The following is a 72,089-nucleotide window of genomic DNA, read 5'->3' as shown; positions in this document are numbered from 1 at the left end:
GCCTCTAAACTAGATAGATTCATAATCTCAGAGGACCTCCTTTTCAAAGGCCTTGATATGTTAGCTCTAATCCTTCCCTTTGGAGGCTCGGACCACTGATTTGTCCAACTTGAAGCTACTTTTATGGATACACTGAGGAAGAGACCTATTAGGTTTGAAAATGTCTGGTTCTCTCATCCTGACTTCACCAGCAATATTGAAAAATGGTGGATGGAAGATATGCCTGTTCAGGGCACTAAAATGTTCATGTTACAACACAGACTTAAAAACATCAAATCTAGGCCTAAATGTTGGAACAAAAAAGAGATTGATAATATTTTTAAAGCAAAAATAGAAGTTGAGCAGAAAATCTAGGAGATTAATCAGATCATCATCACAGAAGGTTTTACCGAGGAACGGAAAACTCAACCTGACTCTCTTCAAAATGAATGGGAAGATCGGTGCATGCAAGAGGATATTTTTTGGAGACAGAAGTCAAGGGTTCATTGGATTAGAGAAGGATAAAGAAACACGAAGTTTTTTCAGAAATCAACCTTAGATCACAGGTCACATAACATAATTTAAAAAATTAAAGATTCTTAAGGGAAAGAGCTTGTCTCTCACAAAGAAATGGAATCTGTCTTAGTCCAACACTTCCTTAGCATAGCAGAGGAGTCTCTCATCGACAGATCTCATTTCATTAACAATTTCACAAATTACATTCCTAAGCTTGTAACCAGGGAAGACAACCACAATCTTAATAGTCTAGTGTCTGAAGAAGAGGTTAGTGAGGTTATCAATGAGATGCAAAATGGGAAATCTCCTGGCATGAATGGGTTCAATGTGGACTTCTTCAAAGCTTGCTGGAAAACAGTCAAACAAGATATTCTTGATGTTGTGGAAGACTCTAGAATATCCAAAACGGTTTTGAAGGCTCTTAATGCCTCTTTCATAGCTCTGATTCCAAAGAAGGAAAAATCTATGACACCAGATAGATTCAGACACATAGCTTTATGTAATGTTGTGTACAAAAGTATTTCCAAAGTAATCGCTAAAAGACTCAAGCCCCTTCTTTGAGCTCTTGTCTCAAAGGAGCAAACTGGTTTTGTGGAAGGGAGACAGATTCTCAATAACATCATACAAGCTCACGAGGTGGTACACTCACTTAAGAGCAATAAGGAAGCTGGTATGATCATACAGCCTGACCTAGAGAAATATTATGATAAGCTAAGCTAGTCTTACATCAGGGTATTGTTAAGATCTTATGGCTTCGACCACAACTAGATAAGATGGGTTATGGCCCTTGTATCCATGGCTAGTTTTTCCGCCCTGCTTAACGGCTCTCCCTCTAGAACCTTTATGCATTTTAGGGGTCTCAGACAAGGGGATCCACTCTCCCCCTTCCTCTTTGTTCTCATGATGGAAGGTCTAGGCAGAGTGATCAAAATGGAAAATGTTGAAGCAAGAATCTAGGGTCTGAAACTTATCCTGGATGGTGCTGCTTCTACTCATCAACAATTTGTGGATGACAAAATGTTGCAGGGTATTCAAACGGTCAAAGAAGCCAGATCTTTCAAACAAATCCTGAGCGACTTTGCTATGGCCACTGATACAAAGGTAAGCCTTGAAAAATCAAAGGTTTTCTTTTTTAACACTGACATTGCTATTTAGAGGAACTTCACTTGAATTCTCGAGTTTCAAAGGGATCAGTTACCTTCCAAGTACCTTGGAATGCCTCTTACGGACAAATCTCTGAGCAAGTGAGTGTGGGAGCCAGTAACTAATAAAATTCAGGACAAGGTAAGGAAATGGACATGTGGGTCTTTGAATTTGACGAGGCATCTTGTGCTTACAAAGGCTGTCCTGCAGGCTATTCCCATTTTCATGTTTTCAGCTCTTTTTTCTCCTAAAGGAGTTATGCAATGGATCAGGAGTATTCAACAATATTTTCTTTGGGGCAAAGGGGAAGAGAAAAAGAAGTGGGATTTGGTAGCTTGGGACAAGCTCTACAAACCTAAGGCCCATGTTGGTTTGGGGCTTCACGGCCCTGAAACCCTCAACAGAGTTTCGGGTGGTGGAGGTGGCTTAAGGAATTGGTAACTCCTTGGGCCAATCTTTGGAAACAAAAATATGCAAATAATTGGTAGGAGAGGGATCATATCTGAATGTCAAGGCTCATCAAGGGCTCAATATTTGGAACCTTGCTTGGGAGAATAGAGCCATTGTCCAACATCATAGTTTCTGGGAGATCCGAGCTGGGAACCTGGCCGGATTTTGGTAGGATAATTGGTAGCAAGAACCAAATTTGTTTAGGGAAGATCTAACCGCTCTCAAGAATGACACTAACAACAAAGGTTTTCTTATGGTAAATGACTTCTAGGATCAGGTAAGGATCAATGGTAAATGGAGAATATGGACGGATCTAGGTTATAGTGAAGAGAGTCATTTAAAGGCCCAGGCAGTTTCTCTTGCTCTTGACTTGGAACAGAGGAAGATTTTGGTGTCATCCTCTTCTGACCAACTAAGATGGGGAGAAAACACTGAAGGCACCTTTAAACTCAAAGAAGCTAAATGAATGGCCCTAGGGTTTGATTATAAAAACCCTGATCAGGTATGGAAGGACCTTTGGAAGAACCCGCATTAGATGAAAATCAAGTTGTTTATGTGGTTGGTTCAATAAAAGAAAATTCTAACTTGGGAGAATCTTCTGAAATGGGGATTTGTTGGCCCATCCAAATGCCATCTGTGTCACTTACAGGAGGAGACGATGGAACACTTACTCAAACTTTTCCCATTCACCTCTACCTTGTGGGATTAGGTGGCCTCAGTCTTCAGGCAAACTGACAGGGACAGACTCAGCATCACCAACACTTTGAAGAATTGGAGGAAAGACTCCTCGGGAAATGAAATCATCAACAAAGCTTGGAATCTAGTTCCAGGCTTTATTATCTAGGATGTCTGGAAAGAATGCAATGGCAGGATTTTCAAAAACAAAACAGGGTCAACCTAGAACATCATTGCACAAATATTATGACAGATCAAAGACACAGTTGGAGACCTTATGTGGAAACTTCCTAAGAACCCCCCTTTGCCCCAGCATGCTTGCATACTATCGCAGTTAGGTCTCCATTCGCATGTTCCCCAGGGCATAAACTAGTTCTGATCTCAAAACTTTTTATTAAATTGCTTGGAATATTATGGAGGATATTTATAAAAACATTTGAGTACAATCGGAGCTAAATTTATTAGTGACATTCATACTGGAAGATTACCAACACTAATTCTACTACAAGTTTCCCTATCTCATTTTTCTAACATATGGGTTCACAATATTCTCCATACTTTTACCCATGTTATCATCTAGTTTTTTCTTAAAACATTTGAAAGTACCTATTTCTCTATCTATCACTAGGTAGTGAATTTAGGTCATCTAGTCTAGATTTGGGGGACATATATTTCAATAGTATGGAAATATTGATTGAGTTAGGTGCTTGTCTTTTCATTGAATCTATTTTCAATGTTTAGAACTTAGTGACATTAACATTATCATTTTGGTACTAGTTGTTTTGTATGTAATAGTCTTGATATATACTCTTTTCCCTTCCTAGTAGAGTAGTGCAAAGGTTTCAGCATGTTTACACCAAATATATTTGTCAATTTTAAAAGGTATGGGGCCACATGAAAAACAGGGTTAAAATCTCATCGTTTTCAATGTTTTGCAAAAGTTGTCTTTCCTATGCCACCTAACCCCACTATCCCCAATATCTGAGATTTCCCCCTTTGCTGTTGCTACAATAGGACTCTCTCTTCAAAATCTTGAAGCTTAAAATTCAAGCCTGTTGGATAGTCGGCCACGGGCAACTCTGGCTTTTCCACTATTTCCGACATACATTTAACCACCTTATCTAGTAGCTCCATCTCCAGCTCCTTGCTAGTTATTTAGAAGAAAATAAATATAACAGTGAGAAACAAACTTCTATGTCTATTTATCAAACATAAAATACTATCACTGATAGTGAAGGTTGAGTTTTCACCTAGTATTGCACGCCTCCAGCTCGAAACGACTAATGTCTGCAACACGAAAAAGTGAATTTCTCCAATCTTCAATAGTCTTGGAGTCAAATCGTGGCTTCTCTTCATTAGTTTGAGTCACTTGATATCCACCATTCTAGGAGATGCACTGGGATGATCTTTTGCTTGGATATGTGATCATGTGTTTGGCACTAGACTCTAATTCTTTAGCATGAAATAGGTTCGAGAGGGGTGTTATGGAAATATGATTGATTCTCCTCTGAACATCTCAAATCTGCATAAATCTGCGCATAGGTATAATACCAAGCCATGATATTTGTAGCTTGGGTCTTTGAGAAGTATGAGGCATGACATTGGCATTATTTGGTTTAATCCCACACCAAAATTTACTCATGAATTGATGAAACCAAAGCTCATGGGCATTCACTGCATTGTCATTCATTTGAATTCACTTATTCCATGTGTGGTTAACTATATTGGAGGGTTAAACATAATTCTGTGTTTTTATACCCTCTCTGCCACCAGTGCTCTACATTACTTTATGTATTTTCATTTTCCAAGCATATTTCATGGTTCTTTATTGCATATTGGTGCTCTTCTAAGGCAACACACCATATCTCTTCATCTACCATAATAATTCTTTGGACTCCAATTAGTAGTTTCCATGCATGCTTGATATGCTTCATATGCATTGCTTTTCAAATGTTGATTTCACAGATTGTTTGTGGCAACGAATCACCCCTACGGTTTTTATGTGGCGGAAAATCATCTTGAGGTATGGTCTAGGGTTTTGAGGCAAGCAAGGTCTAGTTTGGAGTTGATTCTGGCTGCAATGAGATAGTGAAGTAATGTTTATAGGCAGCAAGGAGATATTCTACATAGATTACTTTGCATTATGCGACAATAATTTAAGATAGTGCATTACCCTTTGTAATATAATCCAGAGAACTCCTTAATGAAATTAGTATTACATGCATATAAGTTTAAACCAACATATTTTAGAATAATTTTATGGTTTTACACGTTGTCATATATTTCAACATTTATTTATGTAATGATCCTAACGAGTGTCCACAAATTTTTCTTCGTAGATTTCTATTACATTATTCTATACAAAATGGAAAACCAGGTATTTGTGTTGCTTATGTTGCTTTTGGTATTTGTATTATTTATTTTGTTGATTTTGTTAGAGGTTGGATTTGCTTTTAGAAATTAACTTTAAAATGATACTTCAAAAGTTTGTTTGTGACTAGTTAAATGCTTGTCAGAACACTTTGATAAGCTTGCCTCAAAGTGTTGGACAGATCTTCAATGCTCACTCAACACATATTTGTTGTTACCGATTCTATTTTCTTATCGGTTTTTTGATCAAGGTTTTCTTATTTTTATGTTATTATGTGTTTTTTTAAGAATGTACCCATGGGTGTTACTGATGCTACCATGGGGGGTTCAATGATATTCACTACTTTCATGGAAATGTTAACAAATGCACGAGCGAAAGACACTGCTATGATGATGCATGAGGTAAGCTTGAATATTGTCTTTTATATTTTCAATTATCTTATATTCCTTATTATATTATGCTAATTTATGTTTGTGGAATGCAGGCAATTGCTAAAGTCATTCCAACCCCTATAACACCTTATAGAACATCTAAGGTAATGATAGTGGTAAAACTTGTTGAATATTTTTGTGCATTTAGTTAACTTATTTCACTATATATATTTATTAATATTTGTGTTTTTACTAAGCGTGCATTTTGTTGGCATGCAGGATTCATTTATGCCCCTCAATACAACCAATGTTGGCATGCAGGGATCGTTAATGCCCCCATATACATCTAATGCTATGCAAGATATAAGATTCAACCATTTATTTATGTGAGTTTGATTATGTTATTTGTTGAGAAATCTAGGGCATATATTTAATAAAGTTTTTGCACAACGACTCCATGATTTATGAGGTGTTATGAAGAGATACATCATGCCTTCAAATGGATCACCCCATCTGTTTTTTTCTTCTTGTACATACAATACTATTTTAACATGTAACCCAAGAAATATGTTATTCCAAAACATGATGTCAAGTTACTTTTTTAGGGTTTTTATGTAATCAACAGGCCCTTTTAGGGTTTCTTAAATTCAAACATTAGATCATACTCTTTTCCCTTTATGTCATTCTAGAGTTTATCCCATGCCCTAGAAATCAAATCATAGGGAACAAATACCTTAACATTAAGGTTTCTAAATACTAGGGTATTTCTTAAAATGTAAACCCATAAATTCAACCCTACTACATCTTATGATGGACCCTTTAAAAGAAAATTATTATACATACCTCATGGACACCTATCTGTACTGATTAGTATTTTGGTTGCCATGATTATTTGCAACTTTACACTACATTTCATTGATCATTTGCCACCTTCATGACCTTCTTTTAATGAGTCTTCCGAGATATTGTCATTCTATAATGGGACTTGCTTCTTCATGTGTTCATGAAACCCATGCCTCAATCATAACAAAAATAATCTTATTTTTCCTTTTTTTACATAAATTACATAGAATTGTGATTAGATATGTCATTATGAAGACCGAACCTAGTTACATATTTCAACATTATTCATCTGTTATTCCATCTTATTATTTATATTTGTGCCTTGCAGGGTGTTTCTAGGGTGACTCCAACAAGTATACAATCTGTTGGTATAGAGGGTCATCTTATGCCATCTACACCTAGACCAGAACCCCATAACATGCCCTTTACACAATATGTTGGTATAGAGGGTCATGTTATGCCATTTGCACCTAGACAAAAACCCCATAACATGCCCTTTACACAATATGTTGGTATAGAGGGTCATGTTATGCCATCTACACCTAGACCAGAACCCCATAACATGCCCTTTACACAATCTGTTGGTATAGAGGGTCATGTCATGCCATCTACACCTAGAACAGAACCCCATAACATGCCCTTTACACAATCTGTTGGTATAGAGGGTCATGTTATGCCATCTACACCTAGACCAGAACCCCATAACATTCCCTCTACATCAAATGTGGGTCTAGTCAACATTCTCCCACAAGGACCAGAACAAGTTTCTTTGAGGAGTCTTATAGACTCACAAACAAGAATGTTAAGGCTCCTACCAGATATTCCTGCAAATGTTCAAATCAGACAAGAAGTAATTGAACAAATTCAGTTAGGGGAAATGTCATTGTTGGAGAGTGTAGCTCCTGCAACAGATCAACAGGTAAAATTATTTTATTTTCTTTTATAATTTCAAATGTTATGTTTAGGACCATTATTTTAGATATGAAAAAAGTTTCATATTTTGGTTGGGTTCTTAATAGTTCCACAATTTCATTGTAAATGCAAGAAGTAAGTGACACGGTGCCTAATGTATCTATAAGGGAACCTTCCGCAATCTCCAAGACTACAACAATATCATCGGTGACCACAAAAGGAATGCAAGAAGTTACAATCTTGCTCACTTCAGAAGGAAATGTCTTGAAGGATGAAAAAGGGCTGAAATTTTATCACTTTATTTTTCGTCGTGCAGAAGAATTATTTGGAAATACCATCCAAATGGATTGAAGGAAACAATCCAATGCCAAAAAGGAGGAACTATTTAAAGATGTAGTAATATGATTTGATAATCCTGGATTTGATAAGGAACTTATTTTACAGATTGCAAGTAAATACATGCACTCAAAGAGGTCCAATTTAAGGACAAAGTTGACAAAAAACTTGATGTATCCACGTCCAGCTTGGATCAGAGACCAAGTGACGTGGGATGAACTTATGAAAGATGCCAAGTTTAAGAGGAAAGTCCTTAGAAATCCAAACTATACGCCATCTGCACAAGGAGGAGCTAAGAGACGCCTACGAGATACAAGAAAAGCAACCCAAGCTAGGGTGTCAAAAATTGGATCTCACAAATTAGGCTTTGGTGGATATAATAGTATTCGTGGTGGTATGGTAAGTGATATTTCCATCTATTATATTTTCTATTTTAGGCAAAGTAACCATGGTCACGTTGAGTTAATTGTATCTTATTAGTTATTTTACCTTATAGATATGATTATCTTTGTTAATGTAGGTTCACCAGTTTCAAAAGGAAGCTTCAGAGGAAGACCTAAAATATGTTGTATTACATGGTTCCCAAGGTCTTCGCCAACACATGATAAATCGAGGGGAAAAATAATTACTGGTTATGGATCCGAGGTTAGTTGTTTATAATATTATATGAATAATGCAATAAATCAATTGGAGGTTTTAATGTTATTATAACAAGTTAAAGTGTGTTGTGTATAGGAATCAGGTGAAACATCTGGGAGTGAGCATGGGGAGGAGATACAAGCACATGATGATTTGCTTGTTGCACAAAATCATCCAATAGTCATTCCTGAACCTTGGTAGATTGTTGAATTTCAGCGAATGGGAGACAGAAATAATGAGGAGGGTGTTCAATGTGATGAGCATTGCACACCCACAATTAATGTAGCACCTCCCAAAAAGAGGACAAAAAGGCTTGATATGTGTTAAATTTTAATAACTTGAACGTGCATCGCTCTAGCTTCTAAGGAGTGCACTAGGTTGTGAGGGTCCAAACATAAACTAATTATGTGTGCAACAAAACAAATTTTGAAGATACTTTGTTTTTTTGATGAGTACTTACATATTAAGGGCATCACTAAGAGTGTTTCAGGTCCTAACTTGTATTATTTGTTTGATTATGATCAATTTGATATGCTTATATTTTTGTTGTATGTAGATGACCTGGTCCTAAAAGTTAGTTAAAAAAATTCTAGTTAGTTAAAAAATTCTATCCCATGGTGCAAGAAGAAACTGGCAAGTGAAGTTGACATGAAGGATATACACCTCATGTGTTATTTCTTGGTCTTGGAGGTTTGGCTGAGTTGAGGTGAGGTGGTCCTCGAATAGGGGTAAGTAAGCAATTGAGATTCTGAAGAAGTTTCGGATAATGAACAATAAACCATAGGCTACTTTTATGATACATATTTTGAATTTATCAGTAGATTAAGATTTAAATTTGGTTGATTCGTCAGCGTACAAAAAGTATATAGCTTCCCTAACATATTTGGTAGAATTTAGAAGTGAAATTGTTGTGTGCATGAGATCCCTTGTCTCACAAACAAGGGGGGCGCAGACACCAATTTATTGTCCAGCTTGGCTGCTAATATATGGTTGAGTTGAGGTTGCTGCAAATATGCTCCATGGTCTAAGGTATGCGAGGTACTTAAAGGGCACACTGGCACAGTGCTTTGAGCTGCTGCATGCTTTAGTGGATTTTGACAGGGCCAAAGATGTAGGTGGCAGGAAGAGTGATTCATGGTTTTGTTTCAGCTTGGATTCAAATATAATATCTTTGTTAGGATGGGATACCCATGTGTGCAAGTTGAAGAAGTCCCTTTCTGGGCTAAAGTAGCCTCTTGTGCTCGGTACTCATGGATTTATGAGTACTTACAGATTATGGGTATCACTAAGACCGTTGTAGGTCCTAAATTTTATTATTTGTTTGATTATGATAAATTTGATATGCTTATATTTGTGTTGTATATAGATTAGTTGGTCCTAACAGTTAGTTTAGAAAACTCTATCCCATGGTGCAATAAGAAACTGGCAAGTGAAGTTGACATGTATTATTTCTTGGTCTTGGAGGTTTGGCTGAGTTGAGGTGAGCTGGTCCTCGAACACGGGTAAGTAAGCAATTGAGATTCTGAAGAAGTTTTAGATAATGGACAATAAACCCTAGGCTACTTTTATGATACATATTTTGAAGTTTTCAGTAGATTCAGATTCAATTTTGGTTGATTCGTCAATGTACAAAAAGTAGATAGGTTCCCTAACATGTATGGTAGACTTTAGTAGTCAAATTGCTATGTGGATGAGATCCCAATACACTGTCCTAGTCATCCCAGCTGTATAATGCACAGTTGTACCGTTGTAACACTAACATAAGCACCAGGAGCTATGCTACTAGAAAGGATTAAAAGTAAAGTAGGATGCTAAGACCTTAATGTCTTTGCATGTCAAACACTATGCTAATACTTATTTCATTATTTACTTTTTAACCATCATATGCTGACCATTTTCGATGATGCTAAATTGAATGCTCTTTTTCCTGTTTCCTAGGGCATATTACCAGAGATCCTAGAAGAGTTACTGGCTGCCAGGAAAAGAGCCAAGGCAGACCTAAAGGTGGTGAAGTAAGTGCTTCCTATGTCCATGTTACATGCTTGTATTTTTTCCACTTAGCATCTTAGTTTTTAACTTCCTGTAATCTTGTTTAGGAGGCTAAAGATCCTTTTGAAAAGGTTGTCTTGGATGGCCGACAATTGGCTTTGAAGGTAATTACAGCTTTGTCAATTTTGTATTAACTATGGCTTCGACATGGAATAACAGTAAAACTAGGTATGCTGGTGAAACACATAAAATAGTTTTGACTGTGTGCACTTGCAGATAAGTGCGGATTCAGTTTATGGGTTTACTAGTGCCACTGTTGGGAAATTGCCCTATTTGGAGATTTCGTTGAGTGTGACGAGCTATGGTAATTTCACAATTCTTCCATGGAAAAAAAACATTAAATCCATGGACACCTTGATTCTCCCCTTGTTTTTCCTAGTTGTAATGTTATGGGTGCTTCTTTTACTTACAAGATAGAGATGCTTGCAGTCCTCTCTTATTCTATATATGCATGTATCAGCCATTCACATTGATTATTTTTGGGCATCAATTATATCCATGTAATTCTTTTCTTCCTCCTGACATAATTTTAAGGGTATGAACTGTAAGTGACAATCTTGTACAAATACGATCGAGTTCCTAAATTGCATTAATTAGTCATGTGTACTTGTACAACTAAGATGATATGCTTAGGCCCTCTTATTATATTTTGATTACAACGCCAGTTTGATCTTTTGACACATTCTCTATTCCATCAGACAATATCGATTTTACGTATTTTTTTAAAATTTCATATCATTAATCATCTCATTTTTTTTCCACCTGTCAGGCCGTCAAATGATAGAGCATACAAAGAAGATAGTTGAAGAAAGGTTCACAATAGTTGGTGGTTACCAGTACAATGCTGAGGTAGGCTATTGTTTAGCAACTAAAGGCATTTGTAACCTTTGAACTGGATTAGTAATGATAGGAAGTACACTTGTTGTATTGGTGATAATCCAAGTTCTTGAAATCATAATGGGTGATCTGATCCTAACCAAGATTTCTGCTGTAAATCTTGATAGTATATTTTTATATTTGAATCTAGGTTGTATATGGAGATATAGATTCAGTTATGATATAGTTTGGTGTACCAAATATAGAAGAGGCCGTGACGCTAGGGAGGGAAGCCTCAGATTATATTAGTGGTACATTTACAAAGGTACAGTGTCAAGAATTTTAAATATATGTGAATCCTCTAGAGTTGTTAATGATGTTTTTGTGGGGATGAATGTTTTAATATCACCTTTCTTTTTAAAACTAATCTTCTTTTGACATTCCACTTCCATGAGATCTTTGTAAATATGCACAGGACGAGATGATCAGTTATTCTTTTCTGTGGCTTATCTGCATTTGTTTGGTGCATCTTTGGCATCTAATTAGTGTGTTATTTAACATATGCTTTTATGCATCCTATTAAACTAGAATTTGAAAAAATATACTACCCATTCTTGTTGACCAGCAAGAAAAGATGTGCTGGGTTGTTGTGGACAAAGCCAGATGCTTATGACAAAATGGATACTAAAGGTGACAAACCTGATCTTTTTGTTTCAAAGACAGGCCTTATGTTTGTGAAGGCTCAAAATGCTCTTAGAAAAATAATTTATTTGATACCTTCTTAATTATTAAATATTCCTGATCTTTTAAATATTCCATATCAACAGGCATTGAAACAGTGCAAAGGGACAATTGCCTGTTGGTGAAGAACTTGGTTACAGAGTGCCTTCACAAAATACTCATTGATCGTGACATACCTGGTGCAGTGCAGTATGTCAAGAACACTATTTCTGACTTGTTAATGAACATAATGGATTTGTCACTTTTGGTGATAACTAAGGTGAGAAAAATGAATCCTTCTGCATGTTTATGACCATGTTTGTTTGACCAGTTGTTACTTTTGAAATGGATAAAATATGATAGGGGGAAGAGGAGATTTACATTGTGAGCAAGTCACTTATTACATATTCCTAGTTTCAAGTGTTAGAAGTATAAACTATATACCTAGTTGGGGCAGGCCATGGAAGTTTCGTTTATAAGTCTGTCATGTTTCTTCTCCCTGCATTCTATACTTGGAAGGGATTCCGTCAATATTTAATGCTAACAATGGGAGGAAGAAGTGTCAAGGGAGGCTCTTATACAATTGAAGAGAATCAAAACATGACAATATTTAATATATCTGCATTTTTAATCTCATGCTGAGAAAAATTGATTACTGTTTAGCTGCGGCAGAAACAGATGTTTGCAGGTCATATCCTTTATCAAGGCTATCAGCATATTCTTAAGGGAATTGTTGTTTGCCTGTGCTAACAATCTCTTTGTTGAGTTAGGGTCTGACAAAGACTGGAGAAGACAATGCAGTCAAGGCAGCACACGTGGAACTAGCTGAGCGCATGCAGAAGGTAAATATTGGAAATAACTTCTCAGAACAAGTATAATGAATGGTGCAATGTCTCCTGGTTCCATTTCAATCCTATCTCTCTATTTTTATTACTGCAGTGCATCTAAAGACTCTTGTAATATTTTGCTTTTTATTGAAAATGAGTCCATTATTGGATTTTTTAAATTGATGTCGTGTTTTAAAGCCAAGTTGCCCCTGCTTTACAGAGGGATGCTACAACTGCTCCAACTGTGGGTGATCGTGTTCCACATGTCATCATAAAGGCTGCAAAAGGTGCCAAGGTAATAATTAACCCCTTTTGTGCTCAACATAAGTCTCGATATTGCACTAAAAAATGGTTATTTTAATTATTTTGTTGTGTTTTAAAGCCAAGTTGCCCCTAGTTTACAGAGGGATGCTGCAACTGCTCCAACTCTGAGTGATCATGTTCCATATTTCATCATAAAGGCTGCAAAAGGTGCCAAGGTAATAATTAACCCCTTCTGTGCTCAACATAAGTCTCGATATTTCACTAAAAAATGATTATTTCAAGTATTTTGTTATGTTTTATTTGGAGGCATAATTTACAGAGGGATTATGGATATAATGACTAATGTGTTTACTTGGGCTCAGGCATATGAGAAATCTGAGGATCCAATTTACGTACTGGAGAATAACATCCCTATTGATCCACAATATTATCTGGAGAATCAACTGAGCAAGGTGAAAGACCAAAGCATCATCACTTGTTGTTTATGCTCTTTTTGAAAATTTCACCCGTGTTTCAAATATATCTTGATAGATAGTAATTCTTTCCAGCTAAGTGTTTTTTATTAGTGCCTGTTTTTGCTCTGTAGCCGCTGTTGAGAATATTTGAGCCCATTTTGAAGAATGCAAGCAAGGAGCTTCTTCATGGTAGTCACACACAAGCAGTTCCATATCAACTCCTTCAAATAGTGGAATTATGAAATTTGTCAAGAAACAACTCAGTTGTATTGGTTGTAAAACACCTATCAGGTATTTAGTTAATACAAGTAGAGGGTTTCCTGATGTGGTTTCCTTGCTTATAGTAGTGCACAATTGAGAGTAACTATTATTTTAGTTTGGCGCTTTAGAAAGCTACTAGGGTTCATCTTTTTGATGTGGAAAAATCTATGAGGTTGCATGATCCCATGCATGCTCTCCTTGTAAGAAACTGTCTAGCTTTCTTATAATAAGAATGTCTGGTTAGGTTGATTCATACTGAAATTCATGATGTTACCTGATTTTATGTTGCCATTGCAGCAAAGAAGATCAAACATTTTGTTCACATTGCAAAGGAAGAGAAGCAGAATTATATCATAAAACAGTTGCAAATGGTAAGCTGGTATTCTAATACCATTACTCTTTATTTGGAGAATTTAAAGTAGGCCTTGTGTCTATTGTTCTCACCTAGGTTTTCTATCATATGACACTAATATTTGATCAATGTCAGTGAGGGAATTAGAAATGCTCTTTCGTAAACTATGGACACAATGTCAGCGGTGCCAAGGCTCTCTGCACCAAGATGTTCTTTGCACAAGGTTTTTGAATGCTATATTTCAAGTATTACATAGTATTACATTTTCATAACATGATTTAAATTTACATTATGGATTTATTTTGTAACATTTGTGTGATCATGTATTTGTTTTTAATTAATAGGATATATATATATATTTTTTTTACAATTACTATCTCTTTTATACTTACATTGATGTCCTATCCTTATTGCAGTCGTGACTGCCCAATATTTTATCGTAGGAAGAAAGCTCAGAAAGACCTAACTGAAGCAAAGGTGCAACTAGAGTGCTGGCAGTTTTCAGGATGCTGCCTATGTAGCTTGTAATTTTTTGTATTATCGAATATTTTGCGCTGGCAGTTTTGAGGATGCTGCCTGTGTAGCTTGTAATTTTTGTATTATCGAATATTTTTGTTTTCCTGAATTTTCTCTGGTGTATGTTTCTCTAATTTAATGGACCAGGGAATTTATTTGGTCCCTGAATCAGGATGAGCATGGTTTATTTATTGTACAGTAATTATCAAGTCCTTGTTATTTAATGTTAACCAGTTCGATATATCTTTTCTCCTTGCAAATGAGATGGAGAACAATGGTTCCAACTAGGACATATGGAGTAGGTGTGAATATAAAGCTCAATCATTACGGATCTATTAGCTAAACCATAGTTAGTGCTATACTTAAGCTTATTGAATAGGGATAGATAGCGATAGGTTGGGTTTGTTGTTATAAGTACTCTTATCTGCTTATGAACATGGTAATACATGTGTTGTAATTACTGTAATACTTGGATTTAGGTTAGGCTTATTGATAGGTCATAACACCCTGTATTAGTGGCATATGAGTAATATGTGGCTATCTTATTACGATTCAAACATATTAGTCTCCTGGTTAGTATGATTCCCATTAGATAGAATGACTAGTATTACTATAGATGCCAAGTCTTCTCGGTTCCAGATCATAGATTGACGAGTGACCATGGGGAACATAGACGGTGTATAGGCTGGTTACCTCAAACGGCAGTTATGATACATACTTCCCAAGGCACACCCTATAAATGCAATGTGCACGCATATCCAAAATTTTAGGAGAGCACACAATATAAAACATAGATCTGCACGCTTACAAATGTATATCCAGACATGCAAATAGTTGAATGGATGGATGGATGGATAAGTAGATAGAGATGGATACACAGATAGATTGGCAGGAGCAAATCCGAGACAACAGTTTGAGCAGATTTATTTTTTTTTAAATAATTTTTTTTATTGTCTCTAGAGAGACAATAGTTTGAATTATGGATATTTATTTTTTTTTAAATAATTTTTTATATTGTCTCTAGAGAGACAATAGTTTGAATTATGGACATTTATTTATTTTTAAATAATTTATATATTTTCTCTAGAGAGACAATAGTTTGAATTATGGACATTTATTTTTTTTAAATAATTTTTTATATTGTCTCTTGAGAGACAATAGTTTGAATTATGGAATTGTCTCTAAAAAGACAAAAATGTAATTGTCTCTAAAGAGACACAAATGAAATTGTCTCTAGAGAGGCAAATCAAATTGTCTCTAGAGAGGCAAATCAAATTGTCTTTATAGAGACAATAATAATATGTGTTCTATATTGTCTTTATAGAGACAAATTTTTGAGACATTATATTTTGAGACACCTGCTTAGAGACAATATTTAAGACAATATTTGAGTTTCTTTTTGTCTTAAGTTAAGACAATTGACTCAAATATTGTCTTAAAACCCCCTACATGTAGTAGTGACTTTTGAATTTGAAAACGAAACGATGGTGGATGACCATATCTTATGTTGTTGGGTGACCCTTTGTCATGGATGTCCTTGATTTCAATCAACTATCCGACTGACAGAGTATTAATCACCGGTACAGTGGATAGCGTCGTGCATGCTACCTTCTCCTTGTTCTCGTACCATACGAAAGTTACCAGCAGCGTTTCTAACAGTGAATTTTTCCAACCACAAACAATTTCCAACATCCTTCTATGTAAACGGAGGCGGAGAGGTGGGCCCGAGTGGGCCATCTAAGCTGATGCCAAGAACTTGCAATCGGGATAAGGGTTTCCATTTTAAATATGGGAGGAGTGAGAAATACAACCCCTTTATTATTGAAAGAAGATTTTAACGACTTAAGATGTTTAAAAATTAAAGTGAGAGATTTGATTGTTAACACGAATTCTTTGAATACAAAGCCTGTAAATTTTTTAAAAATACATTTGGATTCAAATTGTATAGAGTTTCTAAAAACAATTGAACACTCTACACAATTTACATTTAAAAACATCTTCTTAACATTTTTAATTGTTAAAATCTATATTATTTTTTACAAATCTACATATATTTTTAAAGGTTAATAAATAATTTGAAAGTAAAATAGCATAATTATAATTTTAAATAACAATGAATATTTGAAAATATCTTAATTTTCTATAGACATAAAGATAGTAGTTTTTCCAGGCCTAGGCATAACTCTATTTGATATGGAAATTTCCATATATAATATAAATGATTTATTAAGAATATGTAAATATTTTAAATTGATTTTTGATTAGTTTAAATTTAAATTTTATTTTATTTTATACAAGAGGAAGTGTGAAGGTAAGAAAAAAAATAATTACATATTTATGTTGTAGTTTTGAATTTTTGAGCTATAAATTTATGTATAAAGATGAGAAAATACACTTGCCAAATAAAACAATTAGTTAATTTAATGGAATATCTAAAGGTACAAGAAATAACAACTTATTGAAGTCTAAAATTTCATGGATGAACCACAGTGAATTATATTGAACCATAGTTGACCATGGAGGCTTATAATCCATGGTCAAGGTTAACCATAGTGAAACCATGGTTAGCCATCAAAATCCACCATTGTAATGGTAACCATGGTTAACTATAGACAAATCATAGTCAAATCATTCTCAACTATAAACCAACCATAGTCAACCTGTATTCAAACCATGATCAACTAATGTCAATCATATTCAACTATGGTTGAACATAGGCAAACCATCGATGAATGATGGCCAATCATAGTCAAGAAATATTCAACCATAGTCAAAGCATGGTCATTGTCAATCATGATCAACCATAGTCAAAGCATGGTCATAGTCAATCATGATCAACCATACTCAAAATATAGTTAGTGATATTTCAACATGGTGAATTCGGACCAACACATATCAATCCATTGGATTTATTAATCTAAGGGTTCATATTTGTAGGGTACAATATTATTCATATGGTTGTCTAATATTAATCCTGGGTTTTAACATAAATCCCTGTGATTTATAATCATGGACAATTATGATTCAATGTCACATTGTGACAAATATATTGTCCCAATATGAAAATCAACCATGGTCAACCATGCTTCAATGCCACATTGTGACAAAGATTGTCTCAATATGAAAATCAACCACGGTGAACCATGGTCCAACATCATATTCTCACAAATATTTTCTTCATATGAAAATCAGTCGTGGTCAACCATGGTCCAATGTCGCATTGTGACAAAGATTGTATCAATATAAAAATCAACCATGGTAAACCATGGTGAAACATGTTTATTTTAGGGTTTATATACCTTGGGGTTACAATATTAATCCCTTGGGTTTAATATTATTCCCTTGGGTTTTTGATATTAATGCATCGAGTTTATTATTCCCTTGGACTTATATTATAAATATGTTGGGTTTATTAATATAAGTGTTCATATTCCTAGGGTTTATAATATTTATCTTAGGGTTTATATACCTTGGGTTTACAATATTAATCCCTTGGGTTTAATATTATTCCCTTGGGTTTTTTATATTAATGCATTGGGTTTATTATTCCCTTGGACTTATATTATAAATATGTTGGGTTTATTAATATAAGGGTTCATATTCCTAGGGTTTGTAATATGAATCGCTTGGGTTTATTGATTTCATGGGTTTATAATATTTTTTTTTGTAAGCTGTAGTAGTACCTTTCTTATCTATTTATAAAATCAAGTTGTTCCATATACAACAATTTGGTGGCCTCAACTTGCCCATATGGGAAACCAAGTCTAGTGGCCACCTGAGTCTATTATAGGCCATCCAATAACAAAAGTTAATCAGTCTTTCAATCCAAGCTAAGTAAACAACACATCTAAAAACACTAATCATGTTCCAAACTAACATAAAACACCTGAAGAGAAAATGCTATCCGCAAAATGAATCAAACTAGAAACTGCAAGAAACTAATCCTTTCAGTCATCTTTGTCAGATTCCACATTTGTTGGTGGTACCGCCGAGTCACCTGGTGTTGGAGATAGCTTCATCAACCGTTGTTGGATTTTATCCAGCTTTCTTTCTTGCATAATCATGATGATTCGTAGGTTTTTCATATCCTTTTTGTTATTTGGCATACCTTGGGCTATTTATGCCATTTCACCCGCCACCTGATCTAGAGCCCTGACTGTTAAGCACTTCAGCACCCAATACACATGCAAGGCTTTCTTGTAGAGCATCATCCTCCATCTGGTGTGCCTTGGGTCAGGGATAATATCCCCCCATTCCTCCATCTCAGGCTCATAATCCTCTTCCATGACGTTGTCTTCCATCTCCTATATTAGCTAATGAATGTTAGTATCTGTGCCTTCATTGCATGTGCGCGTGGCTTCTTGCACAACCGTCCTCATGGATTTCCTTCCATGCCTCTGACTTGCTAGTGTCGAGGTCGTCGGGTCATTTCTACCCAGTTGGCTCCGACGCCCCCTGCCTCCATGGCCCTTGCCTCTACCTAGGCAAGCCATCTTTCCCTTTACTACCTCCTGTTTGCAATTATCAACAACAAAATTTAACTTTCTAGGAATTACACTCACCCCATAAGCTAGCATGTCCCTATCGCTGGGCCTGCCTTCACCACTCGAGTCTCCCCCATTATTCTGAAAAATCGTTGGTCTCTCTCCCCCTGGGTTGAAAATGGTTGAGCCCTCTGTCATCCTATCCCCCACATAGATTGCATACTTAGTTTTCTCAGACTGCCCCTTTGCCCTACTCCTATAGTCCCCCGGCATGTCGATGTTCTATTCCTCACACTTCCTCACCATGAAAACCTCTAACCCGTTCATACCCAGCCCTTCCTCTGCATTTCCCAGCTTGTCCCCCTCCTTCAACTTACTATGCATAACAAGGTGAATTGCAGACCCACTCAGACGCGGCCCTTCCCCGACAATTCTCAGCTTTTCCCCCTCCTCCAACATACTATGCATGACAGAATGAGATGCAAGAGTTGACGTTAAGGAAACATACCCAGACTTACGCTCTACCATAGAAGAATTCGATGCCCGCTCTCCTCCGTACCCCTCCTCCCTTCACTGCACACTGGACTCTCTTCCTCCCCTAGCCACCCTCATGAACCCCTTCCAAACTGTCCTACGTCCCATCCCACTACCACTGTTGTTTCTTCCCTCCTTTCCCCCCACTCTCCTATCACCTTGTTGCCTTGAAACTCCCTCAGGCATGCAGGATGCCACTGCATCCATTTGATCTATGATGAGGGCAGTTGGTGGTTGACCTAGCTATCCCCTCCCTTACGCTGTCCTTTTGTTCGTACTCTCCAGGGGCCACCTATGATTGCTACCTTGAGGTCATGTCCTCATGGTAATCTTGGGTAATGATTGTTTTGAGGTGCTCAAATCTGGGCTCCTCAAGATGTGGTGGCCATATACTATCTAGCTTGCCACCTTGTTCATTACTTCCCCTTATTAGCTAGGAAATCCACTGTTTTTTTGCCTTCCCTTCTTACATATTTTATGATCATATATTCAATTCGCTTTATAATGGCTTCTAGATCCTGGACCAGGCTAGCCGTCCTCCAGCTTTTCACAACTTTGTCCCAAGTATTACTGTTATTAAGTTTCCTAATCATGTCTATAACTAGTTGAGAGTTGCTCTCTACTTCCAGGTTATTGTATCCATTTCTTATCGCTATTCTTAGTCCTTGATAAACTACCATAAGCTTAGCTTCATTGTTGCTCATGATATCTGAGTACACCCATCTTGTCTTACCTTGGTCATCCCGGAAGATGCCTCCGAGCCCTACCAGCCCTGGTTTGCCTTTCGAAGCTCCATCAAAATTCAGTTTGATGAAACCTTTAGAGGGGCGAGATAAATGGATAGGGCTAATACTATTTGTTTCAGGCATTTTCCGCAGCTAAGGAGCAACCATTCCATGATCTAGATTTAGCTTGGTCAAGATCTGTTCTTCCTCACGTGTAGTTTTCTAATCTTCTTGACTCCAAGCTTTCGCTAGAATAGTTTCTCTTATATGAATTATGGTTCTTTTGCAGACCTGCTCTAGAGGCATCTCTTTGTTTTGAAAGATTCTTTGGTTTCTTTCTTTCCATATCATCCACATTTTCATGCCTACCGCTAGACTCCAGGCTTTCCTAACCACATGGCTCGTGAATTGACCGTGCCCACATTGTTTAATTGTTTCTTTGATGTTATGATGGTCTCTTTTTGTCTGTCCAAAGAGTCTCCTAGTTTCTTCCCACTGCTACTGGCAAAAAGGCAAGAATTCAAAAGGTGTTCTTGCGTTTCCTAGTCCTGTTTACATAGACAACATCTGGGGGGGCCTCAAAATCCACGCTTTTGAAGCTGATCCCATGTCAGAATATGCCCTTTGCATATAAGCCATAGGAAGTTAGTCACTTTTGGCCACCAATTCCTCTGCCATATGTGTTTCCATAAGGGTGTCAAGTCATCTTGTTCTTGTGGCGTGATGAGTTTATAGGCTTCTTTGATCATGAAGGATCCCTTCATTGAATGACCCCATCTCAGTATGTTTGGCCCTATTCTGATAGCTATTTTCCTTGTCTTCATTTCTCTTATATACAACTCTCTTTGTTCTGTGTCAATATACCTATCCCAATCTTCCAGATTTTTCCAAGTTCTCCAAGACTCCTCTTAGCATTCTTCATTCCATAAGTCGCTAACATATTTCAAACCTTCCTCTTTTTCCCTCTAGCATGTGTTTCTTAGTCCCTGAACATAATTCATTTTCTCCTTTTGTTGCCAAGCTTCTTCCCAGAATTTGGCTGATTTTCTGTGCCGAATTTCCCAAAAGGCATGCTTGGAGATTATGTCTCTGTTTTGACTCGCCAGGTTCCATATTGTAGAGCCTCTTGGTGTTTCCTCAGGTCTTACGATTTGTTCTGTTGTTGCTGGCATGCTATATTTTTGCGTCCAGATTCTTTTCCATAGGTCTCCTCCTTCCATCATCCATCTCCACCATAGCTTAGCCCCCATTACTTGGTTCAAAGTGTATGGATCTCTCAATCCCAATCCCCCTTCCTCTTTACTCTTAATCAGGCCCTTCCAGGATATCAAAGCCCATTTCTTTTGTTTCTTCAGTCCTCCCCAGAGGAATTTTTTGAAGATCTCCACCATTTTGGTGCATGCACCTTTGGGGGCCGTCGTTGCCAAAAGTTGGTAGATTGGGATTACTTGTAAGACCGCTTTGACCAATACTACTCATCCTGCTATATTCAAGGTTCTGAAGGACCAGTTTGCCAATATGTTCATGATTTTCTCAATGGTTTTTTGCCAATTCACCATCTTTAGAGGATTTAGGGCTAACGAGGTGCCAAGATATTTTGTAGGTAAGTCACTCGAACGAAAACCCAATAATCTTGTCAAATGAGTTTTGACATTACCAGTAGTGTTGAAGAAGAATGTGCATGATTTCTCCTTGTTGATTTCAGTACCAGATGCTTCCATAAAGAGGTCTAGGATCCTTTTTATTCTTTTTACTTCTTTGAGAGATATTGCGCAAAAAAACATGATATCATCCATAAATTTTTGGTGTGTGATAGGCTAGTTATTACCCCATATCCGGAGCCCTTTGATTTTCCTCTCCCACAATTCTTTTTTGATATATCTTCCCAGTCCTTCCGCCGCAATGATGAACAGGAAGGAGGATAGAGGGTCCCCCTACCTCAGTCCTCTAGAGGCATTGAAGTTTGAAGTTGGCATCTCGTTCAGAAGAATTGAGAAGTTCAGGGTGGAGATCATATCAGAGACCCAATCTATCCATCTATTACAAAAACCAAAGGCCGCAAGTACCGATTTAATGTATGCCCAATTCAAACGATCGTAAGCCTTAGATAGATCCAATTTGATCATCATTCTAGCTTCCTTCTTGGATTTCAAAGAATGCACTACTTCTTGTGATGCTACCAAGCCATCCAGAATTTTTTGACCTTCCACAAACCCGGTTTGTTCCAGAGAGATAATGCTAGAGAGGATTGGCTTAAGTCTTTTGTACATAAGAGTTGCAATAATTTTTTATATTACATTACAAAGAGCAATGGGTCTAAAACCTTGGGGATTTGTAGACTTAGCAGTTTTAGGAATAAGAGATCTAGGAGAGTCAAGTTTAAGCCTGGACATACCTTCTGATTTCTTCAAGATTCTTCCACCACATCCAAATGATAATTTCCATCCCGCTTGGTAGAATTCCACTGTGAAGCCATCTGGTCCAGGAGCTTTATTCTTCTTCATCCCTTTCATGATCTCTTCCACTTCCTCAAGTGTAGCTGTTAACATAAGAGCTAGGTTTTGGTCTCTGGTGATCATACTTGGTATCTCATTGCAGATTCTCCCAATAGCTTCTCTTTTATCCTCTAGGGGTTCCATATGGAGGTCTCTGAATTGACTAACTAGAGTCTGTTCCATGTCCTCATGCTGGGTTAAGCGGAGTCCTTCTTTGTTTTTTATAGAGAAGATTCTATTTCTCTATCTTTGTTGAATCATGGCTTGATGGAAGAACTTTGTGTTCCTCTCCCCTTCTCTTAACCAGTTCACTCTTGATTTTTTTTTTCAAAGAATCGCCTCCTATTTCCTTATTTCTTTAATTTGGCTTATCAAAACCCATTCCTCTCTAGCAAGTTCCTCGCTTCTACCTGCTATTATGATTTCTTACTGCAATTTCCTCATTTTCTAGTCGAGAAGCTGTTGGTCCTTGAAGATGCTCCCAAATTCCTCCTTGTTCCATTTTTTTGTTTTCTCTTTTAGTTCCTTTAATTTTAATTGGAAGGTCTGCATTCTACTTCTTCCCCTTTGTTGGCTTTGTTTCCACCATTCTTCCACTTTTGTCATGAACTTCTAGTCTCTGAGCCAGAAGGCCTCAAACCTGAAAGGACGTTTTTTGGGGCTAGCTTTGATGTCAATTTCCAGTTTGATCGGCCAGTGGTCTGAACCCATTCTGGGGAGAATCATTGCTTCAATGAAGATATCCTTATTTATTATTTGTTTGGATATTAACAATCTGTCTAGCCTCAAGGAAATTTGGTGTATGTCTCATCTTCTGTTGTTCCATGTGTGAATCCCATTTATCATAGGTATGTCGACCAATCTTTGTTCCGTGATCATATCTCTGAAGGCTTCCATATCTGAGTCCGGTCTTCTGAGGCCTCCTCATTTTTCCCTTAGGGATGTGATCATGTTGAAGTCTCCTCCTACAATCCATGGAGTTTCTGGGAAGAGGCTTTGGACTTTTCCCAAGTTCTGAAGGAAGATCTTGCACTCTCCCGGTATATTTGGACCATATACTCCGGTTAGAAGGACCCATTCCCGTGATACAATATTCCTAAATTTGACTGAAATAATTTGAGGCATAGTTACCCAATTTTCAAATTGAATCTCCTCTGGGTTCCAAAGAATTACCAAGCCCCATGCACTGCCTATGGCATCCTGACCTATTATCTCATATTGCGGCTTAAATTTGCTCATCATCTCTTTTAATTTCTGGTCACTAATTTTTGTTTCTTGGACTATCATTATACTGGGCTTGTCTCTCTTCACTCTCTCTCTCAGATATCTTTGTTTCCCCTTACTATTCAACCCTCTAATATTCCATGTTGTAATTATCATTTTAACAGTTTGAGGGGTTATTGAAATACCTCTGATAGAGGTATGACTCTTCCTGAGTTTACCAGCATTTCTCCAACCTTTTGAATGGTCTCGCTCATAGGCCTTCTTCCTCATTTTCTTTTGCCCTTCCTTGCATTACCCGTATATATGCTTTGTCCTCCCTACAATCCTAACTATTCTGGTTGGTTTATTATGACTACCCCTCTTTTTTCCTTATATCTTTGGAACATGTCTTTGTATAATTGCTTTTGATCTTCCGGAATGAATCTTTCGTCCTAATGCCTCCACTCATGTAGAAGTCTCTTCATGACTTATTCCTCTTCAGTTCCTTTGTCCTTCTTGGGGTCTATCTCCATTTGGGTTTGGTCTTGAGGGTTTTCTATTCTCTCACCTTCCTTCTCGAGCTCCATACTTGTCTGCATTTTATCTCTTCCCTTGTCTACCTTTATAGGTTCTGCTGGTTCTTCGTCACCACCTTCCCCCTCGGCTTCCATTTCCTCTTCTTGTAATACCCTGAACTTGTTCTGGTTTTCCTGAGTTAATACCTTAGAAGGTATTTTCTGATTAATCGGTCCTTTTTGAGATTTTCTTTAGTGAGGAACTTCTGTGAAACCCTCATCGTCCTCCCTGCTTGTCGCTTCTTCCTTCCTCACTTCTTCCCCCTTCCCAAGATTTGTTGATGCTCCAGTTGCATTCAAAGGGCATGATTTGAAGAGATGACCATATTCATGGCATCTTCTGCAGTGGAATGGAATATGCTCATAGTCCACTAGTTGTTGCCACACCTCATCATGGTATTCCACTTCAATATAGTCTGGGAGCGGTTCTGTGATATTCATGTACACACAGATCCTGGTGTAGGATGTATATCTTCCCCTCCTGGTGGTCTCGGCCACTTTGACAAATGTCCCGATTGAGTTCCCGATACCCTCCAGAATCTCTGGATCCCAGAACTCGATTGGGAGTCCAAACAGCCTGACCCATATTGGTGTTGCTAGCATTTTTTTCCTTATTTAGGTTGTAGCATTCTTCCCAATGCCTCATAAAGAGACCTGCATTGTTAAAGAAATAGGGTCCCTCCTCAAAAACCCTCTCCTTATCTTCCAGATTGGCAAAAATGACCGTGAAGAAGCCCTTTGCACCTAATTTTAGGTCAATATTTCCCTTGCGCTTCCATCTTTGTTGTATCCATTTGGCCAGTTCTTTTTCAGACGGCCATGTTCCCACAAACTTACAGATCAAAACATGATCTTTCATATCACCTCTGTATTCTTCAATTTTGTTGTTTGGGATTACAAACCTGGGTTTTTTCGTCACTCTGCATAGGCATCTATTTCCCAACCTCGCTTGCCATCGAGCCCCCATGACTGGCATGTCCTTACTTCATTTCCCTATGCTTCCATTCACTCCATTCCTACTTGTCTCACCTACTGCTACATTTTTATAGGAGGGGATCTCTCCTCCCCCCCACCCAAATTTATCATTTCTTTGTCAACCCCGCCTGTATTCTGTCCACCTTCACCTTCCTCCAAGCATCTCAGAACCCTCCCTTGTCCTGATCTGCTTCAGGTGGCTACAGGTTGCCCCTGCACCTTGTCCAGGGCTTAAGTCCACCTGAGGAAAACTGTGCCGAAACTCTAACCCTAAACACTCACCTTCATCGCTCTCCCATGTCCCGTCCCCCTTCATGGTTTTATAATATTAATAATCACATACTTTTATAATAATAATGTCAAGGCTTTATAATATTTTAATCGCTTGGGTTCTCGATGTTAATCCCTTGGGTTTTAATATTAATCCATTGGGTTTATTAATGCCTTAGTATTATAATAATAATCCCCTGGGTTTGTTAATCTTATGATTTATATTCCTATGGTTTAATATTAATGCTAGGGTTCAATGTTATTCCCTTAGGCTTTTAACATTAATACATTGGGTTTATAATATTAATACTGAGGTTATAATATTAATATTAGAGTTTAATATTTATTTTTGGTTTATGATATTTATATTAGGGTTTATAACCGTTAAGGTTTATATTAGGGTTTATAACCATTAAGGTTTATTTTAGGGTTTATAATATTTATCTTAGGGTCAAAGATGGTTAACTATGGTCAACCATGGTCTGACACAACAATGGGAGAAATATTGCCTCACTATGAAGATCAACAATGGTCAACGATGGTTAACCATGGTCCAATGTCACAATGTTAGAAAGATTTTTTGAATATGAAAATCAAAGATGGCGAATCATGGTCAACCATGGTAAGATTATGACAAGGATTGTCTCATCCTCCAACATCACATTGTGGCAAGCATGGGAAGCTATGATCAACCTTGGTTGAATGACGCATTGTGACAAAGATTGTCTCAATAAGAGAATCCACCATTGTCCAACGTCTCATTGTCACAAATATTTTCTTCATAAGAAAATCAATCATGGTCAACCATGGTCCAATGTCGCATTGTGACAAAGATTGTCTCAATATGAAAAACAAACATGGTAAGCCATGGTCAAGCATGTTTATTTGAGGGTTTATAATATTTATCTTAGGATTTATATAGCTTGGGTTTATAATATTAATCCCTTAGGTTTAATATTATTTCCTTGGGTTTATAATATCAATCCCTTGGGTTTATTAATCGAAGGGTTCAAATTTCTAGGGAATAAAAGTATTCATAGGGTTTAGAATATTAATCTTGGGGTTTAATATAAATCCCATGGGTTTATAATCATGGTCAACCATGGTCCAATATCACATTGTGACAAATATTGTCTCAATAAGAAAATCAACTATGGTTAACCATCGTCAACCACGGTCAATCGTGGTCAACGATGGTCAATCATGGTGGTAACCATGGTCCAACGTCGCATTCTGAAATATATTTTCACAATATGAAAATCAATCATGGTGAACCATAATTCACGAAGATTGATTTATTTTCTTTTAATAAATAATCATAATAATTAATTATTAATTATTATTATAATTTATTTAATTATTATTATTATTTAATTAATTATTATTTTATTTATTATTTAATAATAATTAGTTAATTAACTATTATTAATTTAATAATTAATAATTATTAATAAATAATAATAATAATAATAATAATAATAATTATTATTATTATTATTAAAAAATTTAACATAAATGATTAAAAACAATATTTATATTTTTCAATAAATAATATTAAAAAATAATTATTTCTTCTAAATTATTTATTTAATAAAAAAAATAGAATTAAATAATAATTATTATGTTTATATTTAAATATAAATAATTAAATATATTATTATTCATTAATTATTATTATTAAATAATTAATATTATTAATTAAATTATTTAATATTATTTAATAATGATGATGATGATTAACGTCCACTAAGATCAATCTAGTCCATAAAACCTCAAGAAAAGGGAGTCTAATATTCATTATTGAAAATCTTATTTCTCTGATCAAAGTGTAGGGAAGGAAGCATTCCAAGATCGCTATAGTTGGGTTGGCTTAATAAGTCAAGAAGATTATGGGTGTGAATGATGATAGGGAATTGAGAGTGGATGTGGGCAAGAGTCGGGTAGTCTAAAAGGAAGTGCTTTTCATCTCCCACCTTCTTAGTATCACAAATCTAACAAGTTCTATCGTCTGAGGGAATCTTGGGAGTAGACCACCACCCGGTCTCACTCTAAAGCTCATGAGAGCCAGTTTTGATCCTAGTGGTCTTCATTTTCTTCTTAGTGCTAGTCAACATAGAGAAATAATTCTGGTTATCAAGGGTGGGGTTAATCACCTCCTTATAGTAACTTAGCTTCCTTTTAGCCTCCCACTCCTTAGCATCCCACATATTGTCCTTAAAACAGGAGGTAATAATATCTTTTATATTGCCCTTGCTTCCCATGTTGATCGCCTCCTTAACCCCCCAAAGGTTGAACCAAGACTGAGCATCTTGATGCCACCTGTGCTTAAGGCACAAGTGGGGGTTTTCACTAAAGTTAGAAGTAATTTTTGGGAGCCTCTTGGATTCCATATTTTGAAGCTTCTTCTTATACATCATTTATCTAAACATGGTCACACTTTCAATGGGGGGCATGCGAACTTCGATCAAGAGGATAGGATAGGGAGTATTTCGCTTGATCTTGAGGTTATATGTTATGCATTTCCTCTAAATCATCTCAATCTTTCTCCACGATTCCCTAGATATACTGCACCCCCAAACTTCACATCTATATAAGATAATATGGGTGATGAGAGTCTAAAAAAGGAACCTTTTTTTACCCTAAATGTAAAGATCGTCTGACTTACAATTGTTTTCAAGCTCATAATAAGATTTCCAACCTCTAATAATTATTTTCACGATGCTATAATTCCAGTGAGCTGATGAGGAAAGTCAATACCTAAATATTTATAAGAATAAACCTGCTCAAGACAATGGTTATCATAGACGAAACTACCATGGGTGATCTTTTTGGATTTAATGATCATGACTTTAGTCTTGTCGATATTAACTGTCATACTCATCTTGGAATAATAGACATGAAGATTCCTAAGCTACTTGTCTATTTCATCGTGACTTCTTGCAAGAAGAACGATATCATCAACATAAAGGAGAAAAATAATGATAATTTTTATTTCTATTTTAAAATGATTATAATAATCTTTAATTAACAATAATTAATATATATAATAATTATTATTAATTATAATAATAATAAAAATTATTATTTTTAATTAATATATATTAATTATTATTATCAATTATAATAATAATTATTATTTCTTAATATATTTTTTTAAATATTATTTTTATTATTATATATTTATTAAAATCTTGATAAATACAAATAAAACATTCTACATATATTTCTACAAATATTTACCCCATTAAAGTTATTAATAACTTTAATGTTATTAATGTTGTTGATAGATATATATAAATATGAAAATTTAAAGTTTCAGTATCATGTTTTACAACATATTTCATAGCATGCCTGGGCAAATTAACTGTATCTTGATATATATATATATATATAATCAAAACATTATATTCACCAAAAAGAAAAACATAAAATTAAATACAACAATCCCATGTGAACTCTATTTCAAATAAATATTTTAAATACTAATCATCTCTACTACAATGCTATAGCACTTAAACACAATCATATACCTCTTTTAGAAAATATCGCAGGCCATCCTTCTAATATGTGCATGGATTAAGGTAAGTCCAACTGATTTGTTTCAAATAAATACAATAACAATTTTATAATACCAAGTATTAAAATAAAATATTAATTTTTGTTTAAAATTATATTATAAATATAATTGTTTTTTCTTTGCTAATCGCCGAGGTCTTTTGCAAAAGCTAAAGTCTACTCTTTTAAGGACCACTTGACAGAATCATTGCGGGTGTCGTGGTTTATAGTAGCTACCACTTATGATTGACTTTCCTACTATTTAAAAAATATTAAATTTTATTTATAATTATATTATCATTAAATTGATTTAAAAAAATTATTATAATAACTAAGTTTTTTAAAAATAAATTATTTAAAAATAAGTTATTTAATTAATGTAATTTTAAAAATCTAGCTAATCCACTTTTTACAAAATAAGATATAGATAATGGGTGTAAGTTAATTATTGTTTTTATAAAATGTCAAAAGAAAAATAGTAATTTGTAAAAATAATTCAAGAAATCTTCATAATAAATTTACATATTGTAAAATTAGCATAATTATATTAAAAATATTAATGAAGTAGATAGAAAGCAAAAACTTTATTTATATCTACCAAACTATTTATAAATATATAATAAAAATAATATTATTAAAAAAATAATTATTATAACAAAATAATAATAATAATAATAATAATAATAATTATTATTATTATTATTATTATTATTATTATTATTAACCATAATTATGCTTATTTAAATGAGTTAGTTACAAAGAAAGGAAAAGAGAGAAGCCACTTGTTCTTACTGGGGCATGGACAAGTTCAACGTAGATATGGCTATCTCATATTTTATAGCTTCTTCCTATTAGCTAGGAGAAGCCAGGCAAACTCCTAAAGTGGGAATCAAGTGGGAATCTTGTAATTATGTTAAAATCATTATTATTATTATGAAATAATTATTATTATTAATTAATATTGTTAATATTATCAATCAATATTATTAAAAAATTAAATAATAATAAATAATTTTATATTAAATAATAAAACTAAAAATACTAATATTATTAATTAATTAACAATTTAATTAAATATTAATAATAAGTAATAATTTATTTATATTAAAAAATAAACATAATAATAATTATTTAATTCATTTTTTATAATAATTAATTTATTTATTTACGAGAAATAATGAATTTTTAATATTATTTATTGAAAAATATAAATATTGGTTTTTTATATTTTATATTAATTTATGTAAATAATAATGATGATGATGTTGTTTATAATAATTTATTATTATTATTTATTAATTAGTAATAGTTAATTAATAATTATTAAATAACATTAATAATAATTAATTAATTAATTAATTTATTATTGTTATTATTTAGTTAAAAAAAAATCGATTATTTTGACTATGGTTGACAACGATTGTATTGCGACAATCTTTGTCACAATGCGACACTGGACCTTGGTTACCACTATGGTTGACCATGGTTGACCATGATTGACCATCGTTGACCGCGGTTGACGATGGTTGTCCATGGTTGATTTTCTTATTGAGACAATATTTGTCATAATGTGACGTTGGACCATGGTTGACCATGATTATAAACCCAAGGGATTTATATTAAACCTCAGTGCTAATATTCTAAACCCTATGAATAATTTTATGCCTCAGGAATATGAACCCTTAGATTAATAAACCCAAGGGATTGATATTATAAACCAAAGGGAATAATAAACCCAAGGAATTAATACTAAAAACCCAAGTCATTATAATCCCAAGGGATTAATATTATAAACCCTAGGTATATAAATCCTAAGACAAATATTATAAACCCTAAAATAAACATGCTTGTCCATGGTTTATTTTCATATTAAGATATTATTTTTCATAATGTGACATTGGACATGGTAGACCATGATTGATTTTAATATGAAGACGATATTTGTGACAATGGGACATTGGACCAAGGTTGATTAAGTTTGATTCTCATGTTAAGACAATCTTTGTCACAATGCGACGTTCGACCATGGTTGACCATGATTGAATATATTTTCATATTAAGACAATCTTTCTAACAATGTGAAGTTGGACCATGGTTGACCATGGTTAATCTTTATAGTGAGACAATCTCTGTCACAATGTCGCGTTGGACCATGGTTGACCATAATAGACCATCGTCGACCATCGTTGTCCCTAAGATAAATATTATAAACGCTAAAATAAACAATGAGGGATATAAACCCTAAGATAAATATTATAAACCCTAAAATAAATATTAAACCCTGATATTAATATTATAAACATCAGGATTAAGATTATAAACCCAAGGCATCAAAAAACCAAAAGCATAAAAAAATCAAAGGAATTTATATTATAAACCCTAGCAATATGAACCCTTAGATTAATAAACCCAAGGGATTGATAATATAAGCCCAAAAGAAATACAATTAAAACAATCTCAGTTGCGACTCTTTTTTCAAACAAAAAACCAAATTCCGAAAAAAAACTAAATAATTGTCTCGCAAATTTTTGGCCTCTTTTGACAACGCTGTATTTGATAGTCTTGCAATGTTAGCAACCAACATCCTCCACAGAGAGCTCGATTGCTTGGAAATCGATGACCACTTGCGCGATGTTCTTAATGTGCTGCAGACCGCAGGGACTCCAGACTTTTTTATTACTCTTGCTCTGGATGGTATTGTATTCTCGATGGTATTGTAATCTTCCATTGTTGAGGTCCTATCTAGGGGCTTTGTAGCTTTGGTGCAGACAGCCTTATGACATTAATGTTGGGTTTAGCTAAATAAGAAACTTTATGTAAACATAAAAAAACTAATGTGTTAGCATGAGAAAGCATATATCACTGAATAATAATTGGGATATTTTTGAATGCTAGTATAAATTATAATAATAAAGAAAGTTTTTCAACCTTTTAAAAAAACATATTTTTAAGTGATTGTTTATTTATCTTTCAAATTTGATTGGAAAATTAGGGAATTTATGGGAAGATTTTAATAAAATTCAGTTGGAAGTTTTGTAAATCGCTAACTTCAAGATTTTAGTTTCTCAGAAATTTTTGATTGTGCTCAATCCATTTCCACCATTAAAAATTTGATTCTAACGTTCCTATTACTAGATTTTTTGAAATTCTTTTTACTAGATTCCTTCCATTTTTGGCCTAACCTGATAGACTCCTATTTTAAAACAACATTAAAACCTTTGAAACCAGATTCATTGTTTGAGGGCCATGTGTCTGAATCCGGCACCGGATTTGATTCGCCCTAATTTGTGTTCGAATTTCGTGAGACGTCATGTCGGAATGGGACACGATTGAATCCAGATCGTGTCCCATTCAGACACAATGTGTTACGAAATACAAACACGAATATGGCAAATCAAGACCTGCACTGCTATAAAAGGGTGAAAATGTTTATGTTTTTTAATCATTTTGTGTCATTCCTTTTGCAAGACGTGAACTGTGGGTTTGTTCTTAGGAGTTTGGAGCAAGGATCCAAGGGTTTGGAGCATTTTCAAGGAGATTCAAGCAACAGGTAAGTGCATTTTCTCTCTATTTTTTTTCATTTGTATTACAATAGTTTGTATATGCATTTCTTTTACAAATTTGTGCATTTTTTTTGTTACAGTATTCATGGCTCAATCAAGGGTAACAGATAGGGGGAAAAGGAAAGGGAATAATGTCCCCATTAGAGATGCCCCTCCTCCCCTAGTATCACCAGAGTCTACTAAAAGTAATGTTGAGGTGAAACTTCCTCCTAAAGCTAACATTGAGAAATAGCCCTTGTGAAAATATGTCATAAGAGACGATGGGCCAAGAAGTAAGGGGAATGGTGGAGGCAATGTGAATTGGAGATGAAAATTTTGCCACAATACTTTCACAAGAACATATTTTCCTGTGAAAGACCATTTGATGACATTACCAAGTTGTGGAATAGGAGCTTGTACACAAGTTCCTTTACAAAAGAGAAAAGAAATGGAAAAAGAGTTCATTGTTGGTATGGAAAATGTGGCTGCAAAATAATAATAAAAACCAAGAATGATGACCCCCTTCCATTTTTTAGGAAAGACACCACCAAATTTCCATTTGAAAGTTCTATTGGGGGACAAAGATAAAAAAGGCAGGCAAGTTTACATGGTACAATGGACAAGATTTTTCAAAAATAGAAATGGGAAGAGCTTGATCTCGCCATTGCCTTTTTTTTTCTATCAAAAATTCATATCCTTTAATGTTGCACACTCACCTCTATTTATTGAGATGTGCTGAGATCTAACTCACGGGTCTCCATCATGGTATGTGTCTCCTCATTCAAAGAAGCTTAGAACCACATTGTTGGTGAAGGCAAAAAATGCTTGAGCCTATTAAAGCATCATGACCAACATCTGGGGTTAGAATTGTTTATGATGGATGAACAGATCTAGCATGACACCCACTCATCAACTTCATGGTGTCTTCCTTGAATGGTCCATTTTTCTTGAAAGTAGTGGATACACTTGGAGAATACAAGGATGCACAATATATGGGTGAGTTGTTTATTAAAGTTATTGAATATGTAGGTATTGATTCTTGTCTGCAAATCATTACAGATAATGCACCTGTCTGCAAGGTTGCTGGTATGATTGTGGAAGCTAAATATCCGCAAGTGTTTTGGACACCTTGCATTGTCCATTCATTTAAATTAGCACTGAAATTCATTGCTTCTGATGTGCTTTGGATTGGTAACATTATTAAGGATGCACAACATATCCATAACTTTGTACAAAATCATACAAATGCCCTCATTACCTACAAGGAGTACAACAATCTATCATTGTTGAAGATTGTTGATACACGGTTTGCCTCTTCATTCATCATGTTGAAGAGGTTGATGGAGGTCAAGACTGTTCTTGGGGCCATGGTTATTTCAGAGTTTTGGTCTTTCTAGAGAAAGACAGATCAACTACCCTTTAAAAGAGTGAAAGACACAATGCTAGATGATGCTTGGTGGGAGAGGGTAGATCTAATTATTCATGTCATTGACCCTGACATTTCTTTGCTTTGATTTGCAGATACAGAAAAACCCATCCTAGGAGAGGTTTATGAGGGATGGGATTTTATGATTGAGTCTGTGAGGAGCATTATTCTACAGAGTGAGTGCCCCGAGTATGACACATCACCAGAGGCCTTCTGTGGTACTATACAGGATTTTTTTGTCAGCAGATGGGACAAGAATTGCACACCTTTACATTGTTTGGCTCACCCACTGAACCCAAAATACTATAGCCATGAGTGGCTAAATGGTCGACCTTCTTGCGGATTCCCTCCTCACATCAATGGTGAAATATCACAAGGGAGGAAAGATGCATTCAGGTTGGTTTTTCATGATAGAGAATTTCTTGTTGAGGTGGAGGATTCCTTTGCAGAGTTTTCCACTCCCATTGGTTGATTTATAGGATATGATCTGGTTATAGATAGGGGGGATAAGAATCCCTATTATTGGTGGGAAAATCATGGGGTAACAAGCACTCTTCTACAACAGTTAGCCATGAGGCTCCTCTCTTAGGTGACTCCATCCTCTTGTTATGAGAGGAATTGGAGCACATATGGTAATTTGTATAGTGTTAAGAAGAGCATGCTTCAACAGCCCAGGTCAGAGACAATGATGTATCTTCACACCAACCTTCATCTTATTTACAGGCAGAGGGAAGAGTGGTCGAAGGGAAATACAAAGATGTGGGATGTCTTTCTTGAAGATATGAGTCTGAACAACAACGTTGAGCTGGCATTGGCCAACATGGATCTCAATGATCCAGTGCTAGAGGCTGTTAGATTTGATGATGGTGATATTGTAGAGGGGTCATCCTCCACACCAGCAGATGCAGAGAAGACTATGGATACAAGGGAGGAGGAGGATTTAGAGGAGAGTAGTGGTGACCATGATTATGAGGACAGTGATGTTGATTCTAATGATGACTATGAGGATTGATGACTCATGAGTCATGGGCTATCTACTGCCTTAAGGCTTGTATACCTGTAGCTGTTTTGTATTTTCTAATTCTATTTGCCATTGGCATTGCTACCTATGTAACACATTTTGATTTTGATGACTTAATGAGGAAACTACACTTGTTAGTATCTTTATCTTACTATCATGTCTTCCTTCTATTGGATAATTGATGAATTGAATATGTATTATGATTTATCATTTATGAATTTAGAATTTATGATTCTTTGATTTATCATTTATGTGACATGTATTTGAATTTTGTATGTACTATGCATGCTATAATGTTACTAACTTCCTTTGTAAATATTAAAAATTACATCTAGATGAAGATCTATGTGTGAAATATATATATATATATATATATATATATATATATATATATATATATATATATATATATATATATATATATATATATATCACGTGTTATGGAGGATCAATGTTTCCAAATCTAACACTTGAATCTCGTATCTAAAAAATCTCAAATCGCGTGTCAAGTTACTTATATTAAAGCTAATTTTATAACGGAGTTGTCTTTAGTGCGACTTTTTGGAAGTTTTTCCAGTGGGTTTTTATGGTCTAATTTCTTTAAAATCCGGCAAGAAATTATTGAAATCACAAGTTTCATAGTAATCCCTACACAATCTAGGGTTTTTGAGCATGATGAATCCATATATATAATTAAAAAACCAATTTAAATAACACAAATAAAGATTTCACCTCAATTTTTTGTGCCGGATTCCAGCATGAGAAAATCCAAAATGTCACACTAAAGACAACTCCTTTTATAACTAGCCAACGTGAAACCATACCAACCGTTAACATATTGCATTAATCATATTTTTCATTTCCTAATATAATAAAATTTAAAATTCTTTGAATATAGATTAATGTATATATGTATAATTAAAAACAAAATTTTATATTTAAGTAAGAAACAAAGAAAACATAAAATTAAATAAACGAATCTCCTATGAACTACATTTCCAAAAAATATTATAAATAATAGACAACAATATAATAATATAATAGACGAATCTCCTCTGAGACTATTGCATGCCCATCCTTATGATTTGTGCATGTATTAAGTTAAGCCTAACTCGTATGTGGAAAATAAATATAAGAATAACCTCACAATACTAAATAGTATTTCAATAAAATATTAAAATTTATTTATAATATTGAAATATATTAAATTTTATTTATAATCATATCATTATTTATTTTAATGTTTATAAAAAACAAAATATAAATAATGCAAAACTTATTATCATAAAGAATTATTGTAATTTTAAAATGTTTACAAAATAAGAAATGGAGTGTTAGTTAATCAAGGTTTTTCATAAAGTGTGAACGATAACTTAAATATGGAAAATAATAATTTGAAATAATAACTTAAAAAAAATCATAGTGAATTTGTATATGGTGTAAAAAATGAGAGGTAGAAAATTGAATAAGCCTTTCAAATTCCTAATCCATATTTTTTTATTATTGAGTGTCCAGGGCTTTAACACTGTTCAAATATTTTGTCACATACCCGTACTCTCAGCAATAAAATTTATATATATATATATATATATCACACAATTCCTTGGTAAATAACTCACCATCTCTAAGCATGGATATTAGATGGTTTACAAATAATTAAACAACGAATGCCTATCATTTACCAACAAAGGTTTACCGCTGTCCTATAATATGCATATGCCGTATGCTAAACTGTGGACTATTTTACACATGCGGAGACATTATAATATCCATATAATAATAAGGGCGCACATATATAATTGTCATGGCAACATAGTTCGGCTATTTGTTGACTCATGTTATATCTGAATAATTATATTTATGGTACTTTGCGATCGCTGCAATTTATGGTCCATATTTGGGTTGATTCGGCGGGTTCCTTGGTGCTGTCAAAGTGCGCCACCCGAGACTGCCGCCGGCGTTGCCATGTGACGAGCGTACGCGGCATTGCCTCCGCCGGTCCGATCACGTGGAGGGCAGATGGCTGCCATAAATTCTCTGCCAACCCTACTGCTTGATCGATGGCTGAGATGCCTTGTGGAAGATCTAACGGCGGAAACGCATCCAAATGTCCCGCCGAACTGTGAAGGTATAAGGTCCTAATTTCTGCTTGCTCGGGTTATTGTATTTCCGCTGCCGCGCCCTTCCGTTTCATTCGGGCGCCACTGTAACCTTCCGCGCCGAGAGCATGGCGCCGCGGTAACCTTCCGCTACGAATGCGAGGTAAGCTTCAGTGTTTTCCACCGGTTATTTCCTCTGTTCACTGCTCTACTTCATATTGAATTATTTGGGTTTTTCCTTGCTCTTCAACCGTCGAACGGATCCTTCACCATTACTAACGATTATTCCACGGTTGCATGCAGCGGTATCCATCTCTGGTTCGCGGCGGATAAGGAGGTCCGCCTATGGAACCTGGGTGCTTGCGGCTCTACCACAGGTGCGACCCCTGCGGACTACAGGTGCATAGTTGAATGAGGTTATTTTATTTCTTTTTGCTGACAGAGGGTTTTCCCCTATGCCTATCCGTAGCCCACCTTTAACCCTACTGTTTGATCGCAGGTGGCTACGGAAGGCTTCCTCTGTCTCACCTCATGACCGTTCTGCGCCGGCTATGGGTTTATCAACCCTAACGCTACCAGCGTTGAGTCTGGAAAGTTCTACATGAATGTAATGCTGTAGTCGTATAACTGTGGTTTGAAGTTTAAACTGTTAATATATATATTTGTATGCCGGAGGGCATTTCGGCCACGGCACTGTTGCACACGGTTTGGGCATCGACCCTTATGATTTCTTGTTTAATATCTAACACAGCCTTGCGGCTTTCACCGTTCTGTCTCGCGATTTATGTGCAGCTAGCAATTGACAGTGTAATCGTTTATTATTTATAATGAATTCCAGTTTATTTACGCTACTGTCTCTGTTTGCGGAAATACTGGTTTCCTGGTATTCTTTTAAAGGTCGGGGAAATCCTATCCACCGGATGCCTCGAACTCTGACCATACAACCTCTGTTGATTTTTGCCGCAGTATTTATCTTTATGAAGGTTTTTATGCGTATATGTATTTAGTGTTTCGATATGTATCCCATTGTTTGATTATTTGGCCTACATGACGGTTCCATAGACAGTGCAGACGGCTCGGTTAGCCGGCCATATGTCTGCGCTGTGCAAGGAACAGGTCTACATGTCGCTCGTACCAAGAGCCACAGTCTGGTTTCATAACCAGGTGTTCTGTGCCTCAACATAATGACAGTATGGTTTCCTAACCAGTGTGATTTTTTTTTAAATCTGTGAATATTGTTGGTTCATCGCATAACATATGAATGTTGTTGGTTCATTGCATATTAATTTATTAAAGGTCCTCATGACTCGACGCTTCCCTAAGAGGGTTCATGCATGTTTGTTTAAAGAGGGGTCTCGGGTATCAACGTTTCCCTATAGGAACGTCTGCACCGTGATACCCAGCTGCCCCATATATCTCGTTTTCCTGAGATAAGGCGTATAAAGGGTGACCAGCACCGCAAGGTTATATGTCCATTTATTTTCTGTGCGCTGTATTTATATATATTTTAGCTGTAAATGCAAGGTTAACCGAGTTTAATTGAAATAGTTTTGATATTAAATCATCTTTGGGGTTTCTCTGTTGGCTTCGAGCGTAACCCGTCTTTCCTTGGATCCAACCGGTTCCTCCCGTGTCTTTGCGCCTCGGTAGGTAGTGCCGCCTTCAGCCTTGCCATTTACTTCACTTGTCTTGCGCTTCTATTCTAACAGCGGGACTTGCCTGGTCTGTTCGCGTTCCACCAGACTCCGGAGCAAGTCTCTGGACTTATGGACTCGGTCTTTGTCTGCAAACTCAAAACACAGATTTCTAGATGTATATATATAATGACTTGGACTATGCAACTTGTCCTACGCAACTGTGGTGTCACCGATGTGGCAGTGGTAATTTTTCTTTCCAAGAACCTATTTATTTGCCTCATAGGTATCTACAGTCTAACTTAAATGATTTGTAACATTTGCAGAGAAGTAAGAGTTCCGTCCTACTTACCTGGTTGCTGCCGCCCTTAGGTGCTCAATAGGTCACCTGCAAGCTCATGCATAATCTTTTAGCCGCCCAACCACGAGACTCGTCTTTCGAGACCAGAGCCTCCCCCCTAGCTTCCTCTTGCCGGATCCCTATCCTCAGCAAGGGTGCACAGTGTGCTAGACTATCTGGTCCTAACCAGACTTAGTCCTCAGTTCACTTTTTTTGCTTTTTTTCCCTCTCTTTCTCTGTCTGCCTGTCTCTACAGCACAGACCTTTTTGTCATTCCCCCCCTTTCCCCTTGGGAATTTTCAGTTAGAGAGGGTGGTTAAAGTCAGTTCCAATAACTGACTTTTCTTGCCAACTCCCTCCCAAGAGTTGCCAACAATATCATGAGTATTCTTTTTCCCTTTAAACATTTAAGTGCATTTAAAAAAAAAATAAAAGAAATACTCTGAAATTTTCCTTTAACAAGCAATGAGATAATTTTGCAATATCATTTCTAAATTCAATCTTTTACCGTAGTAAAACTAAATATTTACATTCTCCTGGGGTCATCACATATTTTGTGCAAGAAAAAGCCTTGCCAAAATGATCAGATTTCACTGAAATTGCTTGCGGTAAGGAAACTGCCTACCTAAAATAATCATATTTTATCCAAATTTCATGCAAATAATGGAATACCTGGACGAATTACACAGATTTTATTGAAATTTTCTTAACATTTGAAAATGATAGGATGAATATGAAATAAGCCGAATTAAATTAAACAATTCACTTTACGGCTTGCTTTAATTCACTTTACTGATTTTAAATATGGGAGGAGTGTTATTATTGAACGAAGATTTTAACGTAACAATATGGGAGGAGTGAGAAATACAGAAGATTTTAACGTAACAATATGGGAGGAGTGAGAAATACAGCCCCTTTATTATTGAAGGAAGATTTTAACGATTTGTTATAGTGTTCAACACTAACATTGTGGAAAATAATATTTTTTTAAGATGTTTAAAAATGAAAGTGAGAGTTTTTTTTATGGAATGGATAGATTTTCACCTTCAGTGGTAATTATCTTGTTAATCCGATATTTTTGAATGCAAAGCCTCTAATTTTTTTAAAAAGACATTTGGATTCAAATTGTATAGAGTTTTTGAACACTCTCAGCGATTTACGTTTGAGAACACCTTCGGAACCTTTTTAATGGTTAAAATATACATTACTTTTTACAAAATCAACTTTTTTTTAAAGGTTAATAAATATTTTAAAAGTAAAATAGTATAATTATAATTTTAAATAGCAATGAATATTTAAAATATTGTTAATTTTTTTTTTATAGACATAAAGATTGCAGTGGCATAATTCTATTTGATATGGAAATTTTCATATATAATATAAATGATTTATTAAGAATAAGGTAAATATTTTAAATTGATTTTTGATTAAATTAAATTTTATTTTATTTTAGAAATAATTTTATTTTCGAAAAAATGAAGCGTGAAGTTAACAAAATTAACATAATTACATATTTATGTGGTAATTTTGAATTTTTGAGGTATAAATTTATGTATAATGATGACAAAATACACTTTCAAGTAAAACAATTAGTCAATTTAATGGAATGTCTAAGTGTACAAGAAATAACAACTTCTTAAAGTCTAGAATTTCATGGATGAACGACACTGAATTACATTGAACTATAGTTCACCATGGAGGCCTATAATCCATGCTCAAGGTTAACCATAGTTAGCTATAAAAAACCACCATTGTAATGGTAACCATGGTTAACTATAGACAAACCATAGTCAAATCATTCTCAACTATAAACCAACCATAGTCAATCTGTATTCAAACAATGCTCAGCAAGTGTCAATCATATTCAATTATGGTTGAACATAGGTATGTTGGGTTGTGTTATATTCTTTCCGCCGGGGGTGGCAACCCCCCTCTATAGGTTTGGGGCAACGCCCGGAAACTTTTTTGGACCCTGTATTAGGTGGGCGGAGCTACCTATGGTTTTGTGCATGATTTTCGCACATGGTTTTGGATGTGATGGTTTTTGGTCCATGGTATTTTGTAGATCCAGTCAAGAGAACTACGGATATGTTCTAATCTAGGGTTAATGGATTGGGGTTTATGGATGCTTCGACATGTGTATATATGTATTGTAACATTGAAAGCAACCTAATGAAAAATCATCGAGAGGAAAATCTTTGTGTATATTTGTTTTATGTGTTATGTTTTCATTGTTGTTTATTTTTTTTTGTTTTTTAGAATTCGTATGCAGGTAATTTCTGTACATGGTTAAAACCTACATTTGGTATCAAAGCTATTTTGGGTTCAATGGGACACCTTTGCTGCTGAGGGGTTTTGCTCAGGCCTGTGGTAAACTTTGTTTAGTGGGAGATCTGCAGAATCGATTCTTGTGGTGAAAGAAAATGACGAATAGTGGAAAGATAGAGATTGATAAATTTAATGGTCAAAGTATTGAGTTTTGAAATCTCAAGATGGAGGATTTGTTGGTAGATAAAGATCAGTGGATCGGGGTAGATCTAGGTACTAAACCAACAGGAGTGTTTGATGAAGAATGAAAGAAGTTGGACTGAAAGGCAAAAAGCACAATACGATTGTGTGCCTCAGATTCAGTGTTGATAAATGTATCGGGAAAGCTACAATGAAGGTTTTGTGGGACAAGTTAGGGACTTTGTACCAATCTAAATCTCCGGTGAATAAACTGTTCATATGAAAAAGTTGTATAATGTGCGGATGAAAGATGGAGACTTGCTAACGAAAGATAGAGACTCAGTGACAGAGCATCTCAATGCAGTTAATATTGCGGTCAGCTTGTTATAGTTATTATTTTTTAATATTAAAATTTCAGATGAAGATAAATGCATCAATTTGTGGTGTTCTCTACCAGATTTGTGGGATAGTTTGTTATTATTTGTTGATATTAAAATTTCAGATGAAGATAAGTGCATCAATTTGTGGTGTTCTCTATCAGATTCGTGGGATAGTTTGGTTGTTGCAATAGGTAGCAATGCAACTGCCTTGCACTTTGATGAAATAGTCTCAGCCTTGCTGACGAACGTAAAAATATAGAGAGCCAAAATGATAATGTCTTGTATGTACGAAGACACCTCTACAACAGAAACAAAAATATGTCCTCCAGTGAGAGATCTAATCTAAATCTTATTTTTTTAAATTTAAATGACTAATTATTATATTTAAATTAAAAAAAATTCAATAAATCTTATTTCTTAGTAGACTATTTCTTTTATCATTATCTATGACATTGATCATTAATCCTTCTTAATTAAAATGTTATAAATACCATTAATAAGATGTCATTTTATATTTTTTTAATAAAAAAAATTATTGTATTTAATGTTATTCTATTTATAAGTGCAAATTTATTTTACCATTTATATTTACATTTTACCATTTTCTAATATCTAAATTTATTTATATTCTACTCACAAGTGAATAATTTATTTTTATTATTTACAATTATAATTTTCCATTTTATAATTTTATTTGAGTATAAAAATTATTGTTTTAATATTATGTGCAAACTTAATTTTTAATATACTTTCCCATTTTATAAATTTTTTGGATTTGCTTTTCCCATTTTATAGCTTTTTTTTTTTAATAAGGAAGTTATTTTTTAGTACAGCTTCTAAAGGACATGTATTATTCATGTATGAGTGCTGAAGAGGGAAAGAAATCTCCTACAACAAGTATTGTTAGCGCTCACAATTAGGAATAGAATTTGATAAGTAAATTGTTAGTCATAGGGTGATTTGTTTATCATATATAATTTAAAATTTAATAAAATAGTTAAACTCTTTCTTTCATATTATAAAAGCGAGTTTAAAAAAGTTAAAATAATAAATTTAATAAGAAATTTGTTTAAAAATTCCAAATAAATTACAAAAATGTTAAAACAGTGATAAGTAATTTGTTTTGAAATTCGAACCACAACTAACTTAGGCGAAATATATTAACATAAGAAAACACTGAAATCACTCGTTATAAATCGTTTTAAAAAAGTCAAATTCAATTGAACAGGCGATTGTTCAAATTCAATTGAACAAGTGTTTTACCTAAATTCACCTTTCTAGATGAGTGTCATATACACCTCGCATGTAAAAGGTAGGGAGTTAGAATTTTTCGTACAAATTACCACAAGTAATTAACCAATTCACAACTCCACAATTCATCGTTAACCATTAGTTATAGTGTTTAGTAATACATCAAGTAAATTGCAATAACAGTCAGTAAGTTTCATAACCATGGCATAACCTTTAACCATCACTGTAATAACATAAACTGTCTCATGAATCCATGCATCCATTTCTTGATATCCTTAACCATGTTAGATAATCATGTACTAAGACATTATGGTTGTCACATCAAATAAAGAACCATCATCATTAAGGACCCATCATTATCAACGGACACATAAGGCAATCACATCAATCACACCATAGAACACGGATATACCCTGGAAACCCCGTAGGGTGAAAACCAGCAAACGTTTAATCTTATTATTAAACGCTCGTGAGGGATTTCACCCCTCACTCAATGGCTTATAAGGGATTCCATCCCTTAACCATTGTTATAAAATCATTACAATAAGTTATCATTATGTTATCACATAACTAGCTAAAGCTAATACAATTTCCATGTAATCTTTCACTTACATACCGCCACATGCAACATTCCTTGTGGCATCATTGTTCTAACAATGGACAATACTGCAGCTTGACCCTCATCTGCATGGACGAATAATCCTTTTCCTGTCATAATGTTAAACATCACTTTCCTTGGCACCATCTGCCATCGTTTCCTGTCAATGCAGTCATCAACAATCTTGGCAACAAGATTAGTTACAATATCAATAATTCATAAAACAACCTCTAAAAATGATCTTTTATCATCCACTCATCTACATGAGCAAGCATAACATACTAACTAACTAGTACATTTATTCAAGTAATTTCTTGTTCTACTTTTCACAATGCTTATTCACACTGGTGTATATCTCTCTCTAAGAGATCTAACCATTAGTTTACAAGTCCATGTTTCTTCCTAAAACATATAACACAATGGTCAAGATTTATCATAGTTTTGCTAACATACAAAGAACACATCTCCATACCACGATGACTGTTCTTTGAGCCATTAGCTTATCCTAATATCCCTTCTTTAGTATATGCAGTGGACATAGTCTTTTAATGATACAAGCATGGACTCATTAAGTACTTCTTTAAGCAAGAGAAGAGTTAAATTAATCAATCTTTTACCATATACATTACCACATGCATTAACCTATTCTCTTTACAAAGAGAACATATAAAATCAATCATTCTTCTAATGCATGCACTAAAATTCTCTCTATAAGAATGCAGTTACTGAAGATACACTAAAGTTCTCTCTATAAAGAGTGCAGTTACTTATCTTCAGATCTGGGCGTGAGTATTAAGAACTGTTGATCTCTTCATATTCGCCGCTCCACTAGATACTGCATTGCGAAGATCGGGATCTTCACAAAACTCTTTGACCACAGTTTCGAACAATTTTGCATCGCGACGATCGGGATCTTCACAAAATTCTTTGACCACAGTTTCGAACAATTTTGCATCGCGACGCCGAATGACGCTCAGTAGCCAATGCAAGTCAGGACTTTCATCAGGTTTAGATTTAATGGCTTAGCCTTTAACAGCTGCCTTAAACTGCTCCAAAATGGCATGTCTGCACGCATCTTTAATAGCTGGTGACGTATTTAACGTACAGTAGTCAAATACATGTTTCTGCACAGTGCTGCGAAGCTCTTTTTAATGGTAAGCCATCTGCAGCAATTCTTGTAGAGACTCTGTCACCATCTTTAAATGCTCGCAATCTGACTTGCTTTGGCTCATACCAAGTTTAGCAGCTAAATCAGGCAAAGTATTTATGTTCAAAGATGACAACAGGACGCGAAGCTGGGCTTGTTGCTCACGACTCCAGCGCACAGCAGCTAAATATCGCATACATGACTCCATGCAATCACGAAACATCACTTCAGAAGCAACTGGTAAAATAGTCAATACTTCATCTACATTGGAGAAATTAAAGCGTTTCTCTGTATCATCAGAATACATTAACTGAATACATTTGATGTAGCTCTCCGGAGAGAGAAACCATCCGATATGTCTACATCGGTCCGACCCCTGAAGCATGGAAGCCATCTCAGAACGAGTCCCATTCCCCAACGACGAGGGCACCTCGCCAAGCCAGGAGAATCCGTAGTGGACCAGATCCATAATTCGATTTATCAGGTCGAGTTCGTTGGAGAAGGTGCACGGGAACGGAAAATCAATAACTGCCCCCACCTCCCCATATTCGATCTCGTTTCCAATATCCAAATTCAAGAATCAGTTCCGAATGCTAAGAATCAGTTCCAAATGCTAAGGATCAGTTCCGAATCTAAATAACTATCATAACTGTTAATTATGATGAGTTACGTGACGGATATGACAATGAGGCGATTGTTCCGGGCCGAATTCGAATTTACTAAATTAACGACCGGACCGAACGGAATCGGCGAATTCGCTACTTTTATAATAGGACAGAAATTGGTAACGATGGGATGAATTAAGATGGTATTGGTCTAAATTTATTAGAGAGTCTACATTTTTTTATTTCAGTATACGAACAACGACATTTATAAAATACATGAAGAGACACCGAATCAATGAAAAAAATATTTATTATTTATTTATTGATAATATGTGTGCTTATGACAAAATAGTATTTTATTTATATTTAGTTTTAAATTTTATTTATATAAAAAAAGTTATGATTTGGTTTTTAAATTTGTTTTTGACACTGAATTATATTTATTGGTTCAAATTATGATGTGATTTTCATCAAAAATTATTTTCAAAAATTTGAAAAAATCACAGAAACTTAAATTCAATAAATTAATTTATATAGATAATTTAAAATATATTAATATTTTATTAAAAACAATATTATTTTATTATTTAATTATATTAATATGGACGTCAATTTTTAGCTATTATTTCTCCTAAATAAATAATAATAACTTAATTTATAATTTAAGTTCAGAGATATCGTAAGTTAAATATTAAATTATTTCATGACATTTTTTTATTCATAAAATAATAAAAATAAATCAACATTGAGAGAGTTGGCCGCACATATTTTATCTTTAGATTTTAACCAAAAATCATATATTCTTTAACCATATACAGATAAATTGCTAACGTGTCTGTGCTTCCAACCGCCGCAGCCGCGAACGTATTGTTTCTGGAGCCTCCCGCAGGCGTCGGATTCTCTTACACGAATACAACCTCTCATTATACCCAAACTGGCGATAAACTTGTGATTTTTTTCGGTTTTCTTAAAAAAAAAGCCTCGTTTAAGCGATGATGGGAAATCTAAACTTTTTAACAGGGCTTTTCTTTGATTCCAGCTGAAGAATCGTATGCATTCCTGGTAAACTGGTTCAATAGATTTCCTCAGTATAAATTCCGAAAGTTTTACATTACAGGCGAAAGCTGTGCAGGTATATAGTTTCTGGTACCTATGATGAAAACTTTGATGAGAGTAATTGCGAGGCGTTGCGCTAAAAATAACGCACGAATCATATCTTTTAATGACAAGATAGTTTGGACAGACCTTGTCTTGAAAAGTTTCCTATCAATTTATATAAATAAATTTAAACTATTGTTTTATTTAAAAATAAAAGTTTTCTACCATCACTCTTTCTTCCTGACTCAAAACTATAATTTTATTCGAAAGTACAATCTTTGTAGAACTCTTCTTCCCGATTCAGCGCTCTAAAAAATGATCAGATACTCAAATTATATAGATTACTCGAAATTATTATTTTATTAAAACTAAATTTTAATCAATTTATAATTAGCTTTTCGATAAATCTCTAACCACTATAGACCCATATAATTATCAAATTAACGCATCTTGTTCTATATAATTATCAAATTAACGCATCTTGAGACTTCTTTGCGTATAAATAATTTGCAAATATCATGACTCCTCAAAACACAAACACTTCATGGCTGTTAAGGAAAGTCAAATATTCTCAACGTTGCTGAAAGACAAAAAGACAGCGTTAATCATATTTGTGGACGAAATAAATCACACAATAAATTATTTGTTTATGGAGTGGTCCTCTCTACTTGATTTTGGAAATCTTTCTCCTTTACCCTTCTCCACCAACTATAAATACCGCACCTTGATAACGCTGATCAATAACACAACCTCGGATCGGATTTTCCATCGTTGCTTGGTTGGTTGTCAAGATGCAGAGAATACAATTTTTCCTTCTGTCAATTCTTTTGGTGGCAGAGGTCGTTCCGTGCCATCAGCTCACCTCTCAAGGTGGCAAACTACAGTTGTGGCGCAAAGCTATAAGAAGCAGAAGCCGTACCATAAAAATTACCAAGTGGGAGAGTGAGAGCGCGACGACCAGCTTCAAGAATGATTCCGAATATTTGACAGACGGGCCCACGCAAGAAGCCGATTATCTGCCACAAGGCCTCCCCGGGCAGCCGGCCGGTTTCAAATTCCGGCAGTACTCTGGATATGTAACAGTCGATGCCAAGGCAGGGAGAGCGCTTTTCTACTATTTCGCCGAGGCCACTCGAAATCCCTCCAAGAAGCCGCTGGTCCTCTGGCTTAACGGCGGTAAATTCCCTTGAATATTCCTATACTAATTGTATTTCTCTCCTCTCCTAGTTCTCACAAACGGATGTTGTTCACAAACGGATGTTGTCGCAGGGCCTGGATGTTCCTCGTTAGGAATCGGAGCAATGGAGGAATTAGGGCCTTTTCGCGTTAACAGAGACGGAAGAACTCTGAGCCATAATCCCTACGCATGGAACGAAGGCCAGTATTGTCCTCATTTATACAGGGAAATTGTAGACATTTATTCATTCAGATCTCTAGTTTGCTCGCTTTTTTAAAGTATTCTTAGATTAATATTTGTGTACTATAAATTAAGATAAAAGCAGCATAGTTCCATCTGACATAGGTCTAACATTTCACATCTGGAATAGCTTTAACATTTCATTGTATTAATTAAGATGACATTAGTCTAAATTTATTAGAAAGTCCGCAACATATTTCACTGCACTTCACATAAAATACATTAAAATATACTAAATCGATGAAAAGAAGATCAATTATTTATTGATTTATAATATTTATATGCTAAACTAAAATCAAAGGACAAAATAGTATTTCATTCAAAGGACAAAATAATATTTCATCTATATTTAATTTTATTTTATAAGTATTATTCTGAATTACTTTATATACAAATTATTTATTTATTATTTAATTTGAAATAATATATATATATATATAATAGTTGTATTTTTTAATAATAATAATAATAATAATAATTTAATTTAAGTTAAAATAAAAGTAAATATCAAATTAGTATAGGGATCTTTTATAATTGACATCATATATCCCGCTGAATCTTAACCAAAAAACATATATTCTTTCACGGTATACAGAGAAAAATAAAAACCTAACTCGATATGACTACAAATTCTTTCTAGATAATGATGTTACCGCTAAATTGCTAAAGGGTCCATGCTTCCAACAGCGGCGAACGTATTGTTTTTGGAGTCCCCGGCAGGCGTAGGATTCTCATACTCGAACACAACCTCTGATCTAACGAATACTGGCGATAAACTTACGGGTAACTTGTGTGAATTTTTTCGGTTTTCTTGAAAATACCTCCTAGAAGCGATGGTGGGAAATCTAAATGTTTTAACAACGTTTTTGTTTTATTCCAGCTGAAGAGTCGTATGCTTTCCTGGTAAACTGGTTCAACAGATTTCCTCAGTATAAATTCCGAAAGTTCTACATTGCAGGGGAAAGCTATGCAGGTGGTATCGTTTGTAATATCTATGATGCCTGAAGTGTTTTGTTAGTTTCAGATATTTAGATATTATTAAAACTTTTATGAGAGTAATTGCAAGATGCTACACTAAAATATGCACTAGTCACATCTTTTATTTTAGACATACGATAGGTTGTACAAACGTTGTCCTGAAATTTGTTAACGACTGTGATACTCTTGGTGATGGTAAGACGAACTATGCCCGCGCTGCAAGAAAGATTTCTAACCTGATTTGAGTTAGAAAGAAATATCTATTTTTCAGTGAAGGAATTAACGATAATTATTGATTGTAGGATATTACATCCCAGAGTTGTCCTCAACAATTTTGCAGCACAAAAATTTGTCGCATGCATCCTTTATTAATTTCAGAGGAATAATGGTGAGTTCAACTCACACTTATGACTTTCAGAAAATTTCATCGATCTCAAAACCAAATACCTACAAAGAAAATCCAAGATACGAATTATTTTTTATCAATGCCCATGTGAAGCTTTCGGACATATAACTTGCAAACTCTATAGAAAGCCATCGTGCTAAAATCTGAAATTCGGAAACTTATGTCCACAATCAATTGAAGCACGCAAATTCAATTAATGCAGGTGGGAAACGGCATAACGAATAGTGATACAGATTTTATTGGAACATATCAGTATGCATGGAGTCATGCGTTGATATCGGATCAACTCTACGAGCAACTAATTAACAACTGCACCGGTTCAAATTTCGATGCATCGGTGTGCGATGATATGGAAAATATAATGTATAACGCAATGGGAAACAACATCGATGATTACAATATCTATGCTCCCCTATGCACAGGAAATTCGGTAAGTGCAAATTATATATATATATATATATATGTATATTTAGTGAAGTGAAGGGGATTTTTTTACATTTATGTTTAATTACATTAAAATAAAAAACCAACTCTTAATCCATGTTTCTATATTTACCGATTATAAAAGTTATAGATGAAGCTACCTCCTGAGCAAACCCCGCACCATTACAACTACCTACATATTTATCATAATAACAGTTTCAAATTCCCACTTAACCACAACCCGGTCATCTTATTTTCATGGTATTGAGCTAAGCTAAACAGCCGTCTATTACATCTTTTCATATATATATTTATTTCTGGTTGACATCTCAAATGCAACAACGATTTTGCTAAAGATTTATCTATGATTGTTGGGTAAATAGCAAGAAGAAGCCGAAATTCCAGGATATGATCCTTGCATCGACAACTATGTATCCGCGTATCTTAATAGGCCGGAAGTTCAGAAAGCCATACATGCAAATGTAACAAGCATAACTTATAACTGGACCCAATGCAGGTATCAGTCTTTAGAACTAGTTACTAATATCCTTTTTTTTGTGGCATGTCAATCTTCTTACACTCACAACTTGGTGCGCTCAAGTATGTTTTCATGTGACTGCTTAACAGTGAATCTCTTTCCGACAATTGGAAGGATGCTCCACCAACTGTCTTACCAATTTATCGTCAACTAATTGCAAGTGGGTTGCAGATACTTGTTTACAGGTATAATATGGGACAATTTCAATCCACTTTGGAGTGTATTATTATTATTTTTTTTTAAATATCTATCTAATTTTTTTTTTTGAAAATTTGAATTAGATCCGCTTCCCAACAATCACAGTCACATCAAGTAGTCCCTATACTGGTAACAATTTTTTAAGCATAATTCCAGTATTTTATTAGCATCCTTCTTTTCGTTTGGTTTTCAGCGGAGACACGGATTCCATAGTTCCTGTGACCGCGACAAGGCTCTCCATCAAAGCGCTGAAGCTTCCAATTGAGACTCCATGGTACCCCTGGGCTAATGGCGACGAGGTATATAATCAAATCAGATTCATTAATTTTGACAGATAAAATGATAATATCCATTTGATCTCTACTCAAGGCATGCGTTCTCGTTGACGGTGCAGGTCGGTGGATATACTGTAATTTACAAGGGTTTGAGATTTGCGACCGTTAGGGGGGCAGGCCACGAAGTTCCGGAATTTCAACCATCCAGGGCTTTAACATTGTTCAAATATTTTGTAAACGAAAAGGCCTTGCCAATATCTGAATGATCAGATTGGATAGAAATTGCTTGCAGCAAGGAAAATGGCCCTCCAAAATAATTAAATTATAAAGAAATTGTATGCAAATAAGGGGAGGCGGGGCCGAATTAAACAGACTTTATTTAGATTGCTTGCATTTGAACTTGCCGTCAATCTTGATAATTGTTGTAGTCCGTATAATCTCTTTCGATTAAATATTTTGGCGCAATATCGTCATCCCCAACCATGCGATTTGGGGTTTGCGGCGGGTACCATTTATTAGGATGCCAATTTCATGTTTGTTATATAACCGTTATAGAAAAATTCTCTCATAATTTCAAATCTGACCAGTGATCATTTTTTTTTTAAATAATTTTGTTCTCTGTAAGGAATAATTTACGGGATATCTGATCAAATGTGAAGAATTCATTTTAATTTCAATTCTGATTCTATATATTTTTAGATAATGTTTCCATTAATATAATATACTTACAAATAATGCTTATATTAATGCATGTGTGCTGAATTTAGTATTGGTTTGATATTTTGGTGAAAGAATATTTTAATTTCCATATTCATATTTAGAATTAGTTGAATATATTATAATTAAATATTAAAATAGTGTACTAATAAAAATTAATAGTGTGTAATTTGTGTAGCTTTTCGAATTTCTAAATTAGTATAAAGTTATGTAAATTGTAAATTATATAAATTTTTTGTGTATATTTTGTATGGGACATATATGGAATCTGAGAGCGACAAAGATTTGTTTGTATACACTACTACATAAAGGGGGTTTGAAGACAATTTTGTTGGCATTATGATGCATGTATTGTACTTGATGGCAACCCACTCGTAGAAGAACAACTCACTTATATATATCTAGATGAATCTACAGAAGAGATATCAGATGTGACAGAATACATGAGATGCAGGACAGCTCAAAGGAATCAGATGACAGTTTTCAGTATGACAAGTTAGCTTTGCCATCAAGTCCAAAGGGGGAGATTGTTGGCATTATGATACAAGTGTTGTCCTTGATGGCAAGATGACAGATTATAGTGCAGCAGGTCAGGTAAATTGTCTTAACTTGGGGAGAAAAAAACTTCTCTATTGTCTTAAATATTGTCTTTAAGTGGGTGTCTAAAAAGTTAATGTCTTTAATATTTGTCTCTATAAAGACAATATATAACACAGGCATTATTGTCTCTTAGAAGAGAAATTCATTATTGTCTTAAAATATTGTCTCTATAAAGACAACATATAATACAAGCATTATTGTCTCCTAGGAGACAATTTCATTTTTGTCTTTCGAAAAGACAATAATTTGGATTAGAAACATACTGTCTTTATAGAGGCAATATGTCTTTAATCTTAGCTATTGTCTCTTTAAAGATAATAAAAAAATTATATTTAAAGACAATACAATATCACTGATGTATCGTTAGAGACAATATAAAATAAGGAACCTAGAAAAATATCTCACCATTGAAATAAATCAATATAAAAATATTTAATTAAAATAAACTACAATATCATTGATTAATTCATGTGAGGGCACAGTGGAATTGAACCACCAACCTCTTGCTTATAAGGCAGGTGCTCTTCCATTGAGCTAGCACCCTTAAAGAATTATGTGAAGAGTTATGGAAGTCCTTGAAATTGCATATATAGGTATTGAGTTTTAAAAAAATGCTGATTGCTACAAATAATGGTAGTAAAAGAGGTAAATCTAAAAATTGATATAAGTAGTCCCAACAAATTCTGAAAGCAAGTTCAAATTCTAAAAGCAAGTTCAAAACATAAACATTTTCTGGAATTCATGACGAAGTACAATGAGAAAATTTATGTTTCCACCTTTATCCAAGCCTTAAAATTGACTTACTCGAAGCCATACTTCTTGGTACAAAAGAAAATCTCTATAGGAAAGTAAAGAGGGGCCTCTAGTCCTGAAAAATCAGAAAGCATCTATTGTCAGCTATTACACACATAATGCACCCTAAAGTAATATTATTTGTATTTTGATACTAAAAAAAATGTGCAATGAAGAAAGAATAGAAAAAACAAGCATGTGCATCATATATAAAGTGACTGGAGAGTGCATCAAAACAAAGTGTACCAACATTTACGCGATTGGATTTATGCACATGGTAGAAACAAAATCCTTAATGAGAGGAGAAGAGAAAAAAAAAAGGTATAGTGTAATCATATACAAATGATTGGAAAGCACATCAAAACAAAATGTACTATCATTTTGTAGAATTAACATGTATTATTCATCAACTGACTTCTACGTAAATAAGCAAACTAACCAAGCTCCTATGAAGGGAAACATAATGAATTTCCCACAAATGAAAATTATAAACACACCTTGAACTTCTCTAAAACATTAACCTTACTGTATACCTCAATAGCTCTCGAGCACGTGTCTCCAAACCTTCTACTAGCCATTGAGGATCATCTTGGCTTGTCATTATAAGCTGTCACAACTTGAGTATATCCTCAGAAGGTAAACCTTTGACACACTTCATACCCGCTTCCATCATAGTCAGAAGGCATGCAAATAATAATCTTGCATCAACATAATAAAGCCAATGAACATACGATTGAGGATCAAGAGTAGACAAGGTGCAATGGATGGAACTGAAAATGGAGCATAAAAATTATCTGCACGATTCTGTCCCAAACTTGATTCATAGAGTTTTTAGGTAGCATCAACATTTGGAAAAATGCACAATGGTTTCATAAGCAACTAGACCAAGAACACCAAGAAATAATGCCTATACTATTTTCCTAGAATGTATAGAAAGATAATTTAAGTCTTAGACATACATCTTGCACCACTTAAGCTTTGATGGAATACTTGATAAATTTACTTCTGGCCTCCGCAACCAAAGGAAAAAATAGAAAAATAATTGATCACAATAATAAATCAAATCCAAAGGAAATGAATCCAAGCTCACCTTCAAATACATCCTTTATACTTGCGACTTGGGAATTCCATTTATTGTTGTAAATGGCCCATCTAAAACCTTGGACATCTTTTCCTGACAATTATTAAACAGATTTATATGCCTTAAAAAAACACTGAGCAATAAAAAATGAATTCTTAAGTGGGCCGTTATTCTGGAAAAAAAAATCATCTCTTCGAATTCCATGTAAAGCATGCCAAACCATTACATGAACCTTGATCATTGGAACTACTACAACATATAATGGGTTGGGTTAGCAGAAGCAACAAACCATGCATGCATTCCTTCGAATCATGCCAAGTTCAAAAGTGAGAATAACTAAATACAGAAACACAATTTATTCACATTCAAGAAAATGACAATAAATTGACATTCATCCTATGTACGTCAAATAATTTCAAATGCATAGTTAATATAAATCATTAAAAGGACGTAAAACCTAGTGATCTTATGTATTTTTTATTACTAATAGACAGAACTCCAACCAAGAGCTTAGGCATCATTATCAACGTAAAAACATCCAACATAAAGAAACCAAAAAGAACACATTGCATGATAAGGAAATTCTCACCTCCTAGTTATTTACCAGTGATCCCTAAGTTAGAATGGGTTAATGTAAGAACACATTGCATGATAAGGAAATTCTCACCTCTTAGTGATTCACCAGTGATCCCTAATTTAGAATGGGTTAATGTCCTCCCTTGCAGAAAGGTAGTCCATCAACTTTATCAAGTCCGATATCTACACGCGATATAATATAAATGGTGAACAATCTAAACATGAAAGACAATGCATAAAAATATTTGAAACTCAAAGAACTCATAGTACATAGAAATAATTATGGAGATCATTAAAAAAATACAACTTTCTACTCTTTGCTCATGGTACAAGCGGCTCTTTGTTGACATTTAATAACCTGCCATTGGACAAAATATGAAGATACTTCTAGCATAATGCCTTAGCCCAGGCCCAGCCTGGGTTGGAAAGGAGACAGAGCATACACACAATGTGGACAATAAGGGCTTTTGGATTACCCACTTCTATTGTATCTGATCGAGACACCCGATTTGTGGGGAAGTTTTGGTCAAGTCTGTGGGAACTAATGGACACCAAGTTAAATAAAAGCACCGCTTTTCATCCACAAACAGATGGCCAAACAGAAGTAGTTAATAGGACAGTGATCCAATTACTGAGAGGATATTGCAGAAAACATCCTAAACTTTGGGATGAGCACTTGTGCTATATGCATCATGCTTACAATAGAGCCAAACACTCTTCTACACAGAGATCTCCTTTTGAGACCTGTTTTGGTCTCATACCAAGGTCTCCTTTGGATTTTGTCTTTGGTAAAGATACCATGGTTGAAGGACACAACGATGTAGACAAGGCAACTAGGTTCATTGAACAGATCCAGGAGATCCACCAGGCAGTACAAGAACAACTGGAAAAGAGCGAGGCCAAGTACAAGGCTAGGCATGATAAGCATCAGATGGAGCATAGTTTTCAAGTTGGAGACCAAGTCTAGCTGTATATCATCAAGGACAGGATCCAAGGTGAAGGTAAGAAGCTAAAACCTATCAGGTATGGACCCTTCAGGATACTTGAGAAGATTGGTGAAAATGATTTTTGCCTTGATCTACCAGCTTACATGCACATCTACTCAGTCGTGAACACAGATTGCTTGAGGTTGTTTGAACCCTCAATGATTGAGGACCCTGAAGAGCATAGTCAATTACCTTCTGTTGACGACCTGCTACCTGAATATCTTAATGAGTTGCAGGAAGACACAGTGCTGGATAGGAAGGTAAGGACGACACGCAGTGGATAAGTGCAATACCTCAGGATTGGGCTTAAAGGTTCGAAGCCAAGCAGTGCGAAGTGGATTGAGATTGGACAAGTGAGACAACAGTTTCCTCACTTAGTTGATGCTTGAAGAAAACCAAATTTTGGTGGTCCAAAAGCTTTTTCAGTAGGGAGGCTGTGATCCGAATCGGATCCACAAAAGATTGTCAAGAACCTTGACTGTATCGGGTTGAGCAAATCCTTGAAAGAATTCCAAAACAACAATAAAAAACGCCTTGAACTAGTGGCAATGACCACCAACGTGGAACGACGAGGACCTCGGTCAAAGCGCGCTGACCGAGGCCCATGGAGACTGCGCAGGAGGTCAAAATAGCCCCTGGGAGCCACAAATCGGGAAAAGAAGGCGGTTTTTGATGCGCGATTAGCGCTTATCGCGCATCACTAGGCAAAAAGGGATAAAGTGGAAAAGCCTTAAGCACTCAGTCACGTTGGGAACCGAAGGACTGTGGGCGGAAAAAGGAAAAGGCGGTAAAGGACAAAGGCAGGACCTGCGCTCTGAAACTAGCGGTTTCCCCGGGACGCCCTTGAACGGTAAGATGTTTTGGAGAGGAGCGGAGCGATCCCACTCAGTGATCGACACGTGGCAGTGGAGGTGAGAGAAAAACCGCCGTGATCTCGTGCTATAGGTTGAGCAAGTCAACCGCGCTTGACGTGCGTATGACGTTGGATCTGGAGGAGCCCAGATCAGACGGCTGAGATTGTTCCCGATAGAAAGAAGTCGAATCGACAAGGAATTAAACTGCGATTTAGGGGGATTTGGAATCCGTTGACCGCTACGATGGAGAAAGGACGCATACACGGCGTAATGGAAGAGACGAGCCGACGAAGCATGCTAGCACTAGTTAGATGGAGACACGTGGCCACTTCTCGAGCGTTCATGCTGATGCCGAACAGGGAACTCCAAGTACAGCTGCAAAAGGCAAATCGACGCAGGCGGGAGAGGAACTGAACAGGCATAGGGATCGAATGGTTAAAGCCATGGACAGAGACAGTCGAACACAGAAAGGGGAGAACAGAGAAGAGTTCGAGCGACCAGAAAGACAGTGAACAGTGAACCCCGAGAGGAGGATTGAACACAGGGAGTAGTAAAGCCAAGCAGAGGAGACAGAGGGCCGAGCTGACCACATGCAACATCGAGCACCAGAGTGCTTGAAGATTCAAGCCTTCCCATAGAGGAATCTGTCCAGATTGAGCATCACAGTTGGCTCTTTCCACTGTAGACCAAGGGTCACAGAGCTAGTAGGAAGAACAAGAGTCTACATACTCTGAGTGGCTTGGGGAATCCAAGAACCACCCTGCCAAGCAAAACCTGCTTCAGGAGAACTCATATTGAGTCCCTGTAATTCTAATTCTCTACTTAAAGACACAATAAAACAAGGCCACCACTGAGATCTGGACCGGAGACGTAGCCCTCGAGGATAGGGTGAACTCCTTATTAAAAATTATTGTGTCTTTGTGTTGCTTACTGTATTTCTCTATTGTCTCTCCATTTATTTTCTGTGTATTGGCAATCTGACTGATCCATTGCTTAAATAACACAGAACACACACCAACACATGAGTCTGTAATACCTTTTGTTTAATAAATCTTTAACTGAGGTCACTCATAGGGTGATTATTAGATCAGTATGTAATTCTAGTATATATTGCTTACATTTCAGTTAATTTATATTTAATCATGCAAACAATAAATAAAGAATCCGAGATCTAAACATAATTAATATTCACAGTAAAAATTTCAATATTTTATCATATATATTATGATGAATTGTTCCAATGAAATAACCATGACAATTTACTGATCATCTCCACATCTTGCCTGAACGGCTAGTGTCTTCTTTACTACCACATGTTACGACAACCAGTTTAACATATTATGTGATTGTATGTTACTTTATCTTTGATGTTATTTTCTTAATGTCCATGGTTAGGATTTTATCACCATTATTCCATCTTCAAAATGCAACATCCTCAAAGCAAGACAATCCATTAACCATTAATTAGCAGTTAGGCTCAACAATTATCTTGAATTCATTTCATATTTGAACTGATCATTCATATCAACTAGAATTGCTTTTTCAGATTATGCCATGATTGTTCGGCTATTACTTTAAATAATAGTATTAAAATATTCTATTATGAGGACAAGTATAAAAGAAAATCAGTACCTAAAATAATTATTAAAATTTATTTTCCCACACATTACAACTATCTATTGCTCATATCTATATTCCCTCGCGCTTGTAGCACTAAATAAGGTTCCAAATTCCTTTCTCCTACCTTAATTAACTATATAAAACTTGTAATATTAAAAATGTAATAATAAACCTTTATATTCATTTAAATTTATGCATATTCATGAAGTTATATAATTTCAATTTACTTTTGTTTTTTAACGGTTATACATATTTATCATAACCAAACTATCGTCATCATAACTTAGTCCACAACAGTAAAATTACTATTTATACAAAAATATAAATCACAATAAAGATAAATGTAAAAGTATTTCCCAAAAATTTCATATGAAAATATTAACTTCTTACATATCAATTTGTTACATGTCCTTCTTTTTTGAACTTGTTATAGAATATTTGAATTCAATTTAATCATTCTTCCAAATTGTGGAATGTAAAATTCTCTAACTTTAAAATGTTGTTTTTAAACCATTGCACTAAATTATATCTTTAACAAATATCATATAAATACATTACAAATTAAATAAAAATCGAAATAAAATAAATCTCATACAAAAATATTAATAGTTATAAGTAATTTTTTTTCCTCTTTTAATTTTGTTTCAATATTTTATTTAATCACTAGATATGTAGGAGTTAGATGTTAGATGTTAGAGATAAATATTATATAAATCCAAATTTTTTATATAGTGAGTTTGTTTTTATCAATAAAATTACGTACTTTTTTTAGATAAACCATGTGGAACATGTACATATGCATTGCATCCAAACATCTTGAGATGTGAAAGAGAGGGTTTCTTACCAATCCATACTTCATGTGGAGTCTTATCCTCCAACGCTAATGAAGGTGACATGTTAAACAAGTAACATGTGGTATCCACTTCCTCTACCCAGAACTCCTACTCTAATCCAATGCCACTAAGAATGCTTCTTTCATTTTCCATCAACATCCTATTCATCCTTTCTTTAACTCCATTTTACTAAGTCATGTATGGAGTAATATTCTACCATGATATACCACACTTCTTCCAAAAGACTTTGAATTCCTTCTTGCAGAAATCTCCACTATTATCTGTCATCATGATCTAGGGAACCAGTAAAATGCTCAAAATTCAAACTGTAAAAAGTGCTCGAAACTGGTGCCAAAGCGAAGATCTCATTGCTGTGAATCCAACACAACTTGTTTCGCTCAAAACCGATATCATATGCTCCTGATATCGCGTTCAGATCGATTTGTCAAAAATCTAATATATTTGTAATATGGGTTGCAGGTAAACCTAGTCAATAGTCTCTATGATAACTAAGCACGTGACTGGGTAGTTGATTGTGTCTTTGTGGGCTAATGGTTTTTCAACATGGGTATCAATTTGGTTGGTCAAAATTTATTGGTTTTTGATTGGTTGTGGGGTCGTTGATGTCGTCCAATGATGGAGGGCCACGTGAGCCAATGGTTGGCTTCCATGTGGCCTTCGAACTATGGAGCAAGATTTTGTATGGGGTCGAAGCACCCCACAAGAACTGAACTCAAGACCTACCACCTAGTAGCAACAAGCCATACCACCACGCTATTCATTTGTTTCTTTCCCATAGTGTTCATGGGTTATATTTAAAGTGGTATCACAAATGTAATGGGGGAAGGGGCCAGGGCTAAGCCCTAGTCCATGGCCACACCCCACACCACAACACCATGGGGGAGAGGGCCTAGGACTAGGGCTTAGCCCCAACCCATAGTCCTGACACCCACATCATGAAACCACACATGAACCATAACACAAAACCACAGGCAAAGAGCGAAGGGGGCCAGCCCCGTGCCACATTCGGCCAATACGACCACTAACGCAGAGTAGAATGGGGCTTAGCCCTAGGTGCTTGTAGCAGGGCCAACCTTGGGTCATATAACATCGTTACATGACCAACCATGGTCAACCATGCTAATTTAGTTAGTTAATTAGAAGAAATTGTTACATTTATTAACTAATTAAATTAGCCATACTTTTAATAATCCTTTATTAATTTTTATTATTTTATATACTATTAATATTATAAGTTTTTATTTATCTATATAACTAAATACATTAAATTAATTTTAATTAGAAGAAATTGTTACATTAATTAACTAAGTAAATTATTCATACTTTTAATAATCCTTTATTGATTTTTATTATTTCATATATTATTAATATTATAAGTTTTTATTTATCTATATAATTGAATACAATAGCTTACTTTTATTCAATTATTATAATAAATATAACATGACTAACTTATAAATTAATGAACTAAGTTCTCCTTATCCCGATCCCTTGGTCCAGTCCAGTCAAGTATAGTCGTTGGATGATTTGCTCTCTCTATTTAGCATGCAACCTTGATTTGGTTCTTCAACTTGTCCTGACGATGAACCACACTTGTTGGTTGGAGACGTGTTGACGAATGAATTATAATGTGATTTCTGCCGAAAACTCTTCTCAAAATATATATATGGATCACAGAAGGCTAAATTCAACAAGATAATGGCTATCAAACTCTAGTCATAAATCATAAAAAACTTCAAAGTATAAAAAAATATTGGTTTAACTGTCAAAAACTTTAAAAGTATCTAATAATATCCATTCACCACTCAAACAATTTTAAAAGATAGATTTATAAGAGACTATTTTTTTTATTTTTTTATTTGAGGATAGGTTTTTTTAATAGTTTTCCTTGGTACTCATGTTTTTTTTGTTATAATTAAAATTGCTTCTCGAAAAGATCTTTTGAAAGCCACTACTTACTTAAAAAAAATGTTATTGAATATATTGAAAATATGTAGATAGACTAAATTTGACTATTCAAAAGAGTACCTACTACAACACATCATAACCACACCTACCTTATCTCAAACCACATCAACCTTATCTCAACTTTGGGACATTTATTGGTTTAGTGAAATGGTCAAGAAAATTGATGTTTCCACATTTGTTGGGCATTTCTTCCATGGAAAATTCGGTTTAGTCAAATGGTAAAAATGTTGATGTTACCATATTCGTTGGCCATTTCTTTCCTGCCAAATTTGGTTGATAAAATTGGTAAAATTATTAAAGTAATGTGAGAAAAGGTGGAATCATAAAAACCAAGATTGTGAACAATAACCTTTCTTTATGACATCCTATTCCAAAACCCTTGAAGTAGCTTAGCTTCTAACACATTCAAGAATTATGCTCCATTCTGAACATTTAGATACACTTTTATACTAAGATGATCACCTACTCTTTGAGATAAATCATAAAAAGTGAAATTTTAATTACCCTCAAATACATCAATCATGCATTCCAATATGTAACCAACATTTCAAACGAAAAATCAATGAGTAGTAATTAAATTGAAAAAAATGAAGCTTTACAAATATCCAATGGTAATAAAAAGAAAACTCTACACTTTCACTACAGTGAGTCGCTTCGTGGAGGTGCAAAGGTTGGCTCATTCTCATGCTAAATTCAAGGAATTTAATTTTGTTTTAAAAGGGGTAGGAGGCAACTCCATTGTGTTCCACATAGAACTTTTGAATTTGAAAACGAAACGTTGGTGGATGACCATATCTTATGTTGTTGAATGACCATTTGTCATGGATGTCCTTTATTTCAATCAACTATCCGACTGACAGAGTCTTAATCAGTGGTACAGTGGATAGCGTCGTGCATGCTACCGTCGCCTCGTTCTCGTACCATGCGAAAGTTACCAGCAGCGTTTCCGGCCGTGAATTTTTTCAACCACAAACAATTTCCAACATCCGTCTATGTAAACAGAGGCAGAGAGGTGGGCCCGAGCGGGCCATCTAAGCGGATGCCAAGAACTTGCAATTGAGATAAGGGTTTCCATTTTAAATATGGGAGGAGTGAGAAATACAACCCCTTTATTATGAAAGAAGATTTTAACGACTTCAGATGTTTAAAAATTAAAGTGAGAGCTTTGATTGTTAACACGATATCTTTGAATACAAAGCTTGTAAATTTTTGAAAAATACATTTGGATTCAAATTGTATAGAGTTTCTACAAACAATTGAACACTCTACGCAATTTACATTTTAAAACATCTTCTTAACATTTTTAATTGTTAAAATCTATATTATTTTCTACAAATCTACATATTTTTTTGAATGGTTAATAAATAATTTAAAAGTAAAATAGCATAATTATAATTTTAAATAACAATGAATATATGAAATATTCTTGCCCACAAGGCTTTGGATTGACGGTGAATGGGTGCGTTGTTAAGGCACTCCTTGCGATAGGTCACCGGTTCAAATCCCCCGTGGGTACTTAGGTTAGTCTTAACTAGAAAAAAAAATATATGAAATATTCTTAATTTTCTATAGACATAAAGATAGCAGTTTTTCCAGGCCTAGGCATAACTCTATTTGATATGGAAATTTTCATATATAATATAAATGATTTATTAAGAATATGTAAATATTTTAAATTGATTTTTGATTAGTTTAAATTTAAATTTTATTTTATTTTAGAAAAAAGGAAGTGTGAAGGTAAGAAAAAACATAATTACATATTTATGTGATAGTTTTGAATTTTTCAGCTATAAATTTATGTATAAAGATGAGAAAATATACTTTTCAAATAAAACAATTAGTTAATTTAATGGAATATCTAAGGGTACAAGAAATGACAACTTATTAAAGTCTAAAATTTCATGGATGAACCAGAGTGAATTATATTGAACCATAGTTGACCATGGAGGCTTATAATCCATGGTCAATGTTAACCATAGTGAAACCATGGTTAGCCATCAAAATCCACCATCGTAATGGTAACCATGGTTAACTATAGACAAATCATAGTCAAATCATTCTTAACTATAAACCAACCATAGATAACTTGTATTCAAACCATGATCAACTAATGTCAATCATATTCAACTATGGTTGAACATAGGCAAACCATCGACGAATGATGGCCAATCATAGTCAAACAATATTCAACCATAGTCAAAGCATGGTCATAGTCAATCATGATCAACCATACTCAAAATATAGTTAGTGATATTTAAACATGGTGAATTCGGACCAACACATATCAATCCATTGGATTTATTAATCTAAGGGTTCACATTCGTAGGGTACAATATTATTCATATGGTTGTCTAATATTAATCCTAGGTTTTAACATAAATCCATGTGATTTATAATCATGGGCAACTATGATTCAATGTCACATTGTGACAAATATATTGTCCCAATATGAAAATTAACCATGGCCAACCGTGCTTCAATGCCACATTGTGACAAAGATTGTCTCAGTATGAAAATCAACCATGGTCAACCATGGTCCAACATCGTATTCTCACAAATATTTTCTTCATATGAAAATCAGTCGTGGTCAACCATGGTCCAATGTCACATTGTGACAAAGATTGTATCAATATAAAATCAACCATGGTAAACCATGGTGAAACATGTTTATTTTAGGATTTATAATATTTATCTTAGGGTTTATATACCTTGGGTTTATAATATTAATCCCTTGGGTTTAATATTATTCCCTTGGGTTTTTGATATTAATGCATCGGGTTTATTATTCCCTTGGACTTATATTATAAATATGTAGGGTTTATTAATATAAGGTTTCATATTCCTAGGGTTTATAATATGAATCCCTTGGGTTTATTGATTTCATGGGTTTATAATATCTTTTTTTTGTAAGCTGTGGTATTACCTTTCTTATCTATTTATAAAATCAAGTTGTTCCATATACAACAGTTTGGTGGCCTCAACTTGCCCATATGGGAAAGCAAGTCTGATGGCCACCTCAGTCTATTATAGGCCATCCAATAACAAAATTTAATCAGTCTTTCAATCCAAGCTAAGTAAACAACACATCTAAAAACACTAATCATATTCCAAACTAACATAAAACACCTGAAGAGAAAATGTTATCCACAAAATGAATCAAACTAGAAACTGGAAGAAACTAATCCTTTCAGTCATCTTTGTCAGATTCCACATTTGCTGGTGCTACCGCCGAGTCACCTGGTGCTGGGGATAGCTTCATCAACCGTTGTTGGATTTCATCCAGCTTGCTGTCTTGCATAATCATGATGATTTGCAGGTTTTTCATATCCTTTTTGTTATTTGGCATAACTTGGGTTATTTCTGCCATTTGACCCACCACCTGCTCTAGAGCCCTGGCTAGTAAGCACTTCAAAACCCAATAAATGTGCAGGGCTTGCTTGTAGAGCCTCATCCTCCCTCTGGTGTGCCTTGGGTCGGGGATAATATCCCCCCATTCCTCCATCTCAGGATCAGAATCCTCTTCCATGACGTTGTCTTCCATCTCTTGTATTAGCTGACGAATGTTAGCATCCATGCCTTCTTGGTATGCGCGTGGGGCTTCTTGCACAACCGTCCTCATGGATTTCCTACCACGCCTCTAACTTGCTGGTGTCGAGGTCGTCGGGTCATTTCTACCACACTGGCTCTAATGCCCCCTGCCTCCATGGCCCCTGCCTCTACCCAAGCGAGTCATCTTTCCCTTTACTGCCTCCTGTTTGCAATTATAAACAACAAAAGTTAGCTTTCCAGGAATTACACTCGTCCCATAAGCTAGCATGTCCCTATCGCTGGTGTTGTAGGGAAAAGTATCCGACTCGGATGACCCTATCCCACTCTAAGGGTGATAGTACCTCAGCAACAACTGTAAAGAAAACTACTTAAGGTTTACTTCTTTACGAAAGCAAGAGAGAATGAGGAAATGCACTAACCGTTGCCTTGCGCTTAATGTCGAATCCAAACTCTTCTCTTTGGCTGCTTGCTCCCAGCTCCTTGCTCTTTTGTTGGCCCAGCTACAATGAGATCCTGCAAAATAACAAAGAAGGAAACTACAAGAAGCATGCAATCATAACTGATTCAAGGATTAGCATAAATCAAATATACAATTATCACAATATATCATTGAAACAAGTGCATATAGAAGAACCTCAATAGCTTTTATTAATGAAGAAGTAAAGTTCTGAGAGAGTTACAACCATTGAAGGCCCCAATCCAGCAACACCTCCCAGCAGAAAGAATTTCTCCTCTTCACCTCCTTCATGCAATCACCCAATAGCTCTATAGTGAAACCAACAGCATATCATTACTTTGCACAAAATTCCAGCCTCCTGAGCTCATAGGAGAGAGCTCAATATATAGATGAATTGAGAAAGGATGAGTCAGCTTGCAACTGATGTGTAGCTGCCTTGTGTCCTCTCTCTCTTCAGTTGATCTTCAGTTCTTGAGTCCACTTGGAGAACCTTGCTTCCACTTGGAGAAACACAGCCTCTGACTCATCACAAGGCGAAATCCCTGATCCAAGTGTCATTTTTGGAAGATTCCAAAGCAATGACTCAGTGTGCCACTTGTCCCATCTCGCTCAGTGCAGGTGGCCTTTGTTCCACTTGCTTTGCAACGCAGGTACACCATGGAGGAGTTGAGTTTCAGCGCAGAAGCCTAGTGGAGCACCTGCTTTGATTTCAGGATTACTTGTTTTTGAGTGTTTTCAGGTGGAGAACTGATCTGAGAGCTGTTGGTTTGCTGACCTTGTTCCTCTAGGGGTAGGAACATCATGTTTAGGGACTTTGGATCCCTTGGATTATTGACAATTCATGCCTGATGCTGCAAGGCACAAAATTGTCTATAACAGATGCCCCCTAAAGTATGAGGTCGTTTATCGGGTGAAATGCTTTATTAGGAGGATCCGAAGTTCATTCAATCTGCTGAGAAGTGTCCTGTAATAAGATACAATACAATACATAATTTTTCATTCTTTTTCATGATCTAGCTGAGGTGGGCATTCCCATGCTCAGCTTTATAAATACATTTTGGTACATAGAACAGACGATCGTCTGATGATAGACTGATAATTCTCTGCTGAAATTATCATCCTTTGAGAAGGATGATCATCTGCTGCAATGATGTACATATCAAATGTCTTTATATCCTGAATATATATCGCAGCCTGGATGGATGAAACTAGATCCGGGGTCTTCAATCTCTTCCGATCTTCACTCGATGTACAAGTCAATCCATGTGAGAATTTCTTGAAGTCGAACATGGAAAGACATCGCTTGATTACCGGTCAATGATGTAAACCGTTAACAAGCGCGAGAGGAATCGCCGATAAGGATGATGACCCTCAAGGTACGACAGTACAATTCACATGGTGGGAATAAAGGACTTGGCGTCGAACACCATGCAAAATCTTCTGGTCGAAGGTCATTGATGTATACCTGTCGCCGGAAGTGAGAAACTTGCCATTGAGGCATGCAAGCTTCAAAGTACTGAAGGGGGTGTTCCTAGATCAACTCCTTGGATAATGAGCTGATGTCGACAAGGAGCGATCCGTCAAAGGAGGGCCTTAATGAATCCCACATCAGTGACACGGAACGGAGCTAGTGATTGTGATGAGGTGAAAACAAACTGTGATGTATGATTCAGGGTGGCGGTCATGAAATGGATGAAGGACAATGTATGGCAGTGGATGGGACTCGGTTGACTCTTTGCAGAACAACATCTCTTGAACATATAACGACACTGATGTGATGGATTGGTAGCATTACCCCAAATGTGGATGGTGTGGCGAGGACCATGGTGATGAGACCGGTGAATGAAACAACCCAACCCGATGTGATACGGAGGACAAAGTGTCATGTTCAAGAGTGACTTGCTACCATTAAAGCTGTGAGGTTCTCCCAATTTTTCCCCAGTCATTGCTGACCAGTACCTCTTTATTTTTATCAAGCTTGAGGAGGATAACATATGCTTGTTCTATAACCTGCCCTTCGGGCAAGCCCATCGCTATGTTTTAACGAGCCTAGCGATAGGGAAACTCGTTCTCGTCTAAAGACAAGTTTGTCGCTATTTAATGAATTTAACGAGTCTAACGACAAGGATAACTCGGTCCTTTTCATTTTTAGAGAGTCTGAAAAGGTACATAAAGTCAACTCCAAAATTCCTTTTTCGTCATCTAATCCCTTAAGTCCGAAAAAGTATAAAACAATACAGAAGGGATGAATTTTCGATTGCTTTAACGAGCCGAACAAAACAAGCGCTCGATCTTTTTGTGCAATAATCCCTCAGGTCCAAAAAGATTAAAATCTAGAGGAGGGATAGCTCTTCCAGTCGTTTAACGAGCTGGAAGGCCAAAACTCGGCAAACTTTTCATATTTTACGAGTCAGTGAAAAGAGCTCAAAGAAGACTCGTCTTTTGAGGAACGAGTGATGAACAGGGCAGCAGCAGATTCCAGGTACAGGTTGGAATATTCCAATCACGGCAGTGTCACAAGGATGGCTAAGCGAAATCACTCTTCGCAGCTGTTCCTCAAAATGGGTAAACAAGCATATGGAGATGAACGATTGGCCAAATGAACGGATGGAGGTGAGACTGCAAGAACACGACCAAGGGCTTTAATATGGCTGTCAAAGGTTACATTTACCAAGGTTATTTACCGGTTCATTTTTTCTGAGTGAGCTTGAACTCTAGGGGAAGATTGCTCACAACTTATGTTTATTTTTTAACGAGCATGAACTATGTGCTAAAACTGCTCGGATCTTGCGTTTATTTTTTAAACGAGCATGAACATTGCTAAAACTGCTCGAATATACCAGTCTTAATACAAGGAACGCCTCAGGTGAGGTAGTCATATTTAAGGAGCTATACCTCACTAGTTACTCCGATTTGGCAAGTTTTAACTTTTGCCCCACATCCTTTCTTTATGCAAGCTGGAAACGGCTAATCCTACGAGTTTAACGGGTTAGACCTACAGGTTTAAAGGGAGGACCTAAAAATTTAAAAAAAATAAATAGTCGTCCCGTGCTTGCACTCCAAAAGGTTCGCATGCCCCCAGGTATAAAGTATAATTTCAAGGCTACCCCTCCTCTGTCCCACCTCTGTTTTTCTACTTGTCGTCTTGCTATATTTTTAACGATACTTGTCTTTTCGTTATTTTTCGGTGCCGACGGTACTTGTCTTCCCATCAGTTCACTTTTTGATTTTTGCAAGATCGCAACAGATAAAACATTGGCGTTACGGAGGGAGGTTTGCCTCTTACTTATTATCCGAAAAATGGTTTTGTTCGCTGCCGCAAACTAAACTCTCTTTTCGGCGATGTCTATCATTAGGTTGCTAAGGATGGTGACTACTTGTTGCAGCAATTTCATCTCTTTCTTTGGAGGCTGCCCCTACTTATCCTTCAAAACATATGTTTTAATGGGTGAGGCTTGCCTTCAAAGATGGTGGCTACTTGCCGCCACAAATGGATCTCCTCCCTCAGGAGAGCCTACTTTTTAGACAAAGGGAGCGAGAAGCTGATTATCTCACTCACATAACTTTGACAAAAGAACTTTATCCTAGAACAACCCTCTCTTCCTTCTTTCGGACGGGGTACGGACTAGTCCCATTCTTCTGCGGAAATTAACTTTATACCCAAGGTTTCCTCTGCCCAAGGCAGGCCAGGGTGCATGCCCCCTGGGTCCTAGTTACATCTTTCCGAATCACTCGCATTCATCGGGAAGTAGAACCGGGGGTGGAGGCATTCCTTGAGTGAATAAACCGTTAAGGGATGGTATTTGACTATTTGCGATGCGTGATCCTGGAAATGAAAGTTGGTCTACGAGCTTGACCATTCTTCCTTCGTGCGGAAAACACATAACTCTAAAGAGTGAGGACACTATCGCCTCCATGCAATATATATAGTCTCGTCCAAGGAGTAAGTTATATACCAAGGGTCCCTGGACGACCATGACGTTCATATGAACTGTCTTCCCTTTCAATGTAATGGGAACATTGGGGAGAATCCCTAACGGGTGACTGGTTCCTTTATCAAAACCCGATAGATTTCTCATCTCAGGTAAAAGCGTCGGGGAACCCAGTGCTTTCCAAGCAATAGAGGAAAGGATACTCACAGATGCCCCTTCATCAATGATAGTTCCAGCCATCACCATTCTGTAGATTTGGACGATGATTCTGAATGGGATACTGGCTGGTAACCGGGGTCTGCCTAGTTGATTCCAATCAAAGGATACAACTAGGTTGCTTGGTGGTGGGACCGAATACACGGCCAGATACGACCCTGACGATGTTCCTTCCTGCGATAAAGGAATGGGCGCATTGCCCTGATGCTCATCAGAGTCTGTGTTGATGAAAAGAATATGGACGGTGTCATCCTTATCCTCTTCAGTGAGGGTGTCATTTGAAGATGGGTCTTCAATGACGGAGTCATTTGAGGATGAAACCTCTGAAGGAAGAACCGGGTCAACTGCCGTTTCGACCTTTAGACTTTCGTCTGGTCTGGATTTAGTAGGTTCATTCTCAATGACCGACACTTCAGCTGACCACTTGATCGGGCCAGCTGGATTTTCAACTATCGAGGGACTTGGCACGAGTTTTTGGTATCCAGGAGGAAGTCGTAACGGTGAAACCGGACGATCTTCCAAAACTCTCTTCGCCTCGTCTAAGAATGGACATCGGTGGATGGCGTGATCGCCTTCACACAGCATACAGGGTGATCTTGGTCTCCCTTTTCGTCCTTCACTCTCGCTAGTTGACGGACTGCAATCAACATGACTACCAGAGGTTGATGCTACCGGATTGTGCAACCTGGGGGACCAGTCCCTTAGTATCCGGGGAATACAAGGACAATCACGATGGAAGTGGGCCCCTTTGCAAATGACACATGGCGATTTAGGCCCGGTCGGTGCAGTGTGTGGATTTCTGTCAGATGTCTTTTGCTTGCCCCCAGTCGCCTTCGCCATAGGCCCCTTCTGCTTCTTTTCTTTCTTCTTCTTTTCCTTCTTCTCCATGGGAGGTTGACTTTTGCCGGCTCTACCTTGCGAAGATGAAGGATCAGTGGAAGAATTGTAAGAAGTGGAAGGCTGGTGGGTAGCTCTAGACTGGTCTGACTTTTGATTCGACTGCTCAGGATTAGTGGTGATCTGAACTACATTAGTTGAAAAGAGCCATACAAGTAGGCCAATTGTCAATCCTGGAAGTGACAATGTGGCCATATGAGGCGCACCAACATCTCCCCAAGAGGAGAAGGGATTGGGACTTCCGCCAAGGTGACTTCCTTGGTTGGTGGGCTCCATACTTTTCAACTGAAAGATCAACGTAGGAATAACAGGTGATTATGTTCCGATTAAAATAAATTTTATTAACGATGCTTTAGACACAACTTTGCTTTTTCATGTTTTAAGAGTCGAGAAAAAGCTAAAGATGACTCTAGTCTCCTTCGATGTTTTAACGAGCCCGAAGTGACAAATGCTCGGATGGACTTTTTCAGTTATAGAGTTTGAAAAAGGCCAAAAGAAACTTCTCTGGAGTTCTAGGCAGAGGGTGTGCCAAACTTTTCGCGAAACCACAGAATACGTTTTACGGTACGGGTGGTCGATCTTCGTGAATGCTGTGTTCACTGCATCGCGATCAGTAGGGCGGCCGACATGGCTTCCTATGGATAAAGGCTTTGTTCCTATAGGGTTCTCCCAATATATACGCGACGGTACGTGGGAGCACAAGTCCGTATTAGTGCCACCGACTCTCAGGAGGAATCACCCACCTTCGTAGAGATCGACAGTCACTACGTTTAACGACGCCGGAACACGTCTCTACCTAGACCTCTATGTGTTTGCGTTATGTTACAAAGCGTTGTTATGTAAATTGAATTTATTTTAATGTTGATCTTGTTTAGCAGTTTGCCTTTAAGGATCACCACGAGATGTATGTAACAAATTCCTGAATGCAGTCTAAGATGAGAAGCAAACTTTTCAATCTTTCAACTTTGAAAATCTTAACTACTGAGGGAGAAGAAAGGCAAATCTTTTCACACAGATCATAGAGCACACACTAATGCAAATTTTCCTAAATCAGCATGCAAACAGTCAAATGCAAAATGCACAATGCATGTATTTTCTTTTCCCTTTCTTAATGTTGATGTATTACAAAAAGAAAGTTGTTATATAACTTTGATTTCGATTTCAAGCGAAAGTAAACAAGCTAGTCCAAAATCAAAAGACACCTTAAGATTTACTTGTTTAAACACTGGAAATACATGAAATCAAACCATAATGACGAAAGTAAAAAGACTAATCAGCTATGGACAGCAAACAAGCTAACTCTTTAGACCAGCAAAAAGCCTAACACAGGTTCAGATCTAAGAGGCCAAAGCAAGACTGGTTAACTTTCGTTATGGGAAATTGTAAATGATGTAAGAAATACAAAAGAACAAGTACAATTTTGTTATATAACATAGGCGGAATGATGGCAAGTAAGGTTGGTTTCAGAATAGGTACAAGACTGACAACTAGCAGCAAAATCTATAGTGAAAACAGGCAAGAAAAAGGGAGGAAACCCCAACTGCACAAGGCAAAATTGGGCCAACGCAGGTGCTGCACAGCCAGTCTGGCTCTCAGCGCAGGTAGCCCCTTCGGGACCTGCATTGCAAAGCAGGTAGCCTGTGTACTACCTGCTTTGGAAAACGAAAGTTGCGTTTTCTCAGTTTCCGGGTCACAATTTTCTCAAAAATTCACAGTTTTTGCTCAAATCAGAAGCTATCAGTCAAGCACACAGTAAGGGATGACAAGGAAGATGAAAAGCTATCACTAAGAGCTTACAAGGATCCTTGTAGATCAGCTCTTCAAATCATGAACATGCTCAGAAATGAGCTAGAGT

At 35.8% G+C, this 72,089-nt stretch overlaps 1 protein-coding gene and 1 pseudogene across 1 annotated transcript; both read left to right on the top strand.

The window, feature by feature from the left end:
• Window positions 1–14,507, top strand: part of LOC149194537 (DNA polymerase delta catalytic subunit-like) — a 17,014-nt pseudogene extending 2,507 nt beyond the window's left edge.
• A 31,351-nt stretch (window positions 14,508–45,858) lies between these two features.
• Window positions 45,859–51,401, top strand: LOC149194536 (serine carboxypeptidase 24-like). Its single transcript, XM_089407701.1, has 12 exons — window positions 45,859–45,981; window positions 46,823–46,934; window positions 47,738–48,076; window positions 48,170–48,277; window positions 49,005–49,100; window positions 49,198–49,290; window positions 49,598–49,683; window positions 49,904–50,131; window positions 50,508–50,641; window positions 50,752–50,847; window positions 51,054–51,159; window positions 51,255–51,401. The coding sequence occupies exons 1-12, from the start codon at window positions 45,859–45,861 to the stop codon at window positions 51,399–51,401; spliced, it is 1,668 nt and encodes a 555-aa protein (XP_089263827.1).
• Window positions 51,402–72,089: the final 20,688 nt, after the last annotated feature.

The sequence above is a fragment of the Pinus tabuliformis genome, chromosome 2_2 (assembly GCF_031772625.1).
Source record: "Pinus tabuliformis cultivar Carrire ecotype Pingquan chromosome 2_2, CPIR1, whole genome shotgun sequence".
NCBI lineage: Eukaryota > Viridiplantae > Streptophyta > Pinopsida > Pinales > Pinaceae > Pinus > Pinus tabuliformis.
The sequence above is the reverse complement of the archived record's forward strand: the minus strand, read 5'-3'. Positions and strand labels throughout refer to the sequence as shown.

Excerpts from the sequence above, each read along its gene's own strand:
- LOC149194536 (XM_089407701.1), top strand. The coding sequence starts at position 45,859 with ATGAGTTACGTGACGGATATGACAATGAGGCGATTGTTCCGGGCCGAA. Across the intron at positions 45,982-46,822 it reads TTATAATAGGACAGAAATTG|GGCTTTTCTTTGATTCCAGC; the intron begins GTAACGATGGGA and ends ACTTTTTAACAG. Across the intron at positions 48,278-49,004 it reads TCCCTACGCATGGAACGAAG|CGGCGAACGTATTGTTTTTG; the intron begins GCCAGTATTGTC and ends TGCTTCCAACAG.